This window comes from Accipiter gentilis, chromosome 2 (genome assembly GCF_929443795.1).
Source record: "Accipiter gentilis chromosome 2, bAccGen1.1, whole genome shotgun sequence".
NCBI lineage: Eukaryota > Metazoa > Chordata > Aves > Accipitriformes > Accipitridae > Astur > Astur gentilis.
In genome coordinates, this window is record NC_064881.1 from 16753490 (window position 1) to 16825170 (window position 71681).

The 71681-nt window shown below is 45.1% G+C and overlaps 2 protein-coding genes across 4 annotated transcripts; one reads left to right on the forward strand and one right to left on the reverse strand.

Annotated features, from left to right (window-relative positions):
- Positions 1-10485: 10485 nt before the first annotated feature.
- On the forward strand, positions 10486-48385 carry TRIM55 (tripartite motif containing 55). 3 transcript variants are annotated; one of them, XM_049822935.1, is made up of 11 exons: positions 10486-10674; positions 11090-11262; positions 19209-19374; positions 21093-21188; positions 25058-25291; positions 26328-26350; positions 26450-26574; positions 28780-29000; positions 30942-31229; positions 43041-43162; positions 48265-48385. In XM_049822935.1, the coding sequence occupies exons 1-11, from the start codon at positions 10486-10488 to the stop codon at positions 48383-48385; spliced, it is 1758 nt and encodes a 585-aa protein (XP_049678892.1). The 3 variants fall into 3 exon arrangements, with proteins under 3 accessions (XP_049678892.1, XP_049678901.1, XP_049678911.1); XM_049822944.1 differs by lacking the exon at positions 43041-43162 and having other exon boundaries at positions 48266-48385; XM_049822954.1 differs by lacking the exons at positions 30942-31229; positions 43041-43162 and having other exon boundaries at positions 10507-10674; positions 48266-48385.
- A 2135-nt stretch (positions 48386-50520) lies between these two features.
- CRH (corticotropin releasing hormone) lies at positions 50521-51615 on the reverse strand. The gene has a single exon (XM_049823989.1). It carries the CDS (start codon positions 51594-51596, stop codon positions 51051-51053), a length of 546 nt encoding a protein of 181 aa, XP_049679946.1. The 5' UTR covers positions 51597-51615; the 3' UTR covers positions 50521-51050.
- Between the last annotated feature and the right edge of the window lie 20066 nt (positions 51616-71681).

A 71681-nucleotide genomic window follows, 5' to 3' on the forward strand; every position in this document is an offset into this window, starting at 1 on the left:
GCCATATGGCAAAGTGTGTGTGCCTAGTCAGCCTTGGTTTGGAGGAGATGTCTTGCTTCAAGCTAGTACTGGCATCAGGAGCGAGGGGAGCAGTTTCTGCCTGCTCAAGCGGAGGCTGCTCTTTGGTTGACGGGACTTGTCTTTTCAGGGAGGGGGTAAGACAGTCCACTCCCTTCATGGAAAGGGATAAAGGAGTCGAAGGTTGATGTGGGAAGGATGAAAAGCAGGTTGCTGTGAAGTAGAAGAGGAGGTGGGAGAGTTGTGCTGGGCTTGAGGAATCACTTCAAAGGGCTTGTTCAATGCGGAGGACATCCTGAGACTTCCCTCTGTGCATGCACAGGTGGTTTCCTTTCTTACGTTGTTATTGTGTCTTTTCCCCTTTGCGTCTTCCACTTGCCTCTGCGATCTTTCTCCTTCTAGATTTGCAAAGCGGCTTCACATAGCGACCACACGGAGATACCCGTTAACCAGCTGGCAGCGCAGCTTCCTCCCTACCCTGGAAGGAAAGAGCCCAGCGCCTTTCTGCCCCCCTGCACGGCTCCTGCAGCGCGTGGGGCAGAGAGAGGAGTGGGGACATCACCAGCCCAGGGCTGGAGAGCAGATGCACTGATCCTGCTGCCTCCCACCCCACGTGCTGGACAGGCATGCTTCCCTCAGAAACCCTCCCCAGCGGTAAAGTGAGGGAAAGGACGAAAATGGAATCGCTAAGATAGGAAAAGGGGGAGCTCCCTGCTACACACGCTTTATTTCTCAATTTCGAGCTTGGTGCAACCTGTGAGGGTCAGGTGTTGTCATGTGCCAATTTCTCAGGACAATGATTCGGGTTTGCTGATTCCCAGGTCAGGATTAAGGTGAAACAACACCAGGAATCCTTTAACTCACAAAACGCAACTATTATTCATTCGCAACAAGAGTTGGCATGCTCACCACCAAAACTAGCACGAAACTATGTCAGTAAACTGTGTAACATGTGCTAACCATACATCACCAAACATAGACTACAGGCCTTACTTATTTGGGAATCAGTTCAGGGAAGGCAATAAGGGGAGCCGTCCCATTGAGTCACAAGGTTCAGAGCAGACCCCCTTGCTTCCTAGACTCCATGTCAGAGAGGAGCCTGGGGGTGGCTGGATCCACACCTAGTCCCAGACTTGGTTAACGGTTTATGTCTAAAGGGATGAGGTGTAGGGATTATGGAAAAGGAAAGAGAGAACAAGACACAGAGAGAAGAAGGAAGAGAGAAAGATTTCACCAGTCCTGGGTCCAGCGTTGGTTCAGTCAGCCGAGGAGTCCCGTTCCGGTGGACTTGCTCACCTGGGGCTACATTTTCTGTCCTTTTGTCATCCTTGCCCCTCCTTCAGGTGGGCACTCAAACTCATTAGGCTAATTGGGTGTCATGAGCAGTTGGTGTGCCCTTGGGACTCGTTGGAGAGTAACTGTCCCTGCTGAGCACACCAGGACAGCATTACCAGCACCCTCCGGCACGGCCTCCCCCTCCTGTGCTGAGGGGTGCTGAGGATGGGCTGCTTCTCACCTGGGGTTCCTTGCTAGGCGGGGTTCATTGTTACGCAGAGTTCCTCGCTAAGCAGAACTTGCCCCACCACAGTGTTTGAGGCATTAACTCTTTCAGTCCCTCACAGGTGTAAAGAGCGTTTCACATGGAAACATAGTAAGAAGTCACCAGAGAACGGACGGGAGAGTTGTCACCTTCTTCACGCCTGACTGAGACATTCATACTTCCCTGGAAGTGGACGATGGCTGACTTCAGTTCCTGGGAATGAGCAGCCAGTCTGGATGCATTTCAGATTAAAGTCTGCCAGGAGCCCAAGGAATTGCCTATGAGATCAGGAGCACCCCAATGAATGCAACCTGAGCCATGATGTGCAGAGGAAGCTTTCAAGGAAGCGCTGTGCCTTCTCAGGGCAGTCACTTGCACATCAGCTGGTGACGGGTGAGAGGTCTTCCTGGTTTAGACGAGTAAGGGTAGGAGCTTCTTTAAGTATTCCATAATATCATGCAGTTTGGATGGATACTAATGGATTTTTCAAGGATAAATGATTTTGTTTGCATTTTTGCTTCATCTCTTCTGCATTAAGTGGGATTTCAGTGTTACTGGTTGCCCACTGGCATTGCTTGCTGAAGGTTATGGTGAACTGTTACCCTGTGGCCACCTAACTCATGTCAGGCTCCTTGACATGTTCTCTGGAGTGCTAAAGGATAGTGTTCGCCATGCCTGCCCCATTTTGGCAGCAGGAGTGAGGTCTCTGGGGATTACCTCTGGTGGAGGTCAGGGATGGCAGTGGCCCCGGTCCTGGCAGTGTGATGGCAAGTGGCAGACGCATCACTCTGGGATATGGGCAACCAAGGCCTAAAAGGCACCTTGAATACAAATTTCTGCACAATGCGATGCTGCTGCAAAGCTGTCGCCTCGCTGTGAAGTGCTTCATAGCAATGATTAGGGATGGAAATAGCACCAAGGCCATACTATGTATGTAACTGGAAGAGATGTGATTTGTAGCCTACCCATACATAAATCTATTATCACCCGTCTCATGCTTGCATTACAGTCTTTGGGATTATCAGAAGCAGCAGAAACATGCTGTGTACTGCTCCAGCTTGTCACCTCCTAAGGTTTCCCTGAAGTAATATTCCATGCACACCTGCAGTGGGGCAGAGATGAGGGAGATGCAACCGCACGGCATTAGAAAAACGGCAACACAAGTGGCATGAGGAGGCAAAACTCACAAGCAGGTCCATCAGAGGACTGACTTTGCACCTGCGCCAGAGCAGCCTCCCTCCCCGCTGATGGCCGCGTTGCCCTCTGGGCTGGGGACAGGCTATGCTTGGCAGGGTGAGGTGGAGGCAGGGGGAGAATGGGGGAAGAGAGGGGGGAGAAAGCCCCAAATCGTGGTATCAGATTACTATGATGCTGCTTGCTGCCATGAACTACTTGTTGGTATTGCCCAACCCTGACTGCAGGGAGGTAGGACTAGATGGTGAGAGATGTGCATCCTCAGGCAGCCCATGCAAAACACAGATTTTATTGCAGAGCTGCCCCTTCCATGGCAAGGGCAAAGCCTTTGAAGAGGCCCCCGAAATCTGATTTGTTCTGTAGCCAAAGAACTTGCTGCCTGCCCTTTCTTCCCTTGCATTCCCTAAACTCAGCCAGAATCAGAAAGGCTGACTCCTGGGGAACAGCCTGATGGGAGAGGGGGATGCAATACCATGTGTGAGGATGTGGGCCGGCATGTTTGAGATGCTTCCTGAAGTGATAATTCAAAAAGACGTTAATCTAATAGACTGCTGCTTGGTACAATGAACACAATGTCACAGTGGATGGCATCCCTGATCATAGCTTAAAGTGCATTCATTTAACTCCTGCCTGACTTGAAGGTGTTTCCAGCTGTTGTTGTCCTTGCAAACACCTGCATCTCTCTGTCATGCATTGCACTTCCCTACACTCACGTGGATCTCATGTGAGGGAGAGAGGGAAAGAACTTGGCTGGAAAATGGCCAAAAGGCAATCTTCCTCTTCTAATATGACTTTCAAAAGAAAAAAAGGCATTGGCACTCAGAAATGAGTAGTCATGCTCATGGTTTTGCTATATGCCTAAAGAGCATTTACAGGGCAAAGGAACACATGAAAGGAAAACAGAGGAGTTTGAAAAAAAAGCTAAAGGACAGAGGTACCACCTCTGTCACCAGTCATGTGCTAAGCAGGCACTTGACCTGTTCAAGTAATGTCGTGCTGTGTAAAAACCTTCCTGCCCTCATGCACAGTATATTTGTTTAGTTCTAATACCATAATGTTCAATCCTTTGTCTCCCAGCACTGAATCTCTACTCTGTCCTGGAGGAATGACCCTCAAGATGGGGATGGATGAAAACATAACCTAGACCAGCCTAGGGAGCTGGGACGGAGTCTCAGCAGGTCTCTGGTGTGGTGTAAAGTCATGTGCTGAGTATAACCTTAAAACCATTCTCTCCTTTGAACTACAGACCTCAGCATTGTCCTGGAGAAAAAAATACGCATGCTCCTCTGCTCTGCCAGCTGAGCTATGGAGGGCACATACTGAAATAGCATCACGAGTGGCTTATGTTGAGCAGTCCAAGGCTGGGGAGAAACCTGACACTGGGACAGGGCTGTATCTCTGCGAAGTGATGAGCTGACACCAGCTGGGAAGCCTGAGCTGGATCTGTGCTGTGAAACACAAGCCGCTTCTCTATTGAACATCATTCCCCTTTCCTAACAACAGAGCTGGGTTGGGAGCAGTGGGGTTTAAAGGGGAGTGCTATGGCCTGTTAAGGCCAGAGCAGAAATCAAATCTGTACCCCAGTCAAAATTCCTGCTGTTATAAGTCTGCAATAGCCTTTTCCTTAAATTCTGTTGTGCCTGGGAGGTCTCCCAGCACTGCCCCGGCTGTGCCACCTGCATCCAGCCCCTCTGTCACAGTACCGACTCCTCCACTGCTAACCCGGCACTCGACATCCGTATTATTCCACAAAATGCAGGAACTCCAGGAGGACCCATCATTCCTTCCTCTCTGCTAGCAGGGGAGACATGTAGCGATGACTTACAAGCAGGCTCCCATGGGACGCCGTGATAGTAAAGTAGAGGGGAAAGGGTCAGGGCTGCGTTTAAAAGGCAGGGGACTGTGTTAAAATAGTAAAGCACTTGGTCACTTACTCTCCAACAGGAAGCAGGATTCTCCAACTTTTCTAACTGGTCTGTTCTCTCATTTTTTTAACTGGTTTTGTTTTATTTATATCCTTTCTTCCTTCGCGTCTCGTTCTCACTGCAGGGCATATTTGGGGGTGTGGAAAAGCAAGCCTGTGCCTGTTATCTGTGAAACTTGTCCCTAGCCCTGGAGAAGACCTATTTTTAGGTAGGCAGTAGTGTGGCGCTATTTCTTCCCCACATGCAGTACTTTCTCCGTGCAGTGCTTTGGACATACTTTTATGCCTTGCCTGTGAAATCTAGATCTCTTTCTACCAGTAATGTGTTGAGGGGATGAGGGTTTGGGAACCTCTGGGCTTGTAAAGTCGTGTATGGCTCAGGAAGATGCTGAGCCACTAAACTCATGTTTAGTTCTACAGCACCAGTAGCCTGTCTTTTCAGGCTCGCTGATTTTGAGACTTTAGGGAATACAGGCAATTGCAGGGAAGATGATAAACACCTCATCTTAATCACCATTCAGGGCCACGCTGCCTCCCTGAAAGGGTATGGCCCCACCACCTTTTCTCATCCTGATCTCGAGGACTGTGAGGAAACCAGGACTTTCTGTTGGTTGGGCTTTCTGTTTCTCTGTGGCCCCTAAAACCAGGTGACACTCAGGTCCGCACCGGCCTGCTGGCATTGCTGGAGGGCAGCAGAAAGCCATAGGACCCTCCTTCTCCCAGGCAGGCAGCTGGGAGCAGTGACCCTATGGCTTCGTGTCCCGCCAGTGGCAGAGCCATGGCACGAAGGGGTGACTCCCTGATGGAGTTCATCCACGGAGTCTCACTGTTTCAGGGTCTTTTAATCCAAATTTCAGAGGTTTGTCCACTATAATTTATGTTGGTACTGCTGATGAATCTGTAATAGAAATTATAATCTAGTTCATCTGCCCTTTTATTCCATGTTTTTGTCTGTCTGCTGCAAACTGTGGAAGCTCCTTGAGCATGGATAAGCCCAGAGAAGGCTGCTTTCGAGTACAATTCAGCTTGGGTCAGTGTCCATCCCCTACTTGAAAGAAAAGGGCAGACATCATCCCTCTGACTGATCTTTGTAGCTTGTCCCTGAAATCCTGTGCTCCTGCACATTTGATGTGCTCCCCGGGACTCACCCTTAGAAATGCTTTGAGCTTGCCCCTGCTGCTGTGATTTTGTATGTGCAAAAGGAAATTTTGAAAGATGTTGTTATGTCCTGTGCTGGCCCTTGTTTTCCTGGAGATCTGAAACCACCTCTCAGATTCTTTTTAGAAGGTCTTCAAATACTGACCACATATGGCCTATCATCATGTATGAGGTACACAAAGACAAATATATATGTTGAGTGGAAAACTGTCAGTCTCAAAAGGCAACTGTTTTTGAAAGCACTTGTCTGTTGCAAAGGCTCTTTTTGGCTGCGTAAATTGAGTCGCATACAAGGGTAGTTTCAGTATTTATTGTGGGATGTTTAGCGATCACAATAAAATCATGAAATGCAAGATGCCATTTGCAGTTTGCACTTGTATAGGTAGGAGGGCTTCATCTTATAGCTGGCTCATTGGCTTAGTAAGTTGTTGCAAATCTAAGTGAAATTTGAGTTTCTGCAATATGCTGGCTGTAGGTGGAAATGCTGGTGCTCACCATCCGCTGCTGAGGGACTGCTCACTGCAGGGTAAATGGGCACAGATGAAAGGTGAGATGGATGGAGAGCCTCCTCCCTACCTCCCCGAGGGATGCTTGTCTACAAATGCAAATATTTTCAAGTCCAAAAACCAAGCAGAGTTAGCAGGATAGGGAGAGGGGAAGGCCGCATTGTCATTTTACTCTAAATCTCACATTCAGGTGGGCCGAAATGGAGGCAGCAGCCTCATTTTTGTTAGGATGTTGTACTGCTTGAGCAGCCAGGACTTCTCACCAGAGGTGAGCAAGGCAGGGCAAAGCTGGGGGGAGACAGGCAGGTGGGCCTGGGGGGTCCCAGCGACGGTGGCTGCTCCCCTTTCTTGGCCCGCAAGGGCACCACCAGCCCCATCCTCTTCCAGCAGCTGAGCTGTCAAGCAAAGTCCTCAGGCAAGCCCTGCCGGCCTCGGGAGTGTGGGGAGCTGCTGGAGGCAGCAGGCTGGGATGGGTGTCGTTCCCTGCCCGGGGGACGATGGGCAGCTGCCCGCCTGCTTTAGGCGGCTGCCGGTGGAGGGGTCTGCCCACCCCTGGGCTGGGTGGCAGGGTGCTCGCTCGCCCCCGAGGACAGGCGGGAGGTGGGGTGGCGGCAGGCCAGGGCACCGTCGCCCCATGAACCGGGATGCTCCACACCACCCACCAGGTCCTGGGGAGGACGCCTGGGCAAGGAGCCTGGCACTTGCAAAGTGGGCTTTGTCTCTGCTGGGCTCAGTGGGGAGGTAAGACACATAGGAGATATCCTCTGGTAAAAAATATGCTTTTTCTCTTTGTTTTCCAGCCATGCAAGAGCCACAGGGCAGATTTTCTGTGACCGACACACGAGCGCTTCACAGCACTGGTACAAGATAAGAGGTTGCAGAGGGGAATTCTGTGAATGCAAAACCCAGGGATGTCATTTTGGCATTGAAACCTGAACCTGGACATCACTCAACCTCTCTTTCCTCCTCCAAATCCCTCTCCTAAACCCACTGCTTTGCAGCCAGCCTCCCAGGCTCTCCTGGCCGTCAGTCCACAGACAGCCTGCAAGCTGTTATTTGGCTGCAAAAATAGAGGAGTTTGCAGCAACGTCTGTAAAACCAAGCATATCTCTAGGACCTAATGTTCTGGTTGTGTCAACAAAGCCAGGTAACGTTCCCGGGCAAGTAACACTGCAAAAAATATCATTAAAAAATGATATTTTCTTCTTGGTGATGTCTGGCAGACACCCAGATTTTCTGTCCAGGACTGGGGTTAAAGCAGGTCCTCTTGATGTTTGTTAGTCCCCCTGCAAGGCTCGGCTTGGTGACTCTTTGGAGGTGGACAGCTGTGCGTGTTGGTGGTCTTCCCTTGCAGGTGTGGAAGGGGAGGAAGAGAAGGGTCACAGCACTGCCAGGGAGAGACAGGAGGGTGCTGGGCTTTCTCAGTGCTAGTCCTTCAAATTCCAGCCCAAGCAATCCCTGCTGAAGACCTGCTGAGGACCGCCCCACGTTGAGCTTTGCTCTTCTCTTCCTCCTTGTTGCAGCACGGTCATACAATGTGTGGCTTTCCTGCCACTTTTCATCCAGCCTTTGCAAGCGCGGCCAAGCCTCTGCATTTCTTTACCTAGCAATCACTGCTGTGGTTCATAATACTTTGACAGAAAAACCTGTACTAATTTTTCATGTCTCTGAACTACATATTCCTGCCAGAAAAATATTTCAGCTTAGGCCCGGCTGCAGAAGATGGGTTTATCTTTGTTTTGTCAGCTTCTTTTTGTGGTTGTGCTGTTTATTATCCGTTCCGTGTTAGCGTGCTTCAGCAAACAGAAAGGGGAAAACCTGCAGCAGACTCTCGAGACCTCACCTTGTTGCCATCAGATGTCCTCTGCAGATGCATCAGGTGTCACACCTAGCCTGTTAACAGGAGGCTTTTGTGGGCTACCACAGGTAAGTATAAATTCACCAGAATTACATCCCAGAGGCATGTTACTGAGAGGTGCCGCAGTTCATCGTGCAAAGGGCTGGCACAGCGGCACGATCCCCCAGCTTTTTTCCATGCCATGAACACCTCCTTCCCTAGATCACCATATGCAGGTGCTTCTGTGCACTGGCATTTCTAACCTTCAGCTTTTCCTCCCAGAATTTCTCTGTTTCTCCCTGTGCAGCGAAGTGGAAGTGCCTGCCTCGCCAGGCAAAGACAGCTTTCCTCCTCTCATTCAAAGCCCCTTATTAAAGCAGGTTTTGATGCCCAAGGGGCAGCTGACTCAGAGTTAAGAGGGTAGGAATGAGGCATTCAAATTCCTCCAGACAGGAAAGTCACCTCTGACCCAGCCACGGAGGGGAGGGGAAGAAGAGAAATATCTTCTCGCTGCTGCCAGGAAAGACTCCCCGCCAGCCCTGCCAAAGCGCCAGCTGTCCGCAGCTCAGCTGCTGGAGCAGCTTCTCCTGCTCGGCTCCAGGCTCTTGTCTGCACCAGGCAGTCAAAGCAAAGGTGTGATTTCAAACGGGTTTAACTAAGCTAGCACAAATTTCCTGTGAATGCAAGACTTCAGAAAAAATCTATTTGGTTTTATGTGACTGCTGACAAACGTGTATGTTTACATAGGGGAAATTCCAGCTCGGTGGGCTGCAAATGGGTACAGGATTTCACCCACACGCTTAAAAAGTATTCGAGGCATTGAAATTAAAATAGTCAGTAATACATTTAATTTAATATGATTCATTGCCATTGCATGCAGAGAATAGTACTCATTTTCATGTGGAAATCAATGAAAAGCTTCACTTTTATATTTCCCTGAAGTGCAGTTTCCAGACTGGTGTTGCAAGCAGATAAAGGGCCCTGCTTTGGAGTCGGGCTCTGCCCCTGGACGCGGAGGGGACTCGCTCAGCCGCTCTACAGCATATTTCGGATGCAAGCCCTATACAGTCATGACGTGGAATAAACATGAGAGCTTTCTACAAGACACTTAACAGAGAAAGTATTATAGTTATTGATTAAAAAAGACAACATTCTGATTACATGTACAGTACAGTGGCGAAGTGATTTTATACAGTACACACAGGGACTTTGGCTTAAATTTGAGGATGAGATATTTATTGCTTGTACAGTTGTGTGATAAATTATTGGCAAGTAGAAGCACAGATGGCTCTCCCTTAAGATCAGGCATCACATGCCACAAATTATCTGGGAAATTGTCATTTTAAAAATAACTCTGGAACAAGTGCCAAGCTGAGAGGGATATCAGTGTCTAATAAACAGATATAAACACAGCAGTGCCCAAAACTAAAATATATTTGAATTAAACTATGCAGAGAGAGAGTATATACAATTAGCACCTATTCTCTAGCAGTACAAATGGAAGCTTTTCATACTGTATTTCTTCTGTCTCTTTCTCGTCAGGAAATTCAAATAGTGTTTTTGCTGCATATTTATGTCGCTGTGGAGTTAATGGCTTGAATAGTCATGTTGGATTCTTATGTTACAGCTCCTAAAAAAAAAAAAAAAAACATACCGGAAGAAACTTAAGCACAGTTATATGCAGGCAATTTTTTTTAACTGGTTTTCAAGGTGGTGACATATTTACACCCTGAAGTATCTGAGCTCCGATGCAGCCATCGCTCCTATTGTCTTCTCAGGCAACCACACGTGCTTCACACCTTGGAAAGGCAAGATCCTGGAGCCTGCTGAAACACATGGGCAAAATTACACCCTGCATCTCACGGCCATGGCTGCTTGCTCAAACCAGCGTGTGTTAGGCTGAGGCGTGTGGCTGGGCAGACTGGGGCAGCCCTACGCTCTCCACTGCCATGCAGAGATAAGGGGGGGAGCGGGTTGTGTTTGCTTATCGCTCGCCCTCCTCCTCAAGGGGTGAAGGCCATCATGTGCGAATGAGGAGAGCCAGGGCCCTGCCGGCCGCCCCCCCGTCCCCCCGCCAGCCGTCACCTGTCCCAGCCTGTCCTCCTCTCACGCGCTTATATGGGCACGGCAGGATGGCATCTTGTGACGCTGCGCTGCTAAAAACAGCCCCAGCTCCCTGCGGCCCCTCGTTTAAACAATGTCCTCCAGCCAGAGCAACCCGGAGAGCCTCTGATTGCAGCACAGCCTTGGAATTATTTCAAGGGAAATTAACCCGGAAACCCCTCCTCGAGGCCGTGATCCTGAGCGTATGCCCCTGGAAAAGCTAGGGATGAGCACCTCCCTGAACTACAAGTCCTTCTCCAAGGAGCAGCAAACCATGGATAACCTGGAGAAACAGCTGATTTGCCCCATCTGCTTGGAGATGTTCACCAAGCCTGTGGTCATCCTGCCCTGCCAGCACAACCTCTGTCGGAAATGCGCCAGCGACATTTTCCAGGTAGGTTTCTTCCCACAGAAAGCTCTGCTTCCCAAGCAGCACTGACTGAAATGAATGGAGAAGCAGATTTTTCACGTGTTTTGGTTGATTGCTTTTAAAAGTCAGCAAGGCAGGGCAGGGGAGTGATTTAAAGCAGAAGTTGAGTGTCCCCAGGGGCCAGGGCTGAGCTCGCAGCAGATTAAAGTGTCACCTGTTGGCTGCGGGGACATGGCCACGTGTGTGAGCTGAGGAACCGGCCCCTCACCCTGCAGTTGCCGGGTGCTTTCCTGGGGGTGGTTTTTGGAGCTACCCTCTCCTTGAGCATATTGACGAACAGTTTCCTACAAGCGTGTTTTTGCCCCGGTGCTTTTCAAAGAGGTTTTCATGGGTCTACGTGGCCTTACTCACCTCTCCTTGTGCTGCTTGGCAAGAGCAGGCCTCCAACCCCTACCTGCCGACGAGGGGAGGCACGACCATGGCGTCGGGAGGCCGCTTTCGCTGTCCCTCCTGCAGGCACGAAGTGGTCCTTGACCGGCACGGTGTCTATGGGCTGCAGAGGAACCTGCTGGTGGAGAACATCATCGACATCTACAAGCAGGAGTCCACAAGGTAACGAGTGAATGTGTGTCCTTCAGAGGAGGTTTGCCACAAAAGCAGACGTGGCTTAGGAGACTGGTGGCCTTTGGTCTTTCCGTTTAGTGCACGTGAGGTTGACTTAGTTGTTTTCTCTCTTGGAAATGCGGAAAGGGATCATGCTGCCATGCATGCCTGTCTGTTTGCTGTGCAATGAAATCAGCTCTTGCTAAGCACAGAAATCCGTATCCAAATAGATGCTGGATTTCCCTGCTGCCACTTATAGCAGAGGATTGTGCTATGCTTATTCACATGAGCAACACTCACCCATGCAAGCAAAGCCCTACTGACATGAATGGCTACTCACACAAATAAGGGAAAAGTAGCTAGGTTCACATCATTTATTTTAAACAGTTCAGACAATTCTTATTTGTCTTTAACCTGTGCATTCTCATACTAAAGTAGGGAAAGAAATTTCAAATCTTGTTACAAAATACTGAGGGACAGACAGCGCAAGAAGAAGAAAACTGAATTTCACACAGAAGATACCCCTGCATCATAATGTCAAATCAAAACTCAATAAAAATAATCTTCATTCCTGTCAGCTTGGGATATGAACTCATGAAATCAAGTCTTATTTAGGTCTCCATAAGCGAGAAGGAATAGCCAGAAATAATACTTATCAGTGCTGTGTGGTTGTGCACAAGAATCAGGACCTCGGGGCAGAAGAATGGGTTAATCCTAAAAAGTAAGATTACTCCTGAATGTTAATTGGCTGCACTGGATGTGTAATGGATCCAGCAACAGAAAAATGTTGTGTTCTCATCTCTCTTTCCCTGGGATGGGTTGGACGCCTGTTACCACCATGGGGAACATAGTAAGGTAGGGAGGGATGCTAAGCCTGGTCCCAGGCTACCAAGCAAGCAGCTCTCACCCAGGGAAGCTGCCTTTTGCAACCAGCATGGATCCATAGGGCCGGTTTTATATGGCAAGCTGTTTTGTACGGCAAGCTGTTTTGTACACCTGAAAGAAGGTGTAATCCTGGACGTGCTCCCTGACAATCTTCCCATCCTACCCCAACAATGAGCTGGGTTTCGCAGGGACAATGAGGCGGTGTTGCTGGAGCATGTGGACGCAAGTGTCGGAGCCCAGTGCCTGGGATGCCTTAGGGCACTTCTACCCTCCTCCAGCAGACAAGGTCAGTCGCCAGCAGAGAGAACGTTTTGGAGCCTGACGGTGGCTTTGGCTATTCTTGGCTGTTTGAATCCCTTCGGGGACAGTTGTAGCTGGGCATAGGTAGGAGCTCCAAAGCGTCGGAGAGCACGAAGTTGGCTTAAAATTGCCCTTTCTGCTGCCCTTCATGCTCGGTGCCAAGCTACCCTTGTGTGTGTCATTGATACCCAAATATTATTTTAGTCAGGAAAATCTCGGAGGAAATGAATCAGCAAAGCTACAGTGGTGGACTTTGCTTGTGATCAAATAAGCTGGACATGTGTGTCCTCATGTCTTTCTTGTTTTTGGTTTTTTTTCAGCTCACAGTTGTATTTAACTTAAAAAAATAAAGAAATGCAGCTCCTTTTCCCATTTAGTTCATGGGCAATTGGAACAAAGTTCAGTTAAACAGAAATGTAAGAGATTTAGTAGACTTTTTTTAAATTCCATGAAAGTAAAACACATGATGAATAAAAGGGGAGAATAGAAAAAATACAAATATGAACATATATTTGCTGAGATATTTGTCCAAAAGATTTGTTTATTTAGTTTGTTAAGGTGCTTATTTAACCTTCACGTATGTCCTTAGAATGAAAGCTATCATCAGGGTTACGTAGCAGCGGCAATGCATAGCAGCATTATCTAAACTATTTGGCACTTTGTAGGCCTCAGCTGCTTATCTCCCTCTGCCTAACGTCCCTCAGGCTCCTATGAGAGTGTGAGCAAGATCTGCCATGGCTTTACCCAGTGCTGTCCCACTGAAACCAAAATGTCAAGGGAAATCAAGTCTTCTCCACTTCTTCCTTTTGTACCAGTCTGTTCCAAATGGAGCGCTGGGGTCTGGCAGAGGTACCTAAGAGGAAAGGTGAGATGTGACCTTTGCCTCCTTGTTTCTTCCCATGACAACCCTTCAAACTGGCAGCACCTGTGATTTCCAGACAGGAGCCTCTTCCCCTCAAGTCCACCTGTAGTTATAATTCACCATAACTGTGTGTGCCAGAATGGTGCCAGCTCCCAGCTGCATTTCACATGAACTTAGGAGAGTGAGCGGAATTCAGCTAGGAAGCAATCTTTATCTCCTGCTTAGGCAAAAAAAAAAAAAAAAATTAAAAAAAATATATATTTAAAAATATTTTTTTAGATTTTAGTTTCTATTTGGATTAAGGAATTGGGTTTTTTTAAATAAAAGCTGGGGCAGGAGCTGAGCTATGGTGTTGGGAGGGTCTGCCCAAGCCCTCACATGCAGCCTCTCCTGCTACTAAAAATCACATCATATGGTCTTTTATCCAATTGCTCATCAAATTCCAGCTGATGGCAGCGTAGCCTGTTGCCCAATTTAGAATCTATTAGCAACACAAGGAAAGAATTCTTCAAGCAGGACGTGGCTCCTACAAAGCTTTAAAGGATGGCAAAGGACTGAACCCAGTGGAAATAGAGTTGGCTAAAATATTAAACCAATCTTTGAAAGTCTGTTAAACCAATCTTTGAAAGTCTGTAGGCCACTGATTACCTGATCTATCTGAGGAACATCAGGGTGCCTGCTGCCACCAGGAAAGGATAGCAACAGGAGGCTGTGACTTCTCACAAGATCTGGCAGCCTCTAACGAGCTCGGTTGGCTATTCCTGATCAAAAGGTTCTTTGGGCTTTGTTACTGGCTGCATCCTGATCAGGGAGGGTTGAGCGCTCTTTCTGCCTTGCACCTACCAAGGAGAGCCCTAGGTACAGGCTGTCCCTGCAGACCCCAGCACAAATGGAGCAGTGTGCGCAGCAGCGTGCGCAGCAGGGACCAGGCACTGTGCTGAGAGCAGTGTACATGGGCTCTGCAACAGTGGTGACATGCTGCCGGACGGGGTAGCCAGCACCACCAGGAGCAGCTATCCCTCACACCTCAGAGGCCTCGGCCAGAGCTCCCAAGGGAGGATGTGGCTTTCCAGGAAGGGCTGCAGGGATGCCTGAGGACCTCAGATAGGCTGGGCCAGGGAGATGGCCTCCCTGCCCACAGGTCGTGAAGCAAGGGAGCCACAGGAGGATCCCTGCAGACTGTGCAGCAAGAGAGAGGAGGAGAGAGATCACCTGGATCTTCTCCAACTCCCCACCAAGAGAAAGACCCAAGCTCACCTGCACCAGTGGTTTTCTTGGGCCAAGCATTCACGATAGTACTAGTGTAATGGAGCTGCAGGAATCCCTATGTCCATATGAACTTTTATGGTGTTCTCATTTTTCAAGCCCCATTTCTACCCTGGGTATTGATGGGCTTTTCACTGGTTTGGGGAGGGTCCATCATTGTTGTTGATTTTCAAGGAACACCTCCTCCAAGCTCACGAATGGTCTATCCCCATATACATGAACTCAAGCAATGGTGGCAGGATACCAGCTTTGATTAACAGGGAGCTCCTGATAAAAATAAAACATTAAAAAAGAAGCAAAAAGAAGGTGGACAGATGACTCAGGAATACTTTGAGAAACTGCCCAAGCATGTACAGATAGAGTTAGGAAAGCCAAAGCCCACCTGGAACTGAATCTGGCAAGGGACATGAAAGCTAAAATGACGAGCTTCTACAGGTACATCAGCAGGAAAAGGAAGATTAGGGAAAGTGTGGGTGCACCGCTAAAAGGAGCAGGGGCATCTGTGGCAAAGGACATAGAAAAGGCCAAGGTACTCAATGCCTTCTTCACCTCAGTCTTTACTGGTAAGATCAGTCTTCAAGAGTCCCAGGCCCCCAGGACCAGCGGGAAAGTCTAGACCAAGGAAAACTTAGCCTCAGTGGAGACGGATCCGGTTAGGGAATATTTTAAAAAAATTTTGACATCCTCATGGGAGGCACCCATGAGGGGTGAGGAAGTTGGCTGATGTCATTGGAAGGCCACTCTCAATAATCTTTGAAAGGTTGTGGTGATCGGGGTGGGTTCCTGAGGACTGGACTGGAAGAAAGCAAATGTTACTCCAGTCTTCAAGAAGGGCAAGAAGCAGAATCCAGGGATCTATAGGCTGGTCATCCTCACACTGGTCCCTGAAAAGTCGTTCAAGCAAACCCTCCTGGAAACTATTTTCAAACACATAAAAGACAAGAAGGTGATTAGAAATAGTCAGCATGGATTTATGAAGGGGAAATCAGCCTGACCAACCTGATAGCCTTTTATAGTGAGATGACTAACTCAGTGAATGAGAGGAGAGCAGTGAATGTTGTTTACCTAGACTTTCAACACTGTCTCCTGTAACATCTTTGTTAACAAACTGATGAAATAAGGTCTAGAGTGGACAGTGGACAGTGAAGTGGACTGAAAACTGGCTGAACTGCCAGACTCAAAGGGTCATGGTGAGCACCATGAAGTCAGGTGGAGGCCAGTCTTAGTGGAGTATGTCCAAGATTGATACTGGGGCCAATTCAGTTTAATATCTTCACTAATGACCTGACTGAGCCTCATGCAGTCATGCAGATTCTCTCCATCCCCTGACCAGGTGCAGGCACTAGGTGATGTTATTGTACAGGAAGGGCTACAGCTATCTTAGGGTACTCAAAAAAACACCATCAAAGTTGGATTCAGTATTTCAGTAGACACCTTTCTGGATTTGTAAAAATCCTAAGGAAAACATGCCTTCTAACTAAACAGCAGTTTTCCTAAGGTCTTACCATGTCCTTAATTAAAGTATGCTCCTTTATATCCCCAGCAACTTTGCATTTTCTCACCAAATCACAGAATCGCAGAATGGCTGAGACTGGATGAGGCCTCTGGAGGTCATCTAGTCCAAACCTCCTGCTCAAGCAGGGCCACCCAGAGCCAGTTGTCCGGGACTATGTCCAGATGGCTTTTGAGTATCTCCAAGGATGGAGACTCTACAACCTCCCTGGGCAACCTGTGCCAGTACTTGGTCAGGCTCACAGTGAAAAGTGTTTCCTGATATTCAGAGGGAACCTCCCGTGTTTCAGTTTATGCCCATTGCCTCTGATCTTGTCACTGGGTACCACTGAAAAGACCTGGCTCCATCCTCGTTACACCCTCTGTTAAAGTATTTAGATACCTGAAGGTATTGAGAAGATCAAGGTCATCATTAAGATCCCTCTCAACCTTCTCTTATCAAGGCTCCAGGCTGAAAGTCCCAGCTCTCTCAGCCTTCCCTCACAGCAGACGTGCTCTAGACCTTTAATCATCATGAGGGCCCTTTGCTGGGCTTTCTCCATTATGTCCATGTCTCCTGTGTACTGGGGAGCCCAGAACTGGACCCAGTACTCCAGGTTGTGGCCCTACCAGTGCTGAGAATCTTCCTTTCCATCAACATGCACAACACTCCACACATTAAGATCCAAACCCGATTTTAATGGAAAAGAGTAAGCCTGTAACAGTCGAACACAGGCTTAGCATCTCAAAGAGCAGAGTCAGAGAATGAGAGCACAAAGCTATTAGGCCATTTCAGCAACCTGCTGCTTCTTTGCTCACAAGCACATTTGTGACAAATCTTTTCTTCTACTAAAGCCATGCTGTCATTTTCCTATCAGCTACTCTTTAATCTCCTGTTTCAGGAGCAGCCACCATTTTAAACTCAGAGGTTGTGTTTTGACCTTTGCTACACCAACACAGACCTAGAGGATCCCCTCTGAAGTCAGGGAACGTTGTGCTAAAAGTCTCTCCTTTTGCACAGCCTAGGAAGGAGACTGTAGATCTGTTTACTTCTAGTCTTCTGTCACTGCCTTCAGGGCCCCACTAGTTCAGGGAGTTCTGCCAGGTTTCTTCCAGCTCTTTGTGGCACCTTTGAAGGTTGGCTACTTCTGGCTGAACTTGCTTGACACCGTCACCTTTTTGCCCTGTGCAATGTGTCTTTTACGCTAGTGGCACCATTCAAGTGTCAAAAAACATTCTGGTAGTTTCTGCTTCTGGTCTTGTAAATATTTGCAGGAAAAGCAGCTATTTCAGGCTTAATTAATCACTTTGAAATTCATTGTCTGTTATTGCCCTCACATGCGGGCCCATCCACTGGCACACTATAACTTGAATATATTAGGCACTGTTTGCAGTCAATGTAAAGCGTTGTTTGCAAACAATGTAAAGCAGTTTTTGTGGTGGAGACACATGTCTCTTGACTAGCATTGAAATGATGCTGGATTTGACACATTGAGTGCCTTATGTAAATGTATGTTAGAAATCTGACCCAAATAATACTGGCTTCCTTCAGAAGCTTCCATCTTGTTTTATTCTGCTGTAGCATGTTATATTGCAGATTACAGATTTTCCTTACAAACCCTTTAAATTCCAATGCCCTCTTGAAATTAAAAAATATTAATGCATGAGACATTTTATTTGTTGCTTGATCTTTTTTTAAATGCATCTAATTGATCACATTCCATTCCCTTCGGAAGAGAAAACCTGTACTTTGTCATTAAAAAGTAAATGCCATGTCCACTCTACCAAATTAAATTGAAAAACTCTATTGTAATATAATCTAAAATAATTTTTTTTTAATAAAATTTTTAAACTTGAATAGAGTGACTGGTTGCCTCCTTGCTACAGAGCTCTGCAGAATGGCTTTAAAAAGAATGTTTCCATGTAATTTCATTATATTCTATAGTTTGGGAAAATATTTTCTGTCTAATGATGAAAAGATATATTTCTATGATGCTATTGCTCCACTTGCTACAGGTAAGTCATAGTTCTCCTTCCAGATGGTAGCAGAAGGGGATAATGGCTTATGCTAGGAATATTTAACGTTGCTACAGTAGGAGTGGCAAACTTTGGAGGCTTGAACCCCCAGGCACACTCCCTCCATCAATCTACTGACCCTGTCCTCTGGTACCACATCCTCACATACTCACATGCTTGCCACGGATGTGCTCAGGGTGCTAAGCCTGAAGCGTCGGCTCAGAAAAGCATCAGCCTGCCCACAAAGACTGGACCAGAGATTTCACTTACACTGGGAACGTCAGTTAAGTGGCTCATTTAAAGGAAGCTACAACTAAATCAGTTCCTAAAATAGTAGGGATTGACTTGTGTGTGTATGGCTAAATCATTTTGGTGAAGGACTGAGCTATAGTCGGGTAACAGTTCCTGGCTTAGCACAGGGGAGGAATGCTTCTTCTGTAACCCATGCCCTTGGTGACAGTTACAATCAAGTTACCTACTGTCAAAAAGTTCTATACTATACAAGTTAGGAATGTGCCACCCAGCTAAAATTAATTTTTGTGAGACCATATTTTGGTTGCTGGCCTAGTGTAAAGGCCATAAGGACCCAGTCCTGTTTGATATTGGCAGTCCTGACCTGGGCCTCACAAACCTCATCAGCTGAGATAGAGAGTTAAGGGCATAAAGGTCCATCAATACCTACAACTCTTGCTTCAGATTAGTCCCCTGCAAAAGAGCTTTGCTGCATTAAGGCCAAGTGCCCAACATTTTGCATGATGAACCCAAAAGAAATTACATAAGTTTCATATTTCAGACAGATGTTAGATAACATGCTAATTAAAGTACACAAGTAGTCTAAGATCAGTCTTAGTGAGGTTATTTACATCTTTAAATATGAGTGAGGGTTCAGTCACACACCCAGCTGGAATCCTCATATGAAGTCATGTTGCTATATTGTCATCACATCCTGTTGTGTCAGGACATTAAACTGTACCCCTGTCTATTTAGTCATCCCGTGTGGCAGGTTTAAGTCTACGCTGTGTATTCAGGTCAGCCTTGGTATACGAATGTACCCGTATTTCATGCTGATACCCTAAGTGCTGTCATCAGAAACTCATGGGGACCAAGCTTGTTTTAAACTTGTTTTGTTTTGCAGACCTGAAAGGAAGTGTGACCAGCCAATGTGCGAAGAGCATGAAGATGAGAGAATTAATATCTACTGTTTGAACTGTGAAATGCCCACCTGCTCCTTGTGCAAAGTTTTTGGCGCCCACAAAGACTGTCAAGTTGCTCCTCTCACAAACGTTTACCAGCGACAAAAGGTAAGTATCTTTTTGTTTCTCATAGTCCTCCCAGCAACTGACAGGACCATCAACAGGAAAGTATTCCCATGGGCTTCCTGCGAGTTTCCAAAGGGGCCTGGGGATGCCTTTGCCATTCCTGTGTGTGAGTGAAAGGCTCACACAAATCTGTAGGAACTGTTTAGAAACAAAGGAAAGTAAATTTATGAGAGACCACACAGAAAGATATTACAGTGTCCCAATTTTCGTTAGTACAGTGAGTAAACATTTTAGACAGCGATTTGATGTGAAGCTGAGGACCTCTCTTTTGAGGTTCCTAATCTCTTTTTTTCAGTGCTTTTAGATCAGAAAGACAAGTGGAATTCCAACACATGAACTGGAAGGAGAATAGACCATTACAAACCAAATAGTTATCTATCAGCCACTTTTGCCTTTCAGCATCCCATTTTTTAAGAAAAGTTAAGTGAAAAACCTCCTCCTGCAAGTGAATGCAGGAATATTCAATAGTTGGCTGCACAGGATGTACCTAACATCCTCTGCCCTTGCTGTCACCAGTAAAAGACTTGTTTATTTTTAATACAGTATTAATTTAAAACCTGACTCACTGGGTTATCCTCCTGAGATAAACAGCTCATTTTTCTGGAGGGCTCCAGTGGGGCAAGCAATCAGACAGGCCAGGTTTGCAATCCCAGCCTCCAACTTTGCCACACAGATGCTTGCGTGTGGTAACTACAAATGAGAAGTCACTTTAGGAAAGTAGTTACATATCATCCTTTTCAATCAAAAAAGGAGGGAGAAGGGGAAGAAGTTTCTTGGACTGAATCCATGTCCCCAGTCACTCCCTTTGCATGGAGATTTGCAAGCCGTGGTTTCCTTCCCAGAGCACCTGTGGAAAGGGGCTGTCATGTCCAAAACTGGAGGTGTAACCCAGAGGGTGCAGGATGCATGCTTCGAAGAATCCTTTACAAAGCTGTGGAGGCCACAGACATGGTTGCCTCTGTCACTACAGCCATGTGCCAAGGGCCCCTCACCTTCCCCAGCACCCTCACCAAGTTCCCTAGGGACTAGCTTCTGTGTCTCTCGTCTTCTAAGGATACCTCACAGTCATCTCCATCCCCACACTCAGGCCATTTCCTTCTTCCACCAGTTTCCCTCATGCCAGTGGCTTAGCCTCTACCTTCTCCTCCTCCTTTTCTCCCTTCCCCTCTCACCACAGCCCCAGCCCTGGCCCCACCGCCCTTATGCCAAGGGGTCTGTAGTGCCCAGGTCCCTACAGGTCCATTGGCCACCTCTTCTCATCTCCAGGGCCAAGAGCCACAGTCCTCAGGGAAATACCGCAGCGGCATGGCTAGACGGAGACACTAAAAAAAAAACAGCCTCTCAAGAAACAGTCTTTTCTCTCAACAAACCCAAAGGGAATATTTTGGGGCTTTTGAAACACAGCACTTCAGACAAAAACATCTAGAAGAGCCTCCTAGAACAAAGTGCTTCCTCCTTTCCAAACCAGTTTCTTCTCCATGAAAAGTTTCAAAATGACAATGTTTTCATAGTGTTTTGGGAGAGGAAACAAATGTCAAAGTAGTAGCAGGTAACGTGGGCAGGTAAAGCTCCAATTTTCCATGGTTCTGGTGGAAAGAAGATGTTATGGCTCATTTGTGTCCTGCTCCCCGCTGTTAGATGTGCCACCCTGAAGTGTGATGGTGTCTAACCCTCCTGCTTGTTCTCCCCTTACTGCCTAGTCCGAGCTGAGTGATGGCATTGCAGTCCTGGTGGGGAGCAACGACAGAGTGCAAGGGATAGTCACGCAGCTGGAGGAGACCTGCAAGACGGTTGAGGTAGGTACCAGCTCTTTAAATGCAGTTCTTTCAGTGTGAAGTCACATCTTTTAAACTGCTGGTAATGACCATTCTTTAACAGACCTCACTTTGTGCAAGTACGTTCCCACATAGTTTCGCAAAACCATTACCTGTGGCTTTGTACGGTATCAGCTATACTTCCTCAACCAAAGGATACGTCCTGCTCGGCACCCTGCCTCTGACATTGGCCATGTGGTTGAGGACAAAGAGTAAGGATAATCCATACCAGCACGTTTGCTCAGCATTCTCAGTGGCCTAGAGCCTGTGAACAGAGCTTTAGTCTCAGCCACAGGGTAGCCATAGCATGGCTCCCAAGCATATCAGTGAGCTCTGTATTTGGTTGCTTTACCTTCTGTGCAGAAGTACTTTTAAAATAGACTTATGTTGCCCTTTAAGGAGTCTTGTTTTGTTGCTCATGGGAGGGAAGAGTTTGGGTTCTTACTGGATTTTCTGGTAAAGTTCTTACTCTGACTGGGCTGGAATTAGTTTTGTGTCATTCAATGGCAGAAGTGGCTTTCATTTCCTCCAAGAGATTTGCACCAGAAAAGCAAATATAAATATCAGCTCTGACCAATTTGAGCATCACAGAGCAATAGGCTGATAGGAGCTCATATGAATTGATTTTGTGATCAGAGTTTGATGAAGCATCTAGTGAAGGAGTTGCATCCCTCTCAGCCCAATTAGAATTATATTGACCCTTTAGAACTTGAGCAGAAAAGAGAAATGGCAGAGAAAAAGAAGTTAATCCAAGATGTATAGATTCTAATTGGTAAGAAAAGTTGATTCCACAATCTATGTACACAATTGCCCAAGGCTCCTATTTCCTCAGAGCAAGGAAGAACAGAAAATGTCCAAATTTGGTTCAAAGAACATCAAACCATTAGCCCAAGTAAATGAGAGAGCATGTTAGCAGCAGTCAGAACTTTGTAGTCAGGCAGCCTTCATGTCGCAAGGATGAAATTAACTGCTATCAGGACTTTGCAGACAGAAACAAGCCTTTCAAGTAGGTTAACTGCAGAAATTTGAATGATACAAAAGCAAAAGTTTATACTCATTTAAGTTGAACTGGCTGAACCAGAAACAAAACTTCAAACATCTAGTCTGAAGTATGGAGAAAACACTGTGCTAAAAATACCTTAATAAATACAACAGTTTCTGAAACTAGCTTCCTCAGAATCATCCACTCAGTTTAAAGCCTAACCTTTAAACTCAAAGCCCAAAGAAAGTGCAGCCATTTTACCTTCAGATGTTTTAACAGCCTTTTCACCTTTAAAGTCAAAGATTGCAGAAAATAGATCTTAGAGCTTACCTTGGCACTTCCATGTTACATTTCAAGCAAATCACATTTCCCACCACGTAAGAGCTTTGTCTGAATTGACATCAGTTTGTCCTTGAAGATGAAAAGCTACAGCTAGAGCTGAGAAATGTGCACACATGGAAGTAACACTTACAATCCAAGGAATGTCTCCTCTCTCTGCGTTACGCTTTGTAGGGAACAATAAATATCGGTTTTAGCAGAAAATACATGATCATTTTCCTTTTAGCTGGAGTAAGCAATAGCCTACAGTTCTATATTTAGCTATTGCTCCTGTCCAACCCTAAAAGCCAGAAAAACAAACAAAAAAATTGATTAATACTTGTATAATTTTTAACTGATTGAAAGGTAGACCAAATTCACATATTATATTGAAAATAAAAAAAAAGGGAATATAAAATGCTAAATACTGGAAAACAATAATAAATAATTAAGTACTGTTTAGCCCTGTAAACAATATGAGTCAAACAATGAAGGAAAAATTACAATGTTTCTTCCAAATGCTAATAGCGTAGTCCAGTCAATACAGATACTTCAGAACAAGCAGTGCGGCTCATGCTCAGCGGCAAGGACTCCTTTCTTTTTGCTGTAACTGTGCTTTAAAGAACAAAAAGGCTGAGAAATTTTCAGATTGGAAAGTCATGTATTTGTTAACCTTCTTCATTACTCAGAATCTGATTAGAGTAATTCCATCAGGCAGAGAACATTGTACACAGAAAGAGAGTATTTCAGAAATATTTCAGCACTTGCAGTTCGGAAACTATTCTGCACTCTCACTCTTGAGGTTCAAACTCTGTCATATCTGCTGGCAGGAAATATTATATATTAGACCTTAGAGATAGGGAAGGCTCTCTCAGGGCAACCTGCTATCACTCTCTTGCTCTTCTTCCCCTAACACTTGTCCTGTGCCAAATGGCAAAGGCAGCACACACCTGTCTCGAAATTAAGGTTGTTTTACAAGTGATCTGAATGATGTTTCAGAGGAGGTCATTGTAGACTAAATCGAAGAGGAGTCTGGAGCAAGCAGAAGTGAAGGAAACACTGGGAGGAAGTTAAGAGAGGAGGGAAAGACAAGAGGAAGATTATTTCAGGCCTGAACAATAGGCCATTGGAACACCCAGGAACCATGACTCACTTGGTTCAAAAGCTTCCTTATTCCCACCCTAGAATTCACTAATCAGGAATTTCTGGGAAGTGGCAAGGTCCTCCAGAAGGGCAGGCCAAGCCTGCCCCCATGCAAGGAGTTTTAAATTAGAAGTGCCTGTTTAGCCTAGTCTTCCTTATTGGGAAGCAGATGTGGATACCTGGGTCGATGCAACAAGATCTGTATTCACTCCCGTCCCCTCAATGTGTTCTCTCCCCTTCCCTCAATGTAGACAGTGATTTTTGGCCACACGTCCATCTTTGAAAGGCTTTCTCCTTTGAACGATACAGAGCAGACTGTCACCACTCATAGGAAAGAGCTCTGGCTGAAAGTCAAGAAAAAAAGTGGGATTCTCTCTAGCCAAGTGCTATGAATAATCAGTCTTATCACTTCCAGAAGTACTGTGGGACTGTTAATAATCCTGTGCTGCCAGGATCTCAGTATTATGCCTTAAGGGACAAAGATGAGGAATTGATTCAGCCTCAATTCCTAGCAAAGAGATTTAAATAACCGCCACCATCCACAACCAGATATAACCACAATAAGGTTAAGCCCTGGGGCACACAGATGACTCAAGTACTTCTGTTTGGTAGACCTCAGACATTATAGATAACCTGTCTCCAATTTCCTCCCCATAAATCCTCCCTTGCAAGTGCAGTGTGTTCTTGTTAGAGAGCACTCAATGAAGCAGTCATCAAATCCATCCTCCTTACTCAGTGAAATATGCTGTTGTCTGGTTGGAAGGACAATAAAAGTGTCTCAAAAAATGATGTGAAAAACAGTGCCTGAAGGTAGGGTTGGAATCGGATTCCTTATTCTTGTCTTTGTGTTTTTGTCACACACCCTTTTCTTTGTGGTACCTCTGCCTCAATCAGTGCACAGTAAATGGAACATAATGGACACCTATTGTCAAAATAAAGTCTAAGAGGGCATATGTGAAAATCATGCCCAGCCAGGATAGTTCCAGGTTCTCTGGTAGAAAATGAAAATTCTCCAGAGCTGATTTGAGATGATCGCTTCTTTAAAAAACATTCTGTTCATGCAAATGAACACAGCTGCTAATATGGTGGGGTTCTTTACTTTTTCTGCAGACTTTGACGTCTCACTACAGACATCATAAATACCTTTCACAATTTTTTAGCAGACTGACAAGTTATACAACTGTTTAGGGGCTTTCAGTGGCTTGAAACTCAGAGTTTGAGAACAGTTTTAAAACTTTTGTTCCAATAGCTTGGACTTTGAAAATTCTAAAAGTCTCTGGGGTCATTCAGAATCCTTTGCACTGTTCAGAAAAAGGAATTTCTTTGATGAAAATGCTTCCAAGTAACTGTAAAAATAGAAACTCTTTTAAGAACATAACATGTTAAACATAAACCAAATGATTCACAGGAATGCTGCAGACGACAGAAAGAGCAGCTGTGTGAAAAATTTGATTATCTCTATTCTGTACTGGAAGAAAGAAAAAATGAGATGACACAAATAATCACTAGAACCCAAGAGGAGAAACTGGAACACGTCCGCTCCCTGATGAAGAAGTATGCGGATCATTTGGAAGCTGTATCAAAGCTTGTTGAATCAGGAATCCAGTTCATGGAAGAACCGGAAATGGCCGTGTTTTTGCAGGTATAAAGTCTATAAATAGAGATAGAAAAAGAATGATGGGTTTATCGAAATACTATTTAAGCATTTCTTAATTTTAGGCACATTCAGAGTTTGGTCATCTTTGAGTGAACATTTATACAAATTCATTTTTTTAAACACTTTCATCAGCACAGACAAATGACTAGTCTTCTTGTGAATAGTATCCAAACCAAGAACATAAGTATTTGTTATTTCCACCAAAATATACTACCCTGTGTATGAATTTCTGGTCCCCAAAGAAGAAACAGGAATTTTAACATTTTCCAACATATCTTTATTGTCCCACCACTATAATATATGTGTATAGGAACTTCTGTGAGTTATAGGTTTCATTTGCCTATGGACAGAGTGATTAATTTTCCAAGAATTAAATATTTATGTTCTAAGTCACATTTTTATGCCTTTACTGCTTTTTTTTTTTTCTTCCATTTTCTTACTATAAACTTAGGAAACCATTAGCAGCCTGTTCACTGAATTCATTGGTGTAGAATTTCTCTCCTGCGAGCTTACAATTTCTCTATGTTAAAGGCTGGAAGGGTGTTTTCCAAAAAAAAAAACCACACAAAAACCGACACCTTACTTTCATCAAAGAATTGCCTTTGAAAAGTACAGTATTCATTCCAGACAAATAAAATTTTGTGGCTCCAGAATTATGCCCTTATGGATAGTCAAAGATATAGTTACTGTGACTAAAGGTGGTAACAGAACAATTGCTTTTCACCACAAATACACAAAACAAAAGAGCAAAACTATTTCCATTTAATTTTTGTAGAAATTTTATGTATTTCCCATCATATTCAGATTTTAATTTAAAAGTCTTCAATTAACTGAAAGGTTTACTCAGCTGTATACTAATTACCATCCAAATTTGATCACATTCATAGATCTTATGGCTGTCATTTATGAGATCCATAGTGTGTTTAGAAGCAGCCAGTGTAAGAATTAGATCTCAATGCATAAAATCTCTGAAAAAATTGAACCAGTTAAGAAGTCAGTTATTTCCTTTTTGTTTTCACAGAATGCCAAAACATTGCTACAAAAGTAAGTATTCAAACTTGACAGTCTTGATCTTTATAATGAATTACAAATTACAGATTTATCTGCAAATCCAAATGCCAATACCCAATCTCTCTGTTTTAGAATTACTGAAGCATCTAAAGGTTTTCAAATGGAAAAAATAGAGGATGGGTATGAAAATATGAACCAATTCACAGTGAACCTCAGTAGAGAAGAAAAGATAATACGAGAAATTGATTTTGACAGAGGTATGTCATTTATTTTACCTAAGTTACTTTCTTAAATTGCAGCTGTGTGTGATTTACATGATGATACTGAGTAGGAAAATACTCAGAACTTGAATCAGATATTTCTCTCCATCCCAAAGTGTAACTAGACCATTTTGTACCAATTATAAGCAAAAGCAAAAATCCATCGCAGTCAAAAAAATCACATAACCTGTTGAAACCATTAATCTTAGCTTTTATGTGGCCTCAACACTTTCCTAAGCCCATGATCTTTACTGACTCCTCATGAGAAGGGACCACAAAATTAAGCTTTTATGTCATTCTGTAAAGTCCTTTTTTTCCCTAAAAGATGTCTTTATTTTATGGCCTGTCTGCTCTAGAAAGTCATTAAAGAAGTAGAATGTTTATTACTAAACAATGTACTTATGAAAGATACTTTTTAAAAACTTTTTTATAATAATCAAAAATATAATTGAAATTCAAGATCACAGAGTTATAGAGGGAAGCAAAAATTGTCATCATCTTTCATGCATTTGACATCTTGTGTCATGTCAGTTGTCATGACATCATTACTAAACATGCTTAATATGTCTATATTATAATGCAAAGTTGTAACTCTACATTTACCAAAGTAGCCTGAAATCTAGGCTCACCTATGCTTTACCTTGCAGAGTAAGCCACAAGAAGTTAATGGAGATAAATGTTTCAAATAAGCAGATGTCTCCTATTAAAAGGCAGCAGTAATAGTCATCTGGATATCTCCAATTTTGTTGCTAGCACTGGATTCTGCTGGTACATTTACATTTACCTTTCTCAGCCCAGTTAAGTCTCATGCAGATGCCACCCATCGCTTACTCCCCTGCCACGACTTATACTAACTTCAGAGTGCGTGGCTGCTCCCTGCGACGGACCCTGCATGCCTGCTGTGCAGATCTTGGTCTGTAGGTTGGGATCCGTGGACTAGCTGTACTTGTACTTGGCCCAGGGGTTCATGTAGCAGGAGAGCAGCTGTGGCACCAGGCAGCAGCAGAGGAGCAGGTGCCATCTTGCAGGGCCGTGAACTTTCAGGGATTTGTCGTGGGAGGGACAATCCCTAGTCACAGCCTCATGCCCGGTTCGTCCCTGTGATCAGCCCCAGCTGCCACATCCCTGCCACACACGCGCATCTGCCAAGACTGTGACCTCCTGCTCTGGGCACCCCCCACCACCACCACCATCTGGTGGGGAATGTGACACCCACCTCTTGGGGACAAGGCATTAGCAAGGGCTTTGGCAATCAGGACCTCAGTCCTACATTTGACACTGCTACTACAGGCAGTGAGGTGTTCTCTGCACCCAGGGGACGTGGAACCAGAGATTCGGCACTCTGCTTATAGGAGCGTATTTGCCTGCAGAAACATTTCTCTGTTATGAGGGCATTACTTACTTTGCAGATCTACATTCCTTCTACATACTCAGGCAGAACGATAACCTGTGCAAAATGTGCAGCCAGTTTGGAAGTTGAGTTAATGCATCCATCTAAATTTATTTCTCTGAAGTGCTAGGATGGCTCTGAACAGCATCTGACATTTGTGAGGATGAATAGCGTCATTATGCAAAGGAAAATGCATTGTTGGAGGGCTCCCTCTGGAAACGAGCCAAGCCACAAATGCTGACAACAGGATGTGTCAGATGACGCAAAAGCAACGGTTTGACCAAGTTTGACGGTCTGGTTTTAGGGAGGTTGGTATCCCAAACCTCCAGTCGTGTATTGCAAAGCACTGACCTGGTAAAGATTTATTATGATGGCTTCAATGGTGTTTAAAAAAAACATATACCTAAAATTGCAAGAGGGACTGACTGTCTTCCGGGCAGATTGTGCCAGACCAGGTGTTGTCTCCCCTAAAAATGCAGGGCTGTGCTGCACGTCACTCATGAGGATGACTGCATTGGCAGGATTTTCTGTCCTCCTTCCCATGGAAAGGGCCAGTTTAAGATTTTAACAAGCATGTGTGTTCTGTGTCCTCCCTGCTGCGAAGCGCCTGCTGGCAGCTCCATGGCAGTGCCTAGTCCAGGCTAGTGAGAGCAGGCTCTTTCCCCATGCCCTCTCCCCAGCCTGTGTCTGCTGCCAGGCAGCAGATTATCAGTAGCTTTGCCATGCAATTGTAAATGGCTTTTTAATTACATAAAGACTGTAGCTATCTTCATGTGGTGCTCAGCCCTGTCCTTTTACTCATGTCCTATCAGAGGAGGAGGGAGAAGAGGAAGAGGAGGAGACAGTGGATGGTGAAGATTTGGATGAAGTCCACACGGAGTCATCAGGAGAGGAGGAGGAGGAAGAGGTGGAGGAGGAAGGGGCTGAGAGAGCATCACAGCCGCCTCAGCAGGACCCTGAACCACAGAGCGCAGCGGGAGAGCCCCCAGCTGAACCCGCTCCAGTGCCACTGCCCGCTGCCCCGGCTGGTCAGGTGAGTGCCCCCGATGTCCCACTGCCCTGCCAGCTATTCTGACTGCACCCCAGCAGAGCAAGAAAACACTCCCCTGTGGCCTGTAGGCACTGTACATCAGGAGCGTTGTGGCTAAGGGAGTCCATGCTCTGGAGAGCAAAATTGTTTATTGTCCTTGTACGCATATATGCAACTGTACACTGTGCTCTCGACCTGCAATATATATTGCTTGATAGGCAAAAAATTACGCTGCTAGATAAATTGAGATATATATGAGATACATAAGACAAATAAGAGATTTTGTTTGGGAGTTAAACGCATTACAATGGATGTTATGCTTGCTGTGATTTAACTCAGACTAACTATTATAAATGAAACGGTTGTTAAAATATTTATACTAAGAGAATTTGTTGTTCCCTCTGGATTTAGTGAGCTTTCCACCACCGATTTTTAGATCATACTTCTAATCTATTTTCTGTGAATGCTGTTTGCTTCCTTGTGCCCTGGTCATCCTAGGGATATTGTCTAGGTGGAAACAGGGATGTCATACACCAAACAGGAGAGGAAACTGCTCCTTGCAACCTAGCTAGGAGCAAAAAGATTCAGGTTGTGAATAATTTAGGCCAGCACTTTTTCTTAAGGAATGTGATTAGAATGAGACCATAATTGCCGCATATTCTAAAAGACCTACATGAAAAAAAATGCTTTATGTGCTACTTTAGCTGGTCTCACATTCAATTAATTTAGCAAATTCTCCTCTTATGCAATTTACCCAGTGAAGTTGCTGAGCGGGTAAAGGCTGCTGTGAAGATATTGGAGGAGGCCAGTGTGAAAACAAGAGAGCACATAAAGAATCTTTGATTGTAGCAAGCTCCCAACATAAAAAAAAAAGGAAAATAAACACTATAGATTCATTCTTGCTTTGATTTAGAAAGATATGTGAGTTTGCACCAGTTTTGTGAAGATGCTCTTAAATCAGGCTTTATTAATTTAACCAAAGTTTGTCTTTTGAGGATTTACACCGACTTAACTAAACTTATGTTGCCTAACTGATGTAGGTTTTTATGCAAACAAGAACTAGACATAAGCAATTCTGCCCACTAACATGAAGTCCCTCACTTCTAAGGCTAAAATGGGAAAGGTACGGCATGCTGCTGTAGCAATTGTAAAATGCCATTAGGAGATGGTCAGACATGGAGTCAGACATGGCGTGTGGGTGTTACAGTGTGTGGGATCCCTGTATTTCAGCTTTTGCCTTCTCGTGTAAGAAAGGCAGAGCAGAAATGCTGTGGTGATAGCAGGTGCTGTGTGGGTGAGCCCCGAGACCTTGATGCAGGTAGAGAGGTGCAGTTCAGCCAGCTCCTCCTGTTCCTGGCAGAGCAACTGTGCTTATAGCATTGACAGCAAGGCTGGTGGGAAAATGTTTCTCGCCAATGTCTTTGTATTCCCCTTATTCTGACTGCTCATATCAACAGACTCATCGGCAAACCTGTTGTTCTTAACCCAAAATGCAACAAGCCATTCGAAGGTACCTACACCTGTCGTTCATCGCTGGTACCAGTTCACGAGGCTCTTATGCACAATTTCTTATATTTTTAGGATTGAATTGGGTGTTTATCTGAATTAAGGAACCATTTGCTCACTCCCATCTCAGTCAGCATCCCCTTCCCAGATAATTCTTTTCTATTTTTTGAGTATTAAAGTAATGTATTTGAGTATATTTTTGAGTATCTCCCCTACTCTATTTTTTTAGTAACTTATTTTCTTCCCCATATTTGTGCTATTCGAATGATAGTTGCTTTGGCTTCGCGTTTTGATTGTAATTCTTTCAGACCATATATTAGGACAAATCTATTCCTTGCAGCGAGCTATAAGAAACGTGGCATGCAGAGCGACGTGGCTATGGCAGGAAGGTAACGTGGTGCACTCTGCTTGTTCTTCTCTTTATCTGTCCTGATTAAGGATGATGTTGTGACACCAAGTGGTTCTCAACAGACCCCAGAGTCTGACACTCAAGTGCCGGCCACAGCAGAAACCATCGATCCCTTGTTTTACCCTAGCTGGTATAAGGCTCAGTCTCGGCAATCAAGCAGTCTGAGCTCAACCCCGGTGAGTGGGTTGGGGAAAGTAGGGCCTCCTGTTTCTCTGGAAACAAGTGCAAAGAAGGCAGAAGCCCCGGCAGTGGCAGCGATCGAGGAGAGTCCGCCGGGGAGTGGTAAGGAAAGTAATACCACTGCAGCGACATCCAAGGTCAGTGCTACCGAAGTCACTCCAGAGGGCTGTGACACGCAGCAAGGCGGGAACGGCAATTGTTAAGGAAAATGTGACTTAATTTTCCTCTGCATGCTAAAGAATAAGAATAATTTCAGAAATATGGAAACGGCATAAGCTGTCATTTCAGCAAATCCACTGGATTTACAAATGGTTTCAGTATGTGACAGGCTGAATTTTCAGCTTCAGAGTAGCATGCCGATGGCTGCTTGTGCTTAACAGCCAGTGCACCTCGCTTGTGTGAGCTGTTATCCAAATTGCTCACGCACACACTCAGGAGCTGTTGGAGAGGCTGGCAATGTCTCTGCGCATCAGATATTTGCATGCATTAGTAGCAGATAAATCCTGTGCATGACATTATTCTCATCACCTGTTGAAAGCCTGTGTACGTCACATGTCATCCCACCACCGCTGACTGAGGAGCTATGGCTTGGCTTTGCCTTCTGCAGCTCTGTGGCTGCACCTGGAGCGTACGGCTTCCCCACGTGAACACGAAGCTATGCATATACCCGGAGCCTTCTTGTGTGTTTGATTGCCTCTCAGTAAGCAGAGTGATTTCCTGGGTTCAGATCTGTTGCAGAGAGTTTCCTCCAAGGATTCTTGGGACTTGATTAAAGGAGAGCATGAAGATAATATATTCTGGTTCTGGGTTAGACTACCAGCAGCATAATGGGATAACAGAGACTGATGTGTGGGTACAGGAGGGGGTTTGCCTTAAGATTACAATTTTAGAGTTGGTATAACCTGAATTTGAATATTCCTTCTTCTGCATAGTGTACAAACTCCACATGGGTCAAAGATCCAAGGAACAGAGCTGAGGGAGCTGCGTGTGAAGGATTTGCATACTCCTGCTCTAGTGCCTGGCTACCAGCCCATGAGCAGCACTCTCTAAATTAAACCAGCCTGATTTATAGGCTTAAGCCATATGTTTTAAAAAAGCAATTACCTGTATGTGTGCAGCGAGAGAATATTTGTGTGTGTGTGTGTGTGTGTGTGTGTGAAAAAGCCCAAGTGGGTAGTATTTCATACTGTTTCCTTTAAATTGGGAGTCGACCATTTAACATACATAAGCAGCTGTACCATGATAAACCATCACATGACAGGCAAAAAGTTAGGAGAAGGAGTTCATACAGATATGATAAAAGCTGGAGGCTTTAGTCAGTGACACTTGAATTTGGTGGTGGAAGGATTTTCGATGACTTCAGTCTTAACAAAAGCAACATTTGACCCCCAAATTTCAAGTCACGGTTTGATTTGAGAATATTTGAGTGGAATAAAAAACAAAGAGTATTTTAAAATTACCAAATCTGCTGTGACCTTGTCTTCTTAAGTATATTCCAAATGAGCTGGCAAAAGCAGGTAAATTCACAGTGAAATTAATTGCTGCTGGTTTTTTGTATTGCTTCCACTAATGACTGGGCAGCCAAACCTCACCATAGGGAGGTAAAATCTTTACTGGGTAAATTCCCTGGGAGCTTGCCTGACTGTGGTCGGCTTCCCTGTGTCCTAATTTACCAGTAGCAAGCAAAGGAGCAAAATTAAGGTTTGATGTGGCCAACTGTCTGAAAAAACAGTGGCAGTGGTTTTCAGTCACACCAAAGCAGCAACCTGGTACCCAGCTCTCTTCATCATCGGGTATTGGGAATAAAAACAGGCATGTGGGAAAGATGTCAATTCCTGTTGGCATGTGAATTTGGGGGTGCTGAGTTTCGATATTTTCCCAGATCACGAGTGACACTGACATTTTGGGAGGAGGATGTTTAGAACAGTAGCATGTGCTTCTGGGGATGGGGGGAGGAAGGAGCAGGGGACACAGCTGAGGATGGGGTTGCCCCTGGGCTGGAGACAGAGGAAGGAATAAGAAAGCTTGGGAAGCAGAAAGGTGCAGAGTGTGCTGAAGAACAGAAAAAGCAGAGTGACCAAGCTAGGAAGGGTGATGCCGCGAGATGATGCCATGGTCAGATTTGCAGATCTGAGCTGAAATGTGGCTATGTGATGAGCAAAATGGCCTCTGTCATGTGGCAGTGATCATTTTTAAGTATGTGAAGTTCAACTCTGGTTTCTTTCCTGCATGTGATTTTTACACAACCCACTCTGAAATGCCGTATTTGTGGTTTTTTTAAAACCTCGGCTGATGTTCCTCACACCACTGTTTTTACTCCCTCCAATTAAAGGCTATCATGGAAAAGTGCTGTGGAAACAGAGCTTTTTCACTGAACGTGGTGATAATGACTAGTTCATGTCATGACAACATTGGTGAAGCACTCTTCTTATTTTCTCACAGGAGTTAGCATTCTGCATATCACTTTTGGCATTTCTTGTCATACTACATCATCTTTGGAATCTGATTCAATACATGATTTGTACTTTCATGGGTAGGAAATATTTTGTTTTACCATTAACTAACAGTTAAAATAGTGTCTCTGGTGATGTTCCTACATGGTTTTAAAGGATTTTTTCCCTTTCTTCCCATGCAAAAACATCATGCTAGTTCACAATACAAGCTGCCTAAAACATTTCTTCCTCGCACCTTTGAAACGCCGCCCTTCAGCTTACTCCTGCATGGTTAAACATTGCATCTCCCTGTTTCAAAATGAAGAGAGACATGTACTCCCTCAGATAGATGGGCTTATATTTTAGTTGCTGTTCAGGTGACTAGCAGGATGGAGAACGAGACATGAAGAGCCCCGAGCTTGTTCAGTCCAACAAATGGGGGAGGAAGATCTGGAGAGTAATGGTTGCCATCAGAGGGGTAAATATCAAGAAGAAAAAAATCCACTGAATAATCCTGCTGTTGGGATTCCCACTGTGAGGAACTCACCGGTGCTCCCTGGGGAGGTGGCTCAAGCCCTGCTCCCTGGTGGTCCCCATGGAGAGAGTGGAGAGAGTCCCCTCACACCCCGGCCCACACAGCACACCCCACATGTGGGAGACTCCTTTTCAGGTCCTTTTCCCACCAAAGGCATCCAAAACCATCTCTGCCACATTCCCAGTGAGCATGGAGTACCAAACATGGCCCTGAAATGCGGCTGGAGGGATCCCAACCCTTTAGACACCCAAGGCTCTGTATGCACTTTTAAATATCCTTGCTTAAAAAATGTTTTTCTGTAGGCAAAGGCTTTTTTTCCTTAGGTGACACTAATTAAGAGCTAAAATATCTACAAGATCAAGAACTAAGAACTTCACTACCCGGTGAAGTTGTCTGGAATGCAAATACTGTAAATTAAACCTTAACTATTCCATAACATCTCTTCTGGAGTAGCTCCTTTTTGGTAGACACTGTTGGTGATTTAGTTCTTCCAGCTCCAAATTCACACCCCTCTTAGGTAAGATATATGTGTATATTGAATCTCCAAAGTGATATGGCTGATCTGCCGAGAATTCTGTGTTACCACAGGGGCATTTAATCTTATTTACTGAAGACCAAAGACCTCTGACACAAACCAACTGTAGTTACCTTTGGGTATTTGCTCTAATGGCAGAAGAATTTAATTTCAGTTTGTTCTTCAAGACAAAAATGCTTGGTTTTCCCTGCTAACTTTCTGTACTGCACTCTAAGCACTATACAGCATGATATGGTGCATCTATGAAAAAGGTGAATTATTATTCAGCTTTTATGTGCAAAAATTCCAGCACTATGACTAAAGTATATCTCTCCATAAAAAAAGGGAGAGGGGAGAAGCTATCACCTGTGCTTTAGCTGTCTAAGTTATGCAAAAAGATGCACTATTTGGTGGTAATTTGAATTTGAAGAGCATCGGACAATGTGAATCTCAATTAAATTTATGGATAATAGTTTAATTTTCATTTATTTGTGTTTGGTTTTGAAAATTTGTTGTATTATTACAAGAGGACATAGAGCTTGTTTGCACTTCTGGGAAATCAGGCATGCGAATAGCATTATGCTCTTTTTTCCCCTCTCTTCCTTTTTTAGTTCCAAATACCTTTTGAAATTAAAAATAGACAAATGAAGAAAGCTCTCATTTCTACCATTTGAGACATCCTTCTATGTGGTCTCTACTGACAGCTTTATGATTTATTTAATCATGAAACAGAAAGGAGGTGAGGGAGAAAGGCATTTTGGTCTCAGACTCTATTTGCATAAATATTATTTTCTTCTTCATGTGTAGTGAGGTGGCTGTTTAGACAGTTTATGTGTCTTTATCTTTCATGTGAGATATGAGGTCACTGCCCTTGTTTCTTTTTGTGTGGTAAGTCCCTGAAAGCCAAATAACAAAATTACTTGAAATAACTGTAATAATGATTTATAATAATAATATAAATCTGCATAATTGTCATCATAAAAGCAGCATAAAATTTATTTTCAGGCTATTTTGATAGAATGCACTGATAGGGATTTCCTTGGTTTTCAGCAGCAAAAAGAGGTCAGTTCCACCTACTAATCCCCCAAATTTACTTTATTTAAGGGCCACTTCACTCTAAGGAATTGTATTGATGCATCAAGAAATTTCCTCCGGAGTGCAGGAGGGTGTATCAGCAGGGATACGGCAACAGGAGGTGCAGCCCACAGGTGTACAGATTGCTTGGTCTAAGAAGGGATGGCAGGAGATGATTCAGCATGAACAAAATAGGAAACTCCACACTAGAGAGATGCATCCCGCTTCAGGGAGTGTCTAAGTCAGAAGTATAGTCACCACAGGCTGCTTCTGTGTCTGACGGAGGACCGGAGGCATCTCCAGTAAGAGAGACAGTTCACCAGCTGCTGCTCATTCACTCTTGGCACCTCTTCACATCTGCCTGCGGAGTATAAGGTGACATCGCTCTTAACCCAGATGCCTCTGCTCGGTGTCTAAAGTTGGGAGGGTCTTTTGAAGTGAACCTGAGCCTCTGTGGATGACAACTTGCAGCGAATGATTAAAACACAGGGAGCGGGAATAGTTTCAATGAGCTGCCTTGCCACCATGTGGAGTAACGTGTTCGTGGAGGGTGACATAGACATTAACAAGCAGCCCTTTCCAGTGCATGGGAGAAACAGGCCTTAGAGTCTAAACCAAAAACTTAGAGAGCTTAGAGGCGGTCTGTGTAATGGGTTACATAAGGAGGTGAAGCAAGCCTTCACCGAGTCTTAAGTTGTCTTCTTGTGTTCGGTCTCAGAAGACAGGCCAAAAACAAGCTAGGAAGAAGAATATGTATTTTGTGCATTAGACTTCAGAAACTCATTCACCTGTTTGGCATTCCAGGACTCAGGCATGTGGTTTTGTGGTCTTTACACCTGAAGGATGCTACCAATGGCATACAGGTGCGGAGCTTTAGGCATATGAAGAATGATGTGTGCGTTTTGTAAATGCTCATAGCACCTAACTGTTGGACTGGCACACCTGAAGGGGCATATGGTCCTTCAGGCTCTTGGAAATCTGACTTCTAAATGTGCATTGAGTCATCTTTAGTAGTTAGATTAGTTTGCAGGAGTGCTGAACATCTATCACTTCTAACAGTGCAAATGCTCAATACTCACAGCTAACAAGCCAGGTATGTAAGCCCCTCTTGCTCCCCAGCTTTAAGCAACCAAACGTGAAAAGCTGGCCCTGAGTTCTGCCCTTCAATTCCCTTGTGCGGACCCCTGATAGCTAGAGAAAGCCATGCACATCAAGAACAGTAAAACCACTTTCCAGGAATGTGTAGTCCTTAAAAATGTCTTCACATGCGGAACCACTCTACCCCTTGTTTTTTAATAGAGGAATCCCAAAAATCAGCAGTCACAGGTATTTTACAACAAAACTTACTTGTGTTGTCACTGGAAGAAGGCAGATCCCAAAATACCTTATATCTGCTCAAATTATTTCAGTCTGGTTAAAATACAGAGGGCAATGGATGCATAAGGAAAAGTTTGTTCAGTTTTTTCCCGAATCAGATTTTTGTAGGCAACATCTCTCATGCAGTGACACCATATAAATTTCTGAGAGTTTATGAAAGTCTTGTATTCACCTGGGTCTCTGGTTATCCAGTTTATTTCACCTAAGATGAAGTACTGGACCCTATATTCTGTTGCTCAAACTCCCTGTCAGAGAAGTGGCTGTCTGTGGCTCCGAAGGACTCAAGCGCATATACTTAGTTGGAAAGGAAATGCAAGTTAATCATCCACAAACAGTATTCTGATCTAATTTCCCTTTGCTGCCAGTAAGTACAGTGCTTTAATTCCGTAAGGATATAAAATATAATCAGGACTGAGCTGTTTGGGAGGAGAAATACTAATGGAGTGGCCTATGTTAATCTTGTTTCATTAGTTTTAAAATTTTCTATTACTTGCTAGCAACCTTATGCCATCTGCCAGAATTACCATAGGGACAGTCCTCTCTGTATTCATGTACTGTAGTTCTCTTTGCCCTGCTGCTGAATACTTCAATTTCAGCTGGTGATCCTTCCAATATTTTTCCATGACACAGCTTTAAATCACATGTCAGAGAGGTCAGTACTTTGCTAAGTTTTAGCCAATTGGTTGTCACATCAATATGCAGACAACACAGAAAAAATAAGATCATTCAAAGCCAAAATAAGCCAGAGAGAGATCATGCTGTGCTCATTGCCCATGTACCTCTGCTTTTCTACCACTCTATAAAAGGTACGGTCCCACATTTTAGAGCAGCACTGCTCTGGAATGATTGTATGAGCGTGGTACACTAACGTATGTATGGCAGTGGTACACAAATAAATATTTCCTTTCTCTTCTCTAAATTGGAAACTCAGTCTTGCCAATCTGCTCAGGTAAGGAAGCTAAGTCTCCCCTTCAAGCCAACTGCTTGAAAAGATGGGATTACTTGCTCGAGAGAAGGCAGTCTTCCAAGGCTGGATCTTGGAGGAACAATGCTAAGTGAGGGTCTCCCTCCCCTATGGCCCACCCAACACAGCCTTCCCACAGTTTGCCCCTAGAGCAGGACAAGAAGTTTGTTAGTGTCAGCAGCAGGCGCAGCCCAGGCAGCTCTCTCCCAGGAAGCCAGCTGCTGCTCCGAAAGCTCTCTGCTCCCTGCAACAACTGTGTTTAGTGCTAATGAAGGATCTGGGAACACGGAGAGCAGAAGTCAACTTGATATTTACCATCCAGGTCTTGATATGCTTGTACTGTATCTTTTCTTAGGTGGAAAACTGCATGGGTTTATTTCTGCACCATTAAAAAATCTGCAGGGTTTGACTGAATGAAAAATGGGTCATCTATCCTCCGAGTAGTTTTGTAGGAGACCCATGAATCAGCTAGTATACAAGCCCAAATTAAATTCTGTCTGAAGCTTCTTCCTAAACATCTCCTAAATTTCACCTGGAAAAAAAAAATGTTCAGCCTGGAGCTGAAATACAGGACAAATGCTAGATGCAAGAAACTCAGTAAATGGTCAAAAAGTTCTGCCTTTGCTTCTCTGTAATTTGATTTAGTGAGTTAGGACTCGGTTATGGCGGCAGGGTCTGAGGCCATGCAGGCTGATGTTCAGTTGGTGGCAAATTCTGCCTGTAAATTTCCATTTTGCGTCTTGACTTTGTGCTTCAGGTGAGATTTTTTTTTTTTCCTCAGCTTAGCAAATACATGCAGAGAAAATCTGGAAAGCCTTGATTGTTCCTCTTTTAACACCTCTCTCTCCCTTGCTTCTGAGAACTATCTGGGTGATTCAGAGGCAGCAGTGATGAGTCGTGAGGGCAATGCATTAAGACCAGCTTCCAGACAACAGTTTCTCATAATTAATATGAGAGGCAAATACTTTACCTGAAGTCTTACCTCAAATAGTCTGCTCTGTGATTTGTCTGGTGAGTCATAGATACCATCTGATTTATGTATATTTCATTTTTTTCAGTCCATTACTAGCAAAAGAACCTCCACAATGACAGCATGGACAAAATTATTTCTCCTGTTCAAATTAATACAAAGCCAGGCTTACCTAGACATTGCATTTCTGCAACTAGCTCATTTAAATACCGAATTCTACCTCCACTCAACCTCCTCCAAGCATTGCTCATTCAGGTCATTGTTAAGGCATTTGGAAAAGACAAGAGAGTGTAAACAAAAAATATTTCTTAATCATGGATGAACTGTTGCTGTTTTGCATCACATTATGGTAGATTTATGTCACAACAACACAAGCCATCTGTTTGTGAATTATTTGGTTAGTTGTCATCCTACTGCCTTGAGACAGTTCAGGCTTTCAGTGTAGCCATACGCTTATCTATGGAAAGCAGTGCTTGTAGTCCTGTAACCATTAGAGATGGATCAATATTTAAATACCAGCCTAGCGACCACTGGCGGTAATTAGTATCTGGGCCTGAGTCCTTGTGTTTGGATATTGTATCATGTAACTTCCAGGCTTTCCTGACTTGTGAGCAGGAGAGGGGCTGGACCACAGCACCCTGCAGGATTTGGTGCCCACCTACGTGGTATCTGAAATGGAGATAAAGGTTATGGGGGCTGCACGTACAGCCAAAATGAAATGGAAAAAAAAGGAGGGGGACATATCAAAAAGTGTGCATTCAGTCTTAGATCCCTTTTCAGATTATATATATTCTTGACATCTTTACCTGACATCTTCAGGCCGTTAAGACACCAGTGACTAATTCAGAAAACTCGTTATCCCAGGCCACTGGCCAATGGAAATAGGTAGGTGCCACAATGTTCAAACCATGCTACAGATGTCCATCATAGGTGTCATGCCTTTGACTAAGCAGAGAATGAGGATCTCACAGTCCTGGAGAATAAGTAATCTGAGTTTCACATTGCTCTTTTTAATTTAGAGAGCACCCTATAAAGCCTGCCTGAGTCTATCTCAACCACCAAAAGTGGTGATCAAAATACAGACCCAGTCTCTTAAAGCACTCCTAGCTCAGCACTTCTGCACACAGAAGTGGCTTTTTTTCACAGTGAAACACTTGCTGTATGCCTTGCTCTGTTACAAAATGCCTTACTGAGGAAAGGTAGCTGTTGTTTCCCCCAGCAGTGCTGGTGAGCCTTTTCAACATCTGGCATCAGATATTTCTTTTAAACACATTCACTTTTATATTTATGCATAATTTAATAAATTAATTTTATAAAATAAATAGATTCCTTTTTTTAAAAAATGGAAGTGGTGCCTGCCCAGATGCAGGTCAGTTCCAAGTTTGTCTCTGGTGACAGTGGCCTGTGGTCTGTGCTCTATACTCTGTAATAACCTGACCAATAACTATGATTGAATCCAAGGCTTTAAGCGCAGCATTTATCACAGCTTCCTTGGACTTCACCTGGGAACAGTGTGAGATGGGCAGAAGGAAGCTTGGTTTAATATCTTGCACATCGGTTGGCCGAGTACTGTGCAAGCAAGACAGCATTGCTACTAGGCAAGCAGAGATTACAATGTGAGATGTGATACAACAGACATCTGTCTGGGAAGTCACGGTGCTGCTCACTGAGCAATGTATTGTTGGAGTAGAGTCATTTCTTGGCTACCAGCTTCATTTGCTGTGGTGGTAGTAAGGAGGAGATACAGGCAACTGAAGACATGTCAAAACAAGCACACGAAGGAAAAGGGTCAGCAGCAACAGGTGATGAGGGAAAAAATGTTTTAACTGTGGCCAAGACTTTCTTTTTCCATTGCGTGGTGGCTTTAAAGAATGGCAGCTGGTTGCTCTAGCTGATGTTCCAGCTTGTCCTCCTGCATCTCCATCAGTGTGGTTTTGTCTCTGAGAGAAGTTGTGTTGTGTCCATAGCTCACATATACCACCCCTCGCATATTTACAACAGCCCAAGTCAGTCTGTCACTCACCATATGAGCAGTGCTCTAACTCCAAAGCATAGTGTGTGTCTACACACCTTGCAGCTATGCTGGCTCCCTTATCTGCTCCCATGAATGGAGCTCCAGGGTGAGACAGTCTGAACTGGCAGTCTGTCTCATTCATTGGATTCACAAAAATACCATTTGCAGAGGAAGAAAAAGCTTTAATTTACAACAGTCCATGTTACTCAAAGGAAAGGCCACCTGACAGAGACAGACATGATGTTAAACCATTACTAGGTTTGCAACTTCTCCCTGAAAGCTAATAGCGAATTTTCTCTCACATGGATTAGATGGGTTACTGCCACAGAGAAGTTCTTGGAAGGTCTTTACTTCACATTTAACTTGTTGAGCTGAAGTAATATCTACTTGTCTGATGAAACAGCAGTAGGAGGAAGAGGGGAGAACTGGTAGCCGTGAATAGGTTTCTGGCACTGGTGACCAGCGCATACCACCTACTCCTACAGCCTCTCAAGATGATCCTTCCTTTGCTAAACAGTTCTCCAGCAGGGCTGGAAGGGAGCAGAAATGATAGATGGCTGATTGATCAGGAGGTCCTCAAAAACTTCACTCTGAGAGGAACAAAGCATGATGTATGGATAGATCCAGGAAAGACTGTTCTGGTCATGCAGCCTTAACATTCACGTGTTTGTAAGGCTCTCCTCTGGGGTTTCCCTCATTTTCCTGGACAGTGGCAGGACCAGGTTATATGCAAATCTGTAGCTAATCACTCTCCACAAAAAGTAATGCCAGTGAGGTGCAGCAATGGGTGAAATATTACACAAGTATGTTATTTCTGGCTTTTTTGTTTGAGTCATGAAAAAGATAGGTGACATAAATAAGGGAATTTTATTTCCTTTTTGACAAGTAACAGTTAGAAGAAAGCTGCCATTCCCTAAAACTGTTTCCACCACTGTTTGAAGTGTATGGACCTCCATATCCTATGGGAGATGTGTGGATCCTATACCAAAATAAGCTAGCCACGCTATTTACCTCTGAAATATATTTGGCCTCTTTAAGGTCATTATGTAAGAGACATTGCATTAGACATTATCCGCATAATGTTAATTGTAAAATAATTAAAATCTATTGAAGAAAGGCATTTCCTCCCAATGGACTTTTAAAATTCATTACTGACCACTATTAAGAGAGTGACATATCTAGTACTGTGACTGATGGAGCTTGCCTGTGCATATTATTTTCTCTGCTACCATATGTATTTCTGTGGCAGGTAATCATAGCAATTATTTTGGAGAGTATTCTGTTGGTTCCCACTAATAAAAAAAAGAAAAGATCCATACAAAATAAGCAGCATCTTAGCTTGAAACAATATTGTTGTGATATATGTGACAGCTGCCAGGTGTTATGCTGAAGGAGCTAGACTGCATAAAAATATGAAAACAAAATGCTTGAACTAAAGTTTAAACTATTTAAAAATAACCTGTTGTGCTCCCTTTGTTTCCACTGCCTGGAAGTGTTGAGCACCAGAAGTGTTAACACTTGACATTTGAGGCAGACAAACATAGCCTACAGATTCTGTGCTTGCTTTGAGACCCGCTAGCATTTTTAAATTATTTCTGTTCTTATCAACACTGGAGATTGTTTCTAAACAAGCCAGCTAAAATATGGGAATTAACATTAATTTCTCACTCATATTCTGGGGCTACAGAAACGGTAGAAGCAAGAAGCTTTTCACTGCTTCTCTCTCCAAGACCCACATTTTCTAACAAATTCACACGCTTGCTCTCCTGCTGGGTCAAGAGGAGACAGTGAAGGTATTGGGTAGTTCACATGCCTCTAAGGGTGTAGATCCATTTTTTTCCTCTGGCAGCAAAGGTGATTTAGGAGTTTCTTGCCAAATGGCCCTGCTTCTTATTCCTACCCAGATGCCACCACTCACACGGCATTCATTTGTGCTGAGGCAGCTGCTTGTTGGGCTGTGTTGGAATCAAGTCATTCAAATGGTCCAGGTTTAAAAATACCTTCCTTCACCTCAGTAAACAACAAAAAAATTGACATCATTCCAGTGACATTCTCATTCTTAGCACAGCCCTGCAAACAGCTGCAGCAATGCAAATGGACAGTGAACCGTGGAGGCAAAATGGGAAGAGGTGGATGGGGAGCCAAGGGGCAGGACCTGCTTTGGTTAACATTGTTGCTCCAGAAAATATTCATATAGCTGCACAAGAGGGCTATCTGTAACCAATCATCCCATCCATCTGCACAGTTGTAAGAAATAACCCCCTATCCTAGGGCATACTGGCTTCTTGTAAGTCATATGCATTCTTTTCTCACTCACTTACTTCACTGTAAATCTAGACCTTTCTCATTAATTCAGCCAAAACAGAGACCACGACTCCACCAGATAGTAAATATAGTTTTGGAGAATTCAGCAATAGGTCAGAAGTAACATACGCAGGTGACACAAAGCGTTCAGCTACTACAAATTCACTAGATAGAAGCATATTTGTTTAAAAAATGTGAGGCGGCCATTTTTGCTTTGCCAACAAAGGCATAATCTATTCTCCTGTAGCCAGCATAAAACTAGCAACCATTTTTGTTTTCTGATTAATTACAGAAGATTGTGATTGTTTAGTTATGCTCAATCCAGATAAAATATACTGCCGGGTGATCTACAGCCCTGGAGGAAACAACCATTTCAACCGTCACTTCTTTTATTTCACACATCTCCTTGCAAGCTGGTGTGATACAACCTCTGAGAGGGACATCATAACAATGGTTTCTCCAGATCCTACCTTATCAGAAGTCACCAAAAATAAGCAAAAAATTGCCAAAACAAAAACCAAAGTAAAGAAGACTATGAAGACCCTTCACCTTTCCTCCCCACTTCCTAAATTTAGCAGTTACTGATCTTGTAAAAGTAATAGAGCAGTCAAAGTTCTCGATTCCTATCAAGCAGTTTTCTGATATCCTGAAGTATACGACTGGAATCTTTCTTGTGTAATTACTTAATAGCCAGATCTAGTCTAACCTGGTCACCAAGAGTGTCTCTAGAGTCAGTAGAAAGAAACAGGTACCTCCAGAGGGCAATCCACCCTGTAGACACTTCTTTTAGGATAGGACAAATCACCCTCTGGTTGTGCCTTTCTCTCATCACTCCCATTAGAGGGAATTAATATGGTTTGCTTGAGCGGATATCTTGTTCCTGGATGACTCAAGTTTGGTAATATGGATCCCGGTTTTTGTACCTAAAGGCTATGGAGATTAATGTTGGTAAAGCAGAAAACAACATGTAGACTTCACTGTGTTTCAAGTATCTAGAAGGCCTAGACTGCCTATTTTTCCCCAGCACACAGAGGATAACTGCTAGGCCCTAATAAATGAAAACTTTATGACAAAGCCATCCCACTCACTCTTTTCCTCCCCTCCACACCCTTGACAAGAACCTTACACAGATTTAGGTAGTGTTCTGCTTAAGGAAGCAAATGCTAAAAGATGCTGAATACCTGCAACTTTGATACAACTCATCAGGTTAAAATCTGAGATCCTTATACTGTTTATTCATGCAAATTCTAGTGTGCCATATGCTGAGGAGTGCTGAATGGCTGCTCAGTGGGAGTTGTGGTTGCTCAGCACCTCCAAAGAATTGACATGTAAACTCCAGCCTGGACTTTGCTTATGGGAAAAACAAATCCAATCATCAGTCATGCGGGGTGTGCTTCCCTCCCCACTTCATGAGCTGGCCTGGTGAAAATGCCTGGTGCTTATTGAAAGCATCATCTGATGTCACTCGACACCACAGGGGAAAATATAAATCAAGGTGTAAGTATTCAGCACTCTCTCAGCATTGGCCTAATGTGATTAATGTAATCTGAGGTAAACACTTTAGTTATTCCTTATTACTGTTAGGGACCCAAATCAAGGGTTGGGACTTGTTATTCTAGGTAATGTGAAAAACAAGCCCTACCCATGAGATCTCCAAGACTAAGATAAAGCTCAGGTAGAAGCTTGACAACAGTTACCTAATAGCAATGGACAGACACAATGAAGCGTTGAATCTGAACCCTCTGAAGGGCATGTGGCAAGGGCTGTGACGTGCTCAGCAGAAAGCTTTTCTCTGGCAGCAGAGTAGGTCTGTGGTAACAAGGAGACCAAGGTGATTCGGGATGAGTTTGGAAGGACCTACAGAGGGGTCGGATGCTCAAATCCCATTGACACTGAGGAGACCTGCTTCTGCTTTCTACCTTTCAGAATCACCTCCTGGTTCAAAAAAAGTTGTTTTCTGTAAAAGTCTACAGCTGAAATCTTTGTCTCAGACAATCCCAGCACACTGTATAACTCTGAGTTGTGTGGCCTGCCATTGGAAGGGGGGAGTGGACTTAATAATGTGGACAGAGTTGCTCCTGGCACCTTTTGATGGTCTCTTGCCTCCCATGAGGATAGCATACCTCAGTCATTGTATGACTCAGAGCACAAATACTAAAGTGTCACAGGTGTGAAAACACAAGTCTAAAAGCCAAGGAACGGCTCTATTGTCAGTTTTGTGCTTGCTTCACTCCCAGCTGGGTGTGATGGCAAATGATTGCTCTTGGAAAGGCACATTGAGGTATTGCAGACTGGCAGCCTGCTGAGCCCAGCGAGGTGCAGGGAGTAAATGCTTCATCCAGCCAAACCCAGTGGGAATATGTTGGAGCTCCAACATTGTTTTGCTGACACAAGAAGATGTCATCACAGCAGAATATGAAGGAGTTAACACATTATGAAATACAGTTTTGGCAGTGATGCAGACAACGATTGTTTTGTTTGAAATGCAGTACCAGCAGTGTTGGTTAACAAGGTAGTGCAGTCACCTTGCCAGTCTAAGTCATTACATTGTGGGGTTTTTTCTTCCACCATGTTAGGTCCAAATCCTATGAAACAAGCTGCTTAACTTCAAGCCCACAGATAGTTCTTTGTTTCAAAGTTAACCTTAGTTTAATGTGTATTTCTGGATAGTGGCTGGTTGGAATAGCAAGTGGAGGTGCTAAAGGAAGCCCATCTTGCACAGGAAGAGAAATGACAAGGTACCAGTGTGTTTTTAAGTAAAAAAAAGAATAAAAACTCAGGAAATTATTTTTTAAACCTCTTGCCACTCCTATTCCTTTGCAAGGTGAGAAGTGAGAAGGGCTGTCCCATGCCTGCTTACACACACTACTGAGGGCTCAGTGCACAAAATTGCACAACCAATTTCAAAATGACTCTTAGCTAGTCCAGGCACTCCAGCTGTCCTTCCAAAAATAAAAGGCAAAATTTTCAACATCACAGAGGACTAATAAACCACCTACGCTCCTGCATCTACCGAGATCAAGAGAGCACAGAATCCCTTACGACTCAGAAAGTCTAGCCATGTATTTACTGCTGATACCTGACTTTTGTAATCCCGTTGAAAGGTTTGCATTCAGCACTTTCCAGGGCTGAGAGGCAGATCTTCTATAATCGGGACTCAATTAGGTACCTGCCTTTTCAGCTGAAGATCTGGCCCCGTGGTCCCAATTCTTTACAATACTTTTGCAGAAGCTTGGGAGACAATCCTCACCAGCATTCCTGAAAATGGACTTTTGTATTCAAGTGGGCAGCTGTTTCTCTCAGATTTTTCACCAGGCTTCTGCTCTCATTAAAGTATGTGATAAACTTAGCAAGCAAAAACTATATTCTTCTGCAAGATCCTTGTCCATAAAAATCCTTTCTGAGCCCTGTATTTTGCAGTGAGTAGCAGTGAGTGCTGTGCTTTGAAAATATGAATATAAGTCAAAGATTAGCCCACATTTCAAATCTTAAAGCAGATTCTTAGACAGTATTTCACTGGAACAAGTGGGGCTATTCCAGTCTAGAGCAACTGAGGATCTGAGTCTGAAAAAAAAAACAAGCTATGATTTCTAATTAGATGTAAATAAAGAAATAGGGAGCTACTTTTTTTCATACCTCCATGCTGTCTTGTTTGTTGGTGTCCTGACACTTAAATAGGTAGTAACTGGAAGGAAGCCCAGTAGCTAAAATATACTTAACATACCACTAGTTCTTACTAATTCCTGTGGTCCACTTTAACATTAAGCACTTACAAAAATGCTTAGGAAAATAATCCATCCCATGCTTCAGTTCCTCACAAGCATCCCTGCTTCATTGTTTCTTCCTGGATATGCCTGTTAGCATCACTGCTTTGGTAACTTTCCATTTTAGGACAATATTATAAATGATTGAGTCATGTTAAAATTCAGAGGACACTACTCTGGCATTTTCCCTCTATCAAGTAGTATCATGACATCAAATAGTTTTCCTGAGATCATGCTGAAGTTCCCAAAGTAAGGTGAAACCCTGCACAGAGAAGGCTGGCTGTATGGCTATTTTAATTTTAAGAATGTATAATAATGTATATGCATATCTAGGAATACAGAGGGGAAAAATTTCTGTATTATTGCAAGTTAAATTTTGGGTTTAATGATGAAGACACAAGGCATCCCTTAGCTACCAAATCACCCGTTTTTATACATTTTATCTTAAATAGGATTTCTGATACTATCACAAAGCCAGTCTTCATTCTCTGCCAAAGGGATCTGAAAACACTGGAACTAGTGAAATATTTCTGCATATTATACTGGTCTGTTAAATATTCAGCTAATTTTAAAAATAGTAATAACTCCTGTGATTAGCAGCTACAGCATATCATGTCCAGATTCCTTTTTTTTACTGTAAGCGTAGGATACCTGTGCAAACAAAAGCAGAATTGGGCCTGGGATATAAGCAGAAGCTTATATCTTTGTATTATTTAACTCCTGTTCTTGGGCTGAGTGAAATTGAAGTGAAATAAATATTAAAAGACTTTAACAAAAAAAAAACCAAAACACATCCAAGGCAGATTTCATGACAGCAGAACAAGTATCATTTTGAGTGGCAATGCACTGACAATAACTTTTGGCTTTGGTCCACATCAATCTGGAGGCCCAGCTACACAAGCCAAGCTGGCTCAGGATCCCTTCTAAACAGGCAGTTATCACCTTCAGCGCAATAATATTCCAGAGGTCCAAATTAGGACTAAGCCTTTTGCACAGGCGCGACACGCTCACCCGGCGTAATCCTTCCTCTGCCATTGTCCGTGGCAAAAGTCCCTCTGACTTCTCTGGCGTTAGAAGTCTGGCTGGCCTCCCCAAATTTTCATGCTCCCTGCCTTTTCCCCTCTTTCCCCCTTCATTCTGTTTTTCTGCGTGTTGTGAAATCTTAAGGATTTTAATGCAATTCATCTTTGCCTCTTCCATTTGTCAACCTTTCCTTCCTTTACAGACTGGTTCTGAACCATCCCCTCAAGGACGAGTGGAGGAAACTCCCGTGAGCAATGAGAGGGGTGACGAGCCGGCTCGTCATATCTTCTCCTTCTCCTGGTTGAACTCACTGAATGAATGATGACTCACTCCAGCTGGCTTCTGGTGTGCTTCTCCTCGGAGGGACCGCGAGTGCAGGCAGCCTGGCTGCAGTCAACAAAGAAACTGGCCTGGAAAAGGGACATCCGAACAGGTTTCGTTCCCAGGAACTCAGTTGACCTCCACATCGTACCCAGCCCTTGAAATGACAGTCCTGAGAGGGGTGGGAGCATGGGGACAAATTACTATACTGTATTGTAGTCAGAGTGTTTTCCAGTAATTTCTTGTTTCCAAGGGGAAAATAGCATCACTACAGCTGTAGGCTGAGCACTGCTCGTGTTTTGTTACTCACTTTTTGGCACATCCCCGTGTAGGTGTAAATGCTTCACCAATGTTGTTAGCTAAAATGCTAGTATGATATTCGCTAGTAGCATCCTTTGCCAAAACATCGTTTCTCCTCAGTACCCTGCTGCGTCCCTGCTCGTCAGTGCTGGTGACTTCAGTGACGCTACTGCACCCTTGGCACCCCCAAGTCAGGGTTGTGCCTAAGCACCTCCCTGCAGTCACTTGTAGCCCCCCCCAAGTTCCAGTGCTTCTCCGGCTGCAGAGGCTGAACACGGGAGGGCAGGGGGAAGCTGCCATTTCTTCTTTCGCACTTGCCCTTCCTGCTAAGCCACAACAGATGACGCTCACATAAACAGGTTATTTGTAGGGAAGGTGCCCAGCGGCAGGGATGAGGAAGGTGCACACGCCAAAAGCACTGGCCAAGCCTCCGTGCATGGGTGCAGGACACAGATCTGAGTGTGTGGGGCAGACACTAGAATGCTGCCCACGTCTGTCCAGCCGGAATCTGTGTCTACGTCTTCTCAGTCATCTGTGTGTGTAAGAAAAGGGGCATGTTCTTGCATGAAACCAGAATGCGGTGAGGGTTTAATTTGAAGGCCCCGTGGTGCGCTGTAGAAAAGGTGAATGCAGAATGTCCTGATCCGTGTGCATGTCAGATGTTGAGCCATCTAATGAAATCAGATTTGTGTCTTAAAAGAAGCTCTACAAGTTGTACTGAAGGTGACGCTCTGCAAGTTTTGCCACTGGGGACAGGGTGTCAGCACTCCGTAGTGTTGAAGAGAGATTGGCAGGTTGCCGGGAGTGCTCGGTGCCATCGGGGACCAGGTGCCAAGCTCTGCACTAGGGTTAAATGCGGATCTTTCCAGGAGCCCCGAGCCAGGCCCTAAACACACTGCTTTGGCAGGGGATTGTGTTGGGCCATAGGGCTGCCCTGAGCCCCAGCAGGACTGGTGAGCTGGCAGTGCAGACCGTGAGGGGTCAGCCCCAGTCCCGGCCAGCCCTTGCTGCAGGGCTGAGTCACATCAGTCCTCACTTGTCTGTTTCCCCTGGAAAACGCTTCTGCGGCAGAAGTTTTGGAGGGCTGCATCGGCCGAGCTCCGGGGAGAGCTTTGAGGTTCGCACAGCCCAGAGCGAGCATCGCTCCGCACCACCACCGCCACCGCATCGCCTCCCGCTGCGGGAGCAGCTTCCCTGGGATTTGGTTCGGAGTGAGGGATTTCCGATTTTCTCCCGGTCGCCCTGAAGGATTTTCCCCAGTTCCTCCCGGGAAGTTTCTCTACACGCACCGCCACCTCCCCAGCGCCCCTGGGAGGGACCCGGCTTGTGCACCGCCGCCGGGACGGCAGGGTAGCCGAAGCGGGGAGGAACCTGCCCTTTTGGGGTGCGGGGAGGACGAGCAGAGCTAGGAGGAAAACACAAAAGAGATGCCGGAGCGCCTCACCCCTTTCCCACCGCTGCGCTCTGGCAGGAGGAGGCTGCGCAGCCCCGGCCGCAGCGGCAGGAGCCGGGGAGCCCCCTCGGGGTGCTGCTGAGGCGGATTCTGCAGGGCTGGGGGCCACCCACCCTGACACACACACACACACACACACACACACACACGTTCTCTCCCTCCGTCCCCCGGAGCAGCCTGTGCCGCGGGCGACGGAGGGAGGCAGCCCCTGGCCGGGACCGGCGGCACGTCGGGGCGTGCGTCTGGGAGATCCCGCAAGGACGGGGGCTCCCCGTGGCGGGGAGGGGAAAAACATCCCCGGGGGTGACTTAGGGGTCCCTGCGGCTCTGGGGGTTTCGCAGCCGTGGGTGCCCCTCCTCCCCCCACCCCGGTAAGCGCTGAGGGAGGCGGAGCAGCCCTCAGGCGTCTAGGCAAGAAAGTCTATCAAGCCATCGTTACTTTGCAGCTTTTATTAAAAATATAAATATTAAACATTCTCTTACACAACAAAATCGACCGAGCGCTGAAAAGATGTTTTATTGTGAAAATGTTTACAGGAAAAAAGTGGATTTAAAGTAGCTTACAGAGATTCCCCCTCCCACCTCCCTGCCCCCAGCAGAAAAGTTATCTGTCTTCTTGGCACCATTTCTTCCAATGCTCACACATCCCTACGTAGCGATGGCACTAGAATAACTGGGAAATGGAGAAATAAATAAAGGTAGGGGAGGTTACGAACGACACTCGTGTTTCTGCACTTGGTACACGGTTGTGCATGCTAGTCAAGGGACAGAGGCTGTTCGGAGTACACCCTTCTAGGTTTAAAGCTATATAAAAATAAAGAGATGACATCAGAGCAGCACTATGGTACTTCGGACGGTGTAATTATTCTTGTGCTAACTGCGGAATCTCTTTGGCAAGGCGGGGAGGGGCCGTTTCATTTCCCGATTATCTCCATCAGTTTCCTGTTGCTGTGAGCTTGCTGCGCTAACTGCTCGGCTCGGGCCATCTCCAAGACTTCTCGCAGGAGGTGGAAAGTCAGATCCAGAGAAATAGGGGGCTCCTCGGATCGCTTCTCCCTCTCCACCGCCTCCCCCTCGGCTTCGCCCTCCTCGGGGCTCCCCAGCGAGCTCTCGGGCAGCTGCTGCAGCTGTTGCACCGCCGCCCGGAAAAAGTTGCTGGCGGAGGCTTCGGGCTGTAGGTGGCTGGTGCTGCTGGGAGAGGCGGAGAAAGAGCCGACGGGTCTCTTGTTGAGGCTGCCCAGGCGCAGGAAATACTCTTCTCCCATGCGGAGCAGGACGGGCAGAGTTTGCTGCTGCTGCTGCTGCTGCTGCTGCTGCTGCTGCTGCTGCTGCTGGAAGAAATCTGGCGGGTGCAGAGCCCCGTGGGCGGCTACCGGGCTCTTGCTGAGAGCTCTGCACTCCTGGCAGGGCAGGAGGGCGACCAGCAGGATTCCCGTGGACACCAGCAGCGGGATCTTCATGGTCGGGGCCCAAACCTGCGGGGGCAGACGGGGGACGGGGGACGGGGTTACGCAGCCGAGCCGCAGCGGCGGGGAGGGCAGCGGGGGCCGGGGAGGGGGCGTCCCCCGCCGCCGCCGCCGCTGTCCCGGTGCTGAAACGCGCCCCTCCGCGCCCCTCCGCGCCCCTCCGCGCCCCGCACACGGCGGCCCAGCCGCGCTCAGCCCCGGCCCGGCCGCCCCCGCCGTCGAGGCGGCCGCCCCGCGCCGAACAGCCCCGCGGGGCGGCTCCGGGCTGCTCCGGCAGCGGCTGCCGCGGACGGGGCTGGGCTGAGCCCCCGCGGAGAGACTCCACGCGTGTGCGCGGACCCGCGCCCCTTCACCCACCCGGGGGGCGGGAGGGTGCGTGGGGTGCCCGCGGCGGGGCGGCTGTCCCCGAGAGCCGCGGGGTGCGGGCGCCCGGCTCCCCCGCGCCTCCCCGCTCCCCGCCCGGCCGGGGGAGCTCCCCGCCTCCCGCGGGACGCGCAGCGCAGCCCGCTCCGCGCCCGGGCGCGGCCCCGCACCTACCTGGGGCGGCGGCGGCGGCGGCGGCGGCGGCGGCAGGGCAGGGCAGGGCAGGCGGCGGGGCTCGGCGGTGCCCGGCGGTGCCCGGCGTCCCTTCCTCTCGCTCTCCCTCGGAGCCGGCTCCTGGCGAACTTGGGATCAGATTTGGTCCTAATCAGAGCCGGGGCGCGGGATTTTTATAGCTTAGACCCTCTCCTGGAATCACGCAGAACTTGCCTAATAAGCTGACGCTCTCCTGACAGCCCGATTGCGTGCCCCGATCCACTGCTGAATAAATCATGGGGGCCCGTCGGAGCGGCGATGGGCCGAGTTTCGCTATCGCAACCCCAAATCTCACGTCCAATTATATCAACAGATATTTATCGCCTCTGCAGTGACGTCAGCCGGGCCGGGGGCCGGGGAGCAGGGTGCCCCCCCCACCCACCCCATTGACAAAAATACTTGAATGAGATTTCCTAGCGGGCGCGTACTATGAGAGGTCACTCCGGGGAAACTTTCCACTCGCGGGCCGGCCCGCGGGGAGGGACCCGACCCGCCCGGGGTCAGGGCTGCCACCCCGGCCGGTGTCCTCCCCCCATGCCCGGTGTTCCCCGGCGCTCCCCGGCCGCCCCCCCCCCCCCCCCCCCCGCCCCCTCCGGGCCCGCCCGCAGGGGGCGGCTGCCGCCCGGGAGGCTCCACGGGGCGCGGGGTTTGCGCGGAGCCCGCCTTTGCTGCTCCGCGCCCGCGGCCCGCCCGGGCGGGGGCAACGCTCCCCCCTGCAAACCGGGCAGCAGCGCAGCCGACCCCGCGGGGCAGGGCAGGTGCCGGTGCCGGTGCCGGTGCCGGTGGCGGTGGCGGGAGGGACCCGCGACACCGCTGACACCGTCACGTCGCACGGGCTGCCCGGGCCCCGCCGCCGGAGAGGGGATGGAAAGCCCTCGGCGAGCCTGCCCCCCGGGGGCGGGGGCGGCGGGGAGGGCCGGGGTGCCGCCGCCGGGGCCGCCCCGGGAGCATCTGCCGGGGCAGGGACGGCAGCCCCGGCACCGCTCCGCCCGCTCCTCCTCCCCTGCCGCCTCCGGCACCGCCGCCTGCTCGTCCCGGCCCTGCCTCCGCGCTGCCAGCTCCCACTCCCTCGTTCTGGCCCTTGCTTCTCTCCATCGTCTTCCCCCTTCTTGCGCGGAGGCAGCAACTGCTCTTTTTTCTTTTCCTTTTTTTCCCCCCTCCTCGACTCCACTAGCCGATCTTCCCCACCTCTTCAACCCCATGGCCCTGTGTTTCCCTGTTCGCCCTCCTCAGCTAAGGCCCTCCCTCCAGGGTGCCCTAATCCCACGTTGAGCTCCCTTTGAAGTGCTCTCCCGTCTCCATTATGTCTGAAGGCTCCCGACCGTATCCCACCAATGTCTCCAGCTGGGTTGCTTACCCTCCAATCCCCTCTTCCAGGAGGAAGCGCTGCCTATAGAAGTAACTTCTGCCCAGCGCCCGTTCCCCGTGTAATGTGCGCCCTTCGATGTTTGCAGCCCATCAGCTTTGCCGCTGCGTCTCAGTCCTGCTTCCCCACTGCCTCGGTTGCAACACCAATCATGTCCTCCCCTTTAAATTGGAAACTTTACAGAAAACCTACTGGTTTTATCCTGCCTAGACTGTAAATGTGCGGGGTCATGCCCTTGCATGTCTCCCGTCATAGTGAGGAGTAGCAACAGACCACGGAAGGTGGTCGTATGCTATCGATGCTAAATCAGTGATCAATCTGAAATCCATTTCCTTAATAAAATAACAAAGTTCAAACAACTTAATACATGAGGTTGGCCACAGCCCAGTTCTGAGCATCTCTTTAGGGATGCTATACACTTTAATTTTTGTTATACCTCCCTCCAGCCTCAGACGCTGTTGGTGAAGTGCCAAAGAATCAGATCTTGTGCATCATAAAGAAACAAATGGAAAAACAAGTAGTAATACCAGAGATTTATCTCTGCATTATGTCTGTTAACTCAGGCATTCACAAACTGAAATGTGTATTACAATGATAACAGAATGGAATATATTGTGTAGATAGTTGCAGCAGAAGCTATTTGTATGCTTTTAAAGCATGTCAGCACGGCTTTCAGTGAGAACAACAAGAGGTTCAAAGAAACAGGAGCTAAGTTCAGTCAGTGGATGGAAAATGCAAGAGGTACTTAATAAACTCAAACCCTCCAGATGTACTCTGGGGCGGGTTTTATCACAGTGCCTCCACTTTTAGGTTTAATATACCTTTTAAAGACACAAAACCTCTTTAAAATAATGTGACTATAAACATAAAGAAGGAAGCATTTTGATCCAAATACATTTTTTCAGTGTCGTGGGTGAGATCTGAATAAGACATAGAGCTGCATCTCTCCAAACGATTGATGCTAGTGAGAATTGGCTCACATTAATTTTTTCATCATCTACAATATTATTTAGGTCCCTTTAGGCAGACAGTTTCGTCCCTTGAAGAAATCCAGGGACAGCAAATACAGCATAGGAGTGGGCTAGGAGAGCTCCTGCAATTCTCACAAGAGCTGTACAACCTGCCAGGTTCTTCTCCCCTTTTTCCTGACCCTTGGCTCTGAGCTGGGTCTGCAGTGTCTCACCCATGCTTGTTTCTAATCCAACGTGGTCATATTACCCTACTTTCCCCAGAGATCCTGAGTGATGCATGAGAGGGCTTGCAACAATTTAAATGTGGGGAACACTGTGAGACCTTTGGATGCCTTCATAACGAGGAATATAAAATACCACAAATACACAAACCAAAAAGTATTTCCCTCAGCACTTCAGATGCAGAACTGACTGCCTAGGAACAGAGACGTCCTTTCTCTGGAGTCACCGGTTTCTCAGCTGCTACTCCTGCAGGAGATTACAACAGAAGAAATTCTGGGTTCTCACCGGAGGGGCGAAAGAGAGAGACAAGGCAGATATCAGGTATAACTGCATCAGAGTTTTATGTTTAGTGATATAGTTTGAGATTAGCATACACTTCATAAGAAAAGTATTCATCTTTGACTCATTCTGCAAACATCAGGGGCAAACAGAATTTTTGCAGTGAATCACAAAATAACATTGCCTAGAAATAAAAAGCGCTAGCGAGGCCCATCTCCTGTCTGCTGACTTGGGTTGGATGCACCTGCCCTTTAGCCTTGGTGATCTCAAACTCGGGCACCTACTGAAAGGCAATTATAGCTGCTCCGTGGTAGCTAATGGAAAGCAAAAGCATGCCCAGAGTATGATACATCCCATTGCAAAATAGTACCTTCAGGCTTCTGGAGAAGCTCACCTCGTTCCCTTGTCTATAAAGGGAGTGCAGAGAACTACCTTAGCCTAGTCACTGAATTTTTAGATAGCTAATGTGAGGCAAGAAGAATCCCCTCCTCAATGATTGGCCATACCAGAGAGATCACACAGTTCTAAAAATAACAATACAGAAGGGATGTTGTTAAACTGAGGGCATGGCTCTTACCCCAGGTATTTCTGAAGATGTGCAACTACAAACATGGAAGAACACACACTAGATGTAGATCAGCTTTCTACCACGGCGCAACATTTCATTACCACTCCAGCTTTTGTCAGAAGGCAGTAAGAATTTCTGGTGGTGTTGCGTTCAGCAAATATTTCCATGTCATCTCACATAACCACTTCATGTGATCACCTTCATTACTCAGTCCCTGTGATCAGCTCTGTAACATGCTATCTTACATTCTGTGACTATTTCAGGTGAACTCAGTGCATCTCACCCACCCTGAGGTGCGAGCAATCATACACTGGCACATTATGCACTACATTTCTGTTTCACCGTTGGTACTCCCGATACTAAGAAATCTAAATCTGATGGTCATAAATATTATGGATTCTAGGGCAATATAGAGAAAAAGAAAAAATATTCAAGGTATCTTACTATGCCTGAAGGTGATAAGTCATTTTAAGAACAAAATACATTTGCTTATTGTTTCTCAGCAAGCTGAATTTGCTAGACTAATCATAGAGAACCTCAATTAAAGTGAATTATAAAAATCAATAAAAATAAATCATTTAAATACAAAAGAGTATGTTCTAGGTCAGGATGAAGAACAAAACTTATAAGGAGCTCAGCTATCTGCCCTTTCTTCTGACACCAGAAGTCTTCAAAGTTCTCTCATTCAGTTTTAATTTCTCTTTCAATTTTTCAGTGACCTCACCCCAGGAAGGGCATCACATGCTCATGTCACAGAGATTTTCTGTGGTATGTCTCACCATCGTATCAGAGCTTCATCTATAACTTATAACAGGTTTTCCTACAGTCCCCTGAGAGAGAGGAAAGCACCTTAATTTCCCAAACTTTTCAGTGGGGAAAAGCAACAAGAGAGGATAAGGAGATTTAACCAGTGTCCCTCAAGGGTTTGTGTATGAGGCAGGAGTGAATCTTGCATTTCCCAAGACCAAGTTCACAAGGTCAACCAGAGGACTATTTTCATTCATGACTTAATGTTCAGACTCTTGATCCCAGGCGGCTGCCCACAAGACACACTTTTATGGGCTCACGGTCCCAAAGGAAGGAAAAAATCCTTGAGAATATCCTCTTGGTTCCACCGTGTCTGGGGACAACACAGCCGCTCGCACACGGGTGGATTTGCAGGGATGGTTTTCCTCCCAAAGCCTGACCCCCGGCTGAGCAGAGGCCAGCACACGCTGCTCAGGAATCTCAAGCATGGACCTTCCGCCCCAGCAAGAGCCTTCTCTCTGCCCAAAGGCCAGCTCACGCGGAGGGGTATTCCCACCGGTGCGCCTAACATGAAGATGAACTGCGCTCGTACCCTCTTGGACATCACCAAAAGACACTCTTGGAGGCCTCACGGCCTCGCTCTCTCTTTCTGAGCAGCGAAGGGAAGTGGCAGACACAGGCTGGGAGAAGTGTGCAGGCAGCAAGAGCTGCACCTCTCTCCTCCTGACAGTTCTCGTCCAGGGAGGCAACAGCTGACCTTTGTATTTACCTCACAAGACTTGTCAGTTGCTATTCTTGCTGTCCAATAAGGGCTGGAGAAGGCTGTGCGGGTACTTGTGAGAGCCCTCTATGCCGTTAATGATAATGCTGCAGGAACTATTCTCACAGTTATTGGTAGCAAGAAGGAAATCCATTGAACAAGCACTCCCTGAGCACGCTGAGCAATTGGCATTCCTGGCTGTCTTGGTGTTTGGGTACATTTGGCCATGAGAGAAATTCTCTTGGTTTGCTGGTCTGATCTGTCTGTCTGTCTGTCTTTGGCACAGACCGGGGCAAGGACAAGGGTTTGGGTTTGCATCTCGCACGCGTCTGGAACAACCCACTGAAATCACCAGGCTCACCCTAGTTCGCAGTGACAGAGAAAAGGACACACACAACCTGTACGGGCAGCAGGGTATGGGCTCCCGTGAGCGGGAGGGGGGATGCCGAACCAGAGGAGGGCAGGCGGCAGGCACACGGGCCAAGCTGCCGGCCGAGGGGAGGCAGGGTGAGGCCAGGGTGGGCCTGCAGGGAAGGGCGGGTGGGAATACCCACATTGCCTCTCCCTGGACACGTTCCTGCCTCTGGGACGCTAGAGCCCAGAGCTGTCCCTTTATTCGGCACCAGGAGAGGGGCACGGGGGGGGGGGGGGAGCCCACAACGCTCTGACCATATTGCTGATGGCTGCTTGCGGGCTCGCTCCTGGGAGTCTGCGAGGAGCCGTCCACCAAAGGCCAGGCACAGATGAGAGCCTGTCTGTCCACCTGGGACGTCCCAATGGAAAGGGCCACTGAGCCAGTGATGGCTTCAGCCATCGAACACACGGCTGGCGCCAGGGACCCTGACTTGCTCTCATCACGTGCAGCCACAGGCCTGCCATCAGCCGTTAGCATCAGCAGCAATACGTAGTTCATTCAGCTCTAAAGTTGTAGCCATGTCACAAGCACGGGGAAACCATGCTGCTGGGATGATGGATCCGGGCATCACTACGAAAATCAAGAGAAACATTTGAGCACAGCTGGGCTGGTGTGGCATTTTCAGGCATCCAGGCAGAAGCAGTTTGAGCCAACTGCTGGGCCTGTGTTTCTTCAGAGGCCAACCCACTGCTGTCCTGCTGGAGGAGAAGATAACAGGAGAAATGTTGGAGTTGGAATTTGCAGAAAACGAAACCCTCACTCAGTGGTAAAACATCCACTGCGTGTGTTTGTTGCAAACCGGGATTTCCTTCGTAATATAACATACATGATACATTCACAGGTAAGAACATACACAACATAAGAATGAGACTGAGAAATGACAAACAGTAGAGAGGGAAAATGATCAGTGCAATTTAAAGGAGGTTTGTGGTACCAAGGGCAACTCCTGCTCCTGGAATACTGTTACAACCTCAATTGTTGCGGAAAAAAAAAAAAAAAAAAAAAAAAGAAAAAAGAAAGTTTAGCCTTCAAGCTTAGAAACATCACCCAGCTATGCTGTCAAGGCTGAGAATCCCCAAATAAACTCCAGAAGAGCTGAGAATGTCATCTGCTTTAAAAATCTCATGGTTCTGAAAACAATATCTGGGGGAGAAGGAGATGGGGGCAGCACAGTTTTGGAATACTTGAAGCTAGAGATGTTGCAATTGCCTTCTCACTCCTTTCAAGTGAGGAAATATGGGAAGAAATACAAACACACTATCTGTCTTGAATGGCTGGGCAACGGGCTATATATAGAATCTGCTCTGTCCTACTTAAGTTATGACTAATGCTAAACAATTAGAAATTCAGATGTCTGCATATTTGAAGGAGCAAACATCTCTAATGCACCATTTGTTCATTAAAAAATGGAAGAATCAAAGTCTCTCTAAGCTCCAACTAGGCTGCACTTATCAACAGGTGCGTGTTGCTGGAAGTGGAGCCCCATGAGACTAATTGCGAGGGATAATGAACAAGATGAGGCGTTTCTTGGAAAAAAAGATTGTTATCTTTATAATGACCATACTCATGCCAAAGACTGCAAATTCTTTAGGGAAGGGACTTTCTTTTTTGTTCCACGCCTGCCTGGTGTCTAGCACAGCGGCGCCCTAGTCTGTGACTAGGAATCCTAAGTGCTACTGCAATTCAACCGGTACATTATAGTAAATAGTAGTATTAAATTAGCTGGGAACACGAAGGTGGTTTTCATCAGCATCTCTGATGTACAGGATCAACAAACATTTCTCTAAGCCAGAGGCCAATGGAGTTTTGTTTGAAAACACTTCATTTTTATGAGGAGAAGACAATGCTAATACAAAACTATAGTTTACTCTCAGGAATTTGGCAGGACTTTTTGTCTGGTTCCTCTAATTCAGGGCTGCAGTGTCTGGAAGCACTAGAGTAGTTTTTGATAGAGCCAAGATGAAAGACTGGGTGAAGGAATCAAAGTACAGAATAAAAGCACAAATCATGCCAGCCAATAAATGGAAGAAATGATCAGTCTCCGCCAGACAAAATCTCTAGATTTCTCAACTGTTCCTATTCTCACTTTGGGTTACTGTTATTGCAAAGCATATACTTAATGAATTTACTCACTGGATGGTTTCCTTCAATTCTCTTCTGCTTTGTCATCATTACAGATGTAATGACAGGGGCTACAGATGGCACTGCCACACACACATCATCATATATTATTCTTTTAGCAAAAGAGGAAGATTTTAGTCTGGAGGAAAATACTAGCTTTATTCTTAACTCCTGATGCTGGGAGAGCAGAGGCCAGTAGCAATGGAGATATTGTACCTGCTTCTCTACGACCAGGAGCTTCCAGTAAACTATATACCAGAATATATACCAGAAGCAGGTATATTTTTGGCCTGAGAATGTCATTAAAAACCCCCTCAATTCCAGGCTAGTGGATATGAAAATCAAGTAAGACGGACTATGAATATTCCTAGGCACTAAGTTTTTGATTTCTCCTTCAACAGGAAAGAGTGGTGCCAGTGGCGTGACATCAGGCCACTTAATAAGAAGCAAATCTCAAACTTCTTTGCAAATATTACCACTGAAGTTAATGAATAGCCATATATAATTAATTTTGTTTAGCACTGAAACGCTTTCTGTACTGAGATAGTCCAACACCGCCCAGAATCAAGGCCCACAGACTGAGCTAAAACTAGCACCAGGACATGTGTATGGATACTGCATCCAAGCAAGGCTGCAGGATGGGGGTGTTACAGGCAAGCCTACCTCATGTAATGGGCACAGAGATGCTTGGACTACCCAAGCTTGCATCATACTGCTCTGGCAATGCAATGCCACATCTCATGTAAGAGTCTTGCTGAGGGCTGGTGGCTCCTCGCTTTTCTTTGCAGGAGCAGGCACATGGGTTTGGAGCAGCAGTAGCTCAGCGCTCTCTCACTGTGCTCTGCTGTACATGCCCTTGCATCGACAGTTAAACTGAAACTTGGCTAAAACCATCTAGATAAATGCCAAGAGCTCTTCAGCACCCATCTCTGATGTAACCTGGCTCATCCAGATGAAGTTTTTACTAAATGACAGAGGAAGGATGAGATTTTAGGAGTGAATACCTAAAGCAGGGCGCCATAGGGGGCCTCAAAGACATTAGGAGCTACAAGCTCACAACTTCTCCTAGGATGCTTTCAAATGAGAGAAGACAGCTGTTACCAGAGGGGCCAAAGCTTTTTTTAAACTTAAGAAATAACATCAGATCTGTAATCAGTAAATAAAGTCTAATTTTAAACAATACTTGAGGTGATAGTGTCTCTTTTGAGGCAGCCACATATATGGGCATACAAAGGTTGGGAATGTCCCTATAAGGCTTTTTCACTTCCCCTAGTGAAGGCTGTGTGAGAAATAATTTTAGAGCAGCCAAATTTAAGGTGTTAACAGTGACCTTTGGGTGTTGCTGTAAGACAGCAGCACGAATAATAATAAACTCCCTGAGGTTGTCTCTCTTCAGTTTTCTATGAGTATCTTGTGCTCAGGGAAGATTTTAAAAATCCTTAGCTCAAACAGACAGCTCATCTGAACCTCTGAGGGATGCCACCTCAGGAAGTCTGCTCAGCAATGTCTCTATCATGAGAGACAGATTCAGAGGAACCTGAGAACACACCTAGTAAAAGGGTTGGCACAAAGGCACTTAGAGCTTAGTCAGAATTGCTCTTAGGCTTGAGAGTGAGAAAGGTCTCTCCCTCTGCTAGTAGGAGAAGGAAGAGGGTCCTTGGTTGTAATGTGGGGAGTACATCTCAATCCCTTGCTTGTCCCACCTGTATTAATGATCCTGAGGGGGAAAGGTACTGGTTTTGACTCAAAGGAGATGAAATTGTGCATCCCGAAATCTAGGGGTTTGACACTGACTGTAATTAAACTTGTTTTGGCCCCAAACTGAAAAGCACACGCTTTCCTCCTATTTGTCTTGGCAGAGCTTTTGGCAGAGCTGCGTGGTGGAGGCTGGCTGACTGTTGCAGAACAGGAATGGAAAGGAGATGCCAATAACAGGAAACGGGTGAACTGGAAAAGAAGGGCAGCAGTAAATGAACTGGATTCTACGTGGCAAAAGATGATTGAACAGCACTGTCATGTCTTTATCGTGTCAGCAAGAACAATGACAGTAGGTACATATATGTGACTCAAGATACCTTCCAATTTTGCTACTACAGTGACTGTGCATAGGAAGTGGAATTTCTCTCTGGATCCTTTTGCTATTTCTATTAACAAACAAACCTCAAATTAAAGAAATGAACAAGAAGGTATATTGTGCATTTTACAAGCAACTCACATTTCCAGCCTAGCTCTATCTAGACCCAAGAAACACTCAAGCAGGTCCTTCATGGAGTAAGGAAAGGAGGTATTAATCCATTCTGAGAGTGAAGGAATTGTGGCACTTGGGTTTTTTTTGTTGTAGCTGGGAACTGTGTCTCTTGCCGCAGGCACAGGACTATCTTCCCTCCTTCAGCTGCTTAGTGACATGGGAGGACATACTTCTAATAAACAACATGTCCTAGATACCTACCTAAGGGGTAAATATCCCAGTTTTGGCCCCTCGGAACAGGTCTTAATTTCAAAAAATGAGCTACATGATAATCCCTTCAAAAATCCATTACAGTCAACACCAAGCAGAGTCAAAACTGGCTGATGGAAAACAAGGCGTTATTTCACTCTTCCTTCATAGAGAATGAAAACAAAGTCCCAGTTTGGGATCAAGGCCAGATTTCAAATCTTGAACACCATCCTGAAGTGCAACCCTGTCTCTGCATGATTCCGCCTGAGATACTACACGGAGCTTGAGGCAGAGCTGCCTCATGCTCCAAAGAACGAATGCCGTAGCTTAAATATCTTTACATGCTATCTGTCATCATGACTGGAGCCACAAGGACTACGTTTTCCATCTGCATGTATTTCTACCACATTATCACGAGATCCTATTCAGTTTGACTTTTGTGTTCAAAGAATTGGACATGAACGATGCCAACTGCAGAGGAGTTGCCGGCAACAGTCTGGTGAATCTTTTCAGGCTCATTGACACCTACTGATAACCAGCCTCAGTTCATTACGGAAACCAGATAGTCTACTTACCCTTCAGCCTTCAGTTATGGCTAGGATGTAGCTTGAGACAGACTAAGATGTTTTCAAGAATCTAAACTGAAGTAAATCTTCCAGTGACTTCTCTCTCCCAATAGTGAATGAACTGAGTTGTGAACTTACGGCATGTGTAACTTCTGGTGGTTTTGGAGAAAGAAAGTAATATTTTGATAGCACAGTTTCAGGTGGGGCACATATAGATTTTATACTCTAAATAACCTGGCCTTCTCCAATTTGCCAAGCACAACATCAGTATAATGCCACTACCCAGGACACCAGTCTCAGACTGTATCTCCCAATCCTGAGTTCATTTTCCCTTGGGAACTAACAGATGCCTCACTTACTAGCCATAAGCTAGCTGCATCTTCAACTGTATTATGCTTTTGAGTGCTGAATAACAACTATTACAGAGCTTACCATACTTCACAAATACAGCCCATGTCTGTCATTCATTTGCCTGAGCCTTCAGTCAAACAGTGCTCTCTGTGCCCTCCTCCATGTGCTAGAGCCTGATCACGTAGGTCTGTGTGCCGGGGCTCTGGTGGGAAGAAGTCTGCGGCTTAGCGACTTTGTGATCCAGCGACAGGCTTTGTGTTTAATAGAATAGAATTTTAATAGAATAATATAGAATTTTCTTTCATGAATCTGTCTGAACAAAGATTGATTGAGAAGTGTTCTGTCTGTGAATGACATCTGCATTAAAAATAAACAAGCCCCATAACAGATCCTAACGTGTAACGTGACTGTGATAGGAAAAAGATAACTTCAGTTATACAACCCATCTATAAAACTGGAGAGATCCTTCTTTTCCTAGGAAAGATAGCTTTGCACCTGACATTGCTGCCCTTACACTGGAAAAGTAGGAATTGATTTTACAATTCATTCTAGAACTCATGCTTCTTCCACAACATAAACAATGCAGATCATCACCCACAGCTCATATTTCTAATTGAAATACCAGAAATTCCAGCAATGCTTTGTAAGGCTGGTACATTGCTTGCTTTCCTCTAGCTGAGAAACTAACATGTCTCCAAGAAGAAGCGAAGAATCGTATTTTCTTTGTCCAAAAAGGCTAAGCTTCCTGACTACCCATCATTCATTTATTTAGTTTGAATCATCCCATACCTACAGGTGGGAGCCAAGAGGTGGTGCTAGAACTCAGCTATCTTGTACCCAGCAAACATCTATTCCATCTTGTCTGCAGGTGGAAAGATGCAAAAGATGGCTGCGCTCACTATCCTTTATAATATTTCCAACCCATGTTGTTTAGTCTCTCCCAGCTGTCTATGCTGCTAGGAATATAACCTGTTCTGTAGTTTTAGGGGCTAGCTGTTCTGGAAAGCAATCATCCTCAATTCTTCCTGCTTGCTTCCCAGTGTTCTTGAAACTGTTCACTCCTCAGCTACATCCAGAAGCACTCATTATCAATATAATGAGAAAAACTACCTCAGATGCAAATATTCAAGAGTTAATCTATCAAATTGTGCCTAAATTGAGCACTAGAGCAACACACCACCAAACATGAATGAGTCAAATCATGCTTAAAACTAACACCAGGCCTTTCATCAGTGAAAAATGTCCTACTTTGGGGATGAATTACCAGAAGCTCTTTCAGTGACAGTGAACCACACTACTTCTGGGATAGGAACTCACGTCACATTTCTTATTGACTGGGGGCCTTGAGTAAGACAGCAGGAAGAACACGAGAGATACTTACAGCATCACTGACAGAGGCATCTGCAATAGCTGAGGCTTTTCTTGCCCCGCCGGTGTATGGCGGAACTGGGAAATCAATCCCCTGGGAATTGTTCCCTCTATGCAGCCATCCTCAAAGGGAAATTTTGTCCTGCCTGTGGAAAAATGAGCAATGTTAGGAAGAACAGGTACACCTCTGCTGAGAGGACCACACAGCGAGGTTTCAGTGGCAGTTTTGCAGTGCAGACCTTTCCAAATCAAACTGAGCAGAGACCACAACAAGAGCAGTGAATAACCATTTTTATTATTGGCTGACAGTACTGGTCTGTTTAACTGGTTGTTACCTGTGCCACCCTTTAGCAACTGATTTTAAAAGGCACCCAAAAGAACCCTCCTCTTACAGTTTCTAGTGTGTTTTCTATATTTACTTCCATTAAAATCTGGACAATTAAGGCTCCTTGATCAACTTAATTTATTCTATGAAAACAGCCCACTAAAGACTTTTACTTCAGAATCAACAAGAGGTAGCTAATAAATTGTAGCATCATGATCAATGGTTAGGGAATTTCTTGAAGAGCTCCTAAACAATTAGCTGATAGAGCACTTGAAGTGAAATTTTCGTAAGCTGCTTATGAATAAACCTGGTTTTATTTCATCATAAAAAGAGCATACTGAGATAACAAATTGAAACTCTAGGATATTACATAATTCATCATTATTATATTCTTATATAATTTGTATAACATTGCATTGTTATGCACTAGACCAGTTTTCTTTGGAACAGATGAATGTAACAGCCACCTTCCATTTTGGGATAAATGTGAGCATTGATTATAGTACTCTGGGGAATCAGACAATAAATGATACTATTCTCTGTCCCCAAAATGCACATACGTCACCAGTAAAGCCATACATCAACATAACTAGCAGGGGAAGTTTATTGGATGTTGGTTTTGGACGGCTATCCTTCTGAAAGAGGCTGAGAAGACTAAAGCTGCTGACAAAGAAAAGCAGAAAAGCTCATGACATGATCAGAGCAAGCTCTGGGCACAGAGCTCCGAGTACTCAGTACTGCAAATCTGACCTGGCGCCTGCCAGTATTGGATCAAAAGTGCTGCAGCCACCTGGTGCAAAGTGCTGCTGGATCAAAATTCTTCAAAAGCAAGTTAATTTTGTACCAGCGGGGTTTGTGCTGCTCTGGGTATCATCTGTTCCCCCTAAAGCTGGCACAGAAGATGGAGGCAGTATAAATACCACAGCACGTGATGCGAGTAATTTGACAGAAATGGGAGCATATATACATGCTCCAGCTGGATCAGTGGGTGATCTGGTGGTGAGCAGTTCTACCAGCAATGAATGTGGCACCACCACCAAAAAAAGAAGGGGGACTTTCAGGCTAAGAACTGACAGAAAAAGGGGTCCGAGCTACAAACAATTATCCTTTGTTGCTTGATTCTTTCACCAAGGTTTTGACAAAGAAACACCATTTTGTCAGCTTTTACGTTTCAGTGGCTACGGACTCATGTCCAAATGGGGAACAATAGTACATTTAGACTACAACAGAATATTTTGCTTGAAATAGCCCACTTGGCAACATATACCCAAGCTTCATAATAAAACAGCAATAGAATAGTTATTTAGTATTTTTAATGAACTGAGAAGACCAATGCATTTCAAATAAGACACAAACCAGCAGATAAAGTGTTCTGAGCATTCATGGTCCCTCTCTCTGCCAAAGAACACACGAATAAAACTAAGTCACAAGATTGGAGATTATTTCTCTCCTTTTTTTCCTAAATCAATTCTGTTACTGAGCTACGTCCCAAAGGCCCTACCCAGACGTTACTTACTTCAGTAGAATGTCCTTCACCCTCTAGGTTTTGCCCATGACTCCGTGGAGACAATTGGTGGATGTGTTTATCCTATAGGAAATACCTGGAGCTAGCATTTCCAGGTACGTTCTTTCATTAGCAATTGATGAATACTTGCTAATGCAATATCACAAGAATTACCACCAACAGAAAGAGCACTTAAGAGTGACCTACAGACAATTTGTAGTTCCTGGCCTTTCCATAATTGTGTGCTTACCATTGTCTTTTTTGAGAAGTTTTATTTCCCACCTTTTTATGGACAGCCACTTCCACCCTTGTGTAAGGAATAAGAACTAGAGTTAGGCTAAGACTTGGAAGACCAATGCTCATTTCCTTTCTCGGGTACTGTCATCTTAGGTGACTTTGAGCAAGCTGTGTACTGTCTCAGTGCCTGACTTCCTTACCCCTGAAATATTCTTTCTAAAGACGCTACAGTAAAGAATATAGGGTTCACAGACTTTACTGTCCTGGAAGCCCCGTGACCCTACATGAGATACAGATGGCCCAGTAGCTTCCTAGGTCATCTCAATCGTGCCAGTTCCTCATGCTGTGATCTCTTCTCCCCTCCTACCAGGTTTATTTCAGAGCTCACAGATGGATGTCTCAGTAGAATGCCTCTAATCAGGCACAATATTTTGCATGTAGTTAATCATTCATATGGGACTCTACATTTCAAACAGTTCAGATTTTCCTAATTAATGTTTTGCATCATGATCGTATTTACAGTAATTGGGACTGATATTTGAAGTACAGTAAAAGCTGTCATCTCATTCCCTCCTAAAGCACCCAATTACCTTCATTTGTTAGCAAATTCATACTAACATTTGGGTTTATTACACTTGACAATATAAAGCCAGCTCCTTCCATGACACAGTTCAGCAACATACCATCAGCCCAGGCCTAAAAGACGCTGCAGACCTAGTGCTAGAGTTGGGACTGCCTTCCTGACTTATATCCTGACAGTGAAATCAATCAAGTGTATCCAGGACAAGAATTTCCCTTGTGCCTGTGCTTGACTCCAGCCCATCACTACTGAGGAAGATGACAGCTTTTGTAATCAGACGTTTCTCTGACGTTTATGTGCTACAGGAGACAGCTCGTGCCCAGATTCACTCAGCCCAGCTTCCACCTAATGCCTTGTGCCTAGTGTTTTCAATTAGCACCTCTGAAGGCCTACAGCCAGCCAAGAGGAAATATTAGGCATGGAAACTGGGGCAAAAGTCAGACCACATGAAGCAAGGCATTAGTCTTTTCGGGTTTTCACATCTCGGGATTGTAGTACTAAAGGACGGCTCATGCTACTCATGTCATTGAAAGCCATAGCTGCCATTGCATCCAAAAGTTAATTTCACGATCAGGTGTTAAAATGCACCTGTGCATATGGCTATGCCATATAGCCATATACGCCTCAGCCAGGTGTTTACAAGTATGCCGTCCAGGTGCTTCAGAACAAGTCAGCCATCCCACAGATGGGAAAGAGGATGGAAGAGTGCCATACTTGTTTCTCATTCTGGGAAGTCCTATTTCAGCTACTGATTATTACCTAATAACCTAATCAGCAGTAACAGCAATATTTGGCACTTAAAAACACTTTATAATCAAGGAGCTACACAAGCAGATTAGGTAGAAAATTAATCCCCAAATAATTAGCAAAGGAAGAAAGCAAAAACAGTATTTTAGGATCAGAAAACAGCTACAGAAACAAGGTCAGATCATGAGAGCACAGTCATTCATTTGTTGTGGCTTTCTATAGGGAAACAGGTGTTTTTCAACAGGGAAATAAGGTAAACTATGATTTTAACAGATGTTAGTGGGTCAAGATCAGGCCTAGTGGGATGCTTTGAGTTGCCTAATTAATAAACATTTAACCACTGAGAAAAAAGATCTTCAGATTACACTCACTCCAGCTACAGCAGAGGTTTAAAATGGGCTTGTTACTGTATGTTAGTGAGCACCAAAGGTGCCTCCCTGCCTGGGGTAAGCAAGATGTGAATAAGAAACAGAAATCAGGAGGTCCCACGCTTCCCACCTACCGACTCTACCTACTGAGAAAACAAAATTTGTCTCTGCATGAAATTTCGGCACAAAGTTTTCTGACTGAAATCAGTTCCATGATTCAACAGTTCAATAAGCAGAAATCTCTCTCTCTTTTTGGTAATTTTCCCAAGCGTTTTCTCCAACTATTTTAGCTCTTAATTTATATCTCTCTCTCTTTTCTTTTCTTTTTTTTTTTCCTACAAGCAACTTCTTCCCCAAGCACCTATCTACAATTGAATCCTACTCTAAATTCATGTCAAGATCAGCTTATGTATTCACTGCTGAATGAATTTCAAATATGTGCTCCTTGTGTTCCTTTCCCAACAGGATAGAGAGGCCTCTTGAGTTGCTTTAAATGTCTCATTACAAATGCTTCATTAGAAACTACGTCACAGATTGTGTCAATCTGGTCCACACTTTCATGCCAAAAAGTAAAGACTTTCAAGCTGTGCCTTTCTTACCATTAAGTTTCCAATCTGTTTTTAGAATCTCAATCAGTTCTTTAAGGAATGCAAATGTTACTTCTCCCTTCAGTGCTGAAACTAGCCATTGGGAAATGCACATGCATAATGCTTTCCTGTTTCTGCATGTATTGAAACAATAATCAATGCTGGAAGGGCAGGCTACTTTCTATATATTTTCCGAGGGACACACAGACCTTCTGTGCTCATAAAGACAGACCGCCTCCTTCACATTGTGTGAACAGAAATAATTCAGTTGCAATCAATATTACATGTGACAAGAGTTTAATCAAAATCAGTGTGAGAAACTTAAGTCTACTGGGGCTGAAGCTGATCTTATGATAATGTAACATGAGTCAAGTTTCTTTGAGCCTGTTTTTCCCCTCAGCCAGGCCTGACTTACACCACCACAAATGTACTTACTTCAAGGGATTACTCTTAGCTGTTACTTTCTGCTTAGTGCAACATGGCTCCATTATTGTTTCCTACATACGCAGGAGCCCTACCTGCTTTACAGACACTGTGGACATCAGTTTTGTCAATAATTCTTACTATGCTCTCTAATATCTGAACGGTAGAGGCCTCCTGCTTCTGTAGCTTCTGAACCATGTGGTGAAATACAGATAATTTTTTTTTGCTACTAATTCAGACTCAGAAGCTAAGTTAAAAGCTCCTATTTGGTATGAAACTGTAAAGAAATAGTACAAAAAAGTGTTCTCAAGCACATGATAAGCAGTTAAAATAGAAGCAACCAGTGAAAAGGTGAGATGGAAAACCCAGCAGTTTGGGTATGGGAAGCTCAAGCCAAGTGAAAATAGGAGGTAGAATATACGAAATACACCACAAATTATTCTTTGATGAATGTGGTGGAGCAGAAGGTGGTTTAGGACACCTATGCTGCTGGCACCTGTGCATCCAGACAGCCTCACCTGTCTGATGGTCCTGGCTGAGATACATGAGACCATCATCTTGCCTCAAGGTAGGATCACAGAGATTCCACATCCTCTCGTATCAATCTTTCCTTACCATTGCCAAGGTTTCCTAAGATCTAACTGCAATATCAACATAGCCCATGAGTTTTCATCCTATCAAAACATTACTTGGAGACTGACGGTTTCACTCAGTCTTCTTTGTACTAACCCCTCTCGGCTGCTTTCGTCTATCCACATACAGTTTGTTTTCTAGGACTGCATCACCCATACTACTCTCCCCTAGACTCTACATCTATCTTGCAGGATGGTGGAAACAAGACTGAAGTGAAGCCTTATCAGCAGTGAGTAAAGCACTCCTTGTCACACATCCTCATTCGATATCTGCTTTTTTGTCCAAACAATGTGACATGGTTGATGTACGTTCAGTTGTGATCTGCTGTAATTCCTAGACTCCTTTCAGTAAATCTGTGTCTACTGAAGACTCATTTTATGTTTGTGCATTTTTCTTCCTAATAATAGAATTTTGTTTATTGGGCTGCAACTTTTTATCCCAGTGGGGTTTTTTTCAGTTTGTCAAGAACACTTAAGTCCATTGCCATTCATGCTGCCCCTCCCAGCAGGTGTCATATGTATACCCCTGGGTGTCATATGCAGGTTTAGCAGGTATATTCTCTATTCCATCATCCGAACCATTAATGAAACACTGAAGATCAAGCCCAGGTTATAACTCTTTGAATGCATCTCCTCAGTTGGAAAGGTAATCATAACTAATCCCTGAATGAGGGTTTTAAAACCAGATTTGCACTGTTGCATTTTCACCTAGAGCAATTTTTTTCAACCTTAGTCAACAAAAAAACACTAAACCCCTTTGAAAAAAAGAAAAGTAAAAATCCATGGACCATCTTGTGTAATGACACCACATGAGATTTAGGTGTGGTGAAAACTAGATGAAAGCTTATTTCTCCTCCCTTCTTGTTCGGCATTCCCAGCATGCATAAGAGTGTGCACACATTTCTTTTTAACTGTTGTTAGTAACCATCTTGCAACTCACCTCTGATATCTTACAAAAGACTACAAGTCAGTCCACAGACTACCAGAAAGAAACTTGAACTAGACCAGGTTCCTCTATACTGCTTAAGACAAATATCCCCGCGACAGTGTCAAAAGTCTATTGGAGTCAAGTTTGATCTGTTGCTTCTTAATTAATGCCCTCTCCGGGTCCTGGAGAAAAGGGAAAGTTCACACATTTTGTGTCCCAACATCACAGTACTTTGGCTAAGAGGCAGTAGGATCCTGACAACTACATGCTTCTCCTGGTTAAACCACCATAATGCTTTCTTAAGTTTATATGATTTCAGGGAGTGTTAGGAAAAAACACAATAGTTCAAAGAATGGTTTTAGGGATTGCTAAGTACTGGAAACTGTTTGTAAGAAGGTGTTGTTCCCAGACAGGCACACCGGCCTGCATCAGTCTCAGGGGCAATCTCCTGCAACATCCAAAGCTGGGGCATGCTTCACATTACTATGGCAATGGTTGTGCATGTCCATCTATCTCACTTTCAGAGATTAAGTTTATCACAGATGCTCAGAGCCTCCAGCCTTCAGCAGTCATATTGCCATCTTTGGCTTGAAGAGTTAACCCTGATCTTGTGACCACAGATTACATATTATGTTATGCACCGTGCTGTCACAGATGTTTTAACACTTTTGTATGCCTGACATCCCATGAGTAGGAGGATCCTCAGGGGAAGCAGTAACCACAAATATATTACATTTAATCTTGTAGGAGAGGCCATACAATGTCTAATTAGATTTTCCTCATTTCTTTTTCACATTTGGCCAGTTACAACGTTATAAAGATTCATAACATCTTAACTGAAAGCAAGGACTGTTTTCTGTTGGTGTTGTTTTCTTCCTAGCTGACTAAATGTCAATTAGGTAGTGGAAGAAATTTAATTGAGTTGTGCTGAGTTCTCCAATGACTAACAAGGCTGCTCCTGAGCTCTGGAAGAAAACATTATATCACCTGTGATGTGTGTC

Coding starts and splice junctions, on each gene's coding strand:
- TRIM55 (XM_049822935.1), top strand. CDS start 10,486: ATGCCCCTGGAAAAGCTAGGGATGAGCACCTCCCTGAACTACAAGTCC. Junction 19,375..21,092: donor ACGTTTACCAGCGACAAAAG/GTAAGTATCTTT, acceptor CTTACTGCCTAG/TCCGAGCTGAGTGATGGCAT. Junction 26,575..28,779: donor AGAAATTGATTTTGACAGAG/GTATGTCATTTA, acceptor ATGTCCTATCAG/AGGAGGAGGGAGAAGAGGAA.
- CRH (XM_049823989.1), bottom strand. CDS start 51,596: ATGAAGATCCCGCTGCTGGTGTCCACGGGAATCCTGCTGGTCGCCCTC.